General features: G+C 42.1%; 3 non-coding genes across 3 annotated transcripts; 2 read left to right on the top strand and 1 right to left on the bottom strand.

The window, feature by feature from the left end:
• The first annotated feature begins 27844 nt into the window (after positions 1–27844).
• Positions 27845–27951, top strand: LOC131834923 (U6 spliceosomal RNA). Its single transcript, XR_009355015.1, has one exon. It is a non-coding gene; the product is annotated as a U6 spliceosomal RNA (small nuclear RNA).
• Positions 27952–32330: 4379 nt separating this feature from the next.
• Positions 32331–32437, bottom strand: LOC131834925 (U6 spliceosomal RNA). The gene has a single exon (XR_009355016.1). It is a non-coding gene; the product is annotated as a U6 spliceosomal RNA (small nuclear RNA).
• Positions 32438–45536: 13099 nt separating this feature from the next.
• Positions 45537–45642, top strand: LOC131834950 (U6 spliceosomal RNA). Its single transcript, XR_009355042.1, has one exon. It is a non-coding gene; the product is annotated as a U6 spliceosomal RNA (small nuclear RNA).
• Positions 45643–72089: the final 26447 nt, after the last annotated feature.

A 72089-nucleotide genomic window follows, 5' to 3' on the forward strand; every position in this document is an offset into this window, starting at 1 on the left:
GTAGCTTCCTTCTATTTTACAGCTATAGTGTTTGGAAAAACTTGAATTGTGGTATCACTGTGATAATGTGAATTAGGTTTTTTCAGAGAATCAGGAACAGAAAAAAAGGAAGATATTCTCCAGTGCCAACCCTAGAAGTGACTATTAAAACATCTGTCAAAATATAATTGAACAAAACTCAGAAATGCCATCTCCAGTGAAATACAAAGAAGATTATATATAGTTCTGGGCACACACATCTCATTTGACCCAATGATGTACATCAATGAAAGACTGAAGGCCAATCACCACTCCATGGGAGAATTTAAAAATAACTTTACTAATGAGGCCAAGAATTCAGAATCACAAATACTTCAGAACTAATAATAACTGCCTTCACTTGATGTTATTCTATAAGATAAATCCTGCGATCAAGTTTCAATTTTAAATTCTTACAATTTTAAATTCTTAAATCCTTATGAAGAAGCATCATTTGGAGGGAGCAGTTTTCATAATTTATCATCCATCAGCCTTTTTTTTAAGATTTTATTTATTTATTGGACACAGAGAGAGAGAAAGAGAGAGAGAGATCACAAGTAAGCAGAGAGGCAGGCAAGCAGGGAGGAAAGCAGGCTTCCTTTTGAGCAGATCCCGATGTGGGGCTGGATCCCAGGACCCAGAGACCATGACTTGAGATGAAGGCAGAGGCTTAACCCACCACCCACGTGATGAGAGAGCCACTCAGGTGCCCCTCATCCATCAGTCTTAATTGATTGGAGGAAAATGTGTGGAGGAATAATGCCTTAGGGAGCTAATCTCTCTAAAGAATTTTCAAGTCTTTACCCCTTCAAGGTTTTTGTACAGTTCTGATAGCCTCTAAACATCCAGCTGATTTCTACAGTGACAGGCCTGTTAAACCCTGTCTTTAAACCAGGAATAGAGCTTGAAACATACCAGTCAAGAGCAACTTTGAGTTTTTTAAGGAATTTCTCATCATTTCTTTGTTTTTGGTTAATATCTGAAATAGTTCCATATTACACTTGCATAATTTCTCCAGAGCTGACATTGAAGGAGGCATTCAGTTCCAGCTAGTTCCATATTTTGGCAAGAACTATAATTCTATATAAAAAAAACATATTTTAGGGCGCCTGGGTGGCTCAGTGGGTTAAAATCTCTGCCTTCGGCTCAAGTCATGATTCCAGGTTCCTGGGATTCAGTCCCACAGTGGGCTGTCTTCTCAGCAGGGAGCCTGCTTCCATTCCTCTCTCTCTGGCTGCCTCTCTGCCTTCCTGTGATCTCTGTCAAGTAAATAAATAAAATTTTTTTAAAAACTTATTTTATAATAGATATTCATGTTTATTAACTAAGATATCACAATACAAATAATACAATACAGTTGCTCTTTATTAATACCTTCAACCAAGATAAAAAAATATGTCATATTTTTCTCCAAAAATTTTATATCATCTGATAGGTCAGATATATATAAAATTACATTTAAAGTTTTAAAAATATCAGCAAATATTTTCATTTAAATGCAAATTTGAAAAAATTTGAAAAAAAACTACTTTTCCAAACACGACTTTTTATCCTATTTTTTTTGAATTTTGTCGACAACTGATAAAATGTTTAGCAAGACTATAAATGTTAGATCGAAAAAAATGATTAATAGATGTAGGTTGAAATTATTAGGTTCCATTAAAAATGATTTAGTCTTTGAGGAACATCTGTTGGTATATTTTGTATCCAGATATAGTAAATTAATGACATATATAAAATTATAGGGAAATGACACCTTCCGTTCCATTATGAGTAGAGCTTTTAAAATGCTATTTGTCACAACCTGTCATCTTGTCATTATGTAGCATTATGTAGCATTAAAAAATATAAACTCTTCACTTCGAAGTCTTTTAGAAATCTAAAATATGACTTTCTATGGTTTGTGTTTCCATATTCCTTTATTGCCAGTTTGAACAAATCCACATGCTTTGTGTAACTGCAACATATTTTTCATTTAAAAACATTTTGAAACTATTTTCCAAAGTGGTGGTATCATGATATATGCCAACAGCCCTTTAGATTTTTTGTTGCTTCCCAATCTAGCTCAGACGAAGTACAATTAGCCTTTATAATTTTGCCATTCTAATAGATATGTAAGCATGTCTCATTATGATTTTAATTTGTATTTCTTTAATGTCTAAATGTTGAGAAATTTGTCATGTGCTTATAAGCCATCATATCCTTTTGGTGACATGTCTCTTCAATAATTTTCTTCACATGTAAAATTGGATACTCTGTTTGGTTATTAGTAAGGTTTTTATTTTTATTCATTTTTTAATAATCAGAGTAGATGTCTATTATCAGATATATAATTTTCAAATCCCTTCTCCATCTTTACGGTTTCTCAATGGAGCTTTGATAGCTGTGTCTTTCAAGAAATATGCTACTTCTTTCCTGGTACACGGATGTATGACTAGAACATTATCAATGTTGACCTTTGCATAGAAAATCATGGCTTAAGATATATGTAGTCTGCAGTTGTTGGGAGTGTTCTGTAGTATCAAGCATATCTAGTTAGTTGATAATTTTGTTCAAGTCTTACATATCTTACCAATTTGATGACCATTTGTCTATATAATCTTAAAATATGGGTGTTGAACTTTATTTCCATTTCTCTTCTAAGGTAGAAGTTATGATTTTTGTTCTTAGTTTTTCCCAATATATCCCCAAATCTGTTATTAAGTATTAAAAGTCAAGAATTATTATACTCCCTGATGAATTCATCCTTTTACTCTTCTGTAATTTTGACTTGATCTTTATGTCTGATAATGAAATTTGCTTTAAAATCACTTTTCATTATCTTGATATAACCACCAAAGTTATAGTGTGATTAGTGTTAATATAGCATATTTTTTCTTTTACTTTTTAAAGCACTTCTATATTTAATCCTGACAAAGAAACAAAACAGCTTTCTAACTCTGGAAGCATCTTTCTAAATTATTTTTTTCTTTATTTTAAATGAAGCAGTAGCAATTTTTGTTAAGGGACCAAAACTGAAAGTTGGTTTAGAAATTTATTTATTTATTTATTTATTTAAAGATTTTATTTTGTTTATTGACAGCAAGAGAGAGAGAGTGAGAGAAGAAGCACACAAGCAGGGGGAATCACGTGCAAAGGGAGAGGAAGAAGCAAGCTCCTTGGCGTGCAAGTAGTCCCATGCAGGGCTGGATCCCTGTACACTGAAATCATGACCGCAGCCAAAGGCAAACATCTGCTTAAAGAACTGAGTCATCCAGGCACCCCTAGAAAATTAAAAAAAAAAAAGACCTTTTAAAAACATTTTGTTTCTTTCTTGTTTTTTTTTTTTAATATTTTATTTATTTGACAGACAGAGAGCCAGGAAGAGGAACTATAAGCAGGGCAGAGGGAAAAGGAGAAGCAGGTTTCCCACTGAGCAGAGAGCCTGATGTGGGGCTCCATCCCAGGACCCTGGGATCATGACCTGAAAAGAAGGGACACTTATGGAGGAAGCCACCCAGACACCTCTTTTCTTTGTTTTTAATATATGGCAACTGATGCTTCCCAGCCACGAGGAGCATATTACCCATTGATTAAATCTTTGATAACAACCTATTTAAAAAGTTGTGTAAATATATACTTACTCAGATTTATACACTTTGTGTTTTCTTCATAGTTTGGGGCTGGACCCCATGGTCACAACACTGCTTCCAGTCTTTGCCTTCCCATCTTTTGATACCAGGTATTTGGTCAGCAAAGCAAATTAGTATCAAAATTAATAAGCCCTTGGCCCCATATCTCTGGAGCAGGGGTTGCTCTTAACCAAGGCCCAGAGCAGTTGACCTCCCCTCGCTAGTGCTATAGCCCCAAGGACTAGGTCCCTGCCACCAGAACTCAGTCTTACATGTTATGCTAAGCAGACAAAACCAAAACAGGAAAGCTCTGACAGCTTTCACTGGCATGCCTCATCTCCAACTCCTTCGACGTCCAGGCAGTACCAGATGACAGGGAGGGGTCTTGGTCCAACATATGGGAGGGAAGGAAGTAGCCACGAGCAAGTACCTGCCTCTCTGTTCCTTTCTTTCATGAGCAGGTTGTAAGGAGGAGGAAGAGGAAGGGGAAGAGAGGTGAACTTCAAGGGGTGAAGGCCTCAGGTAGGCAGCTGGCTCCTGCCAGTAGGAAAGGGACAAAGGAGAAGGCAGTGAGTCTTGCAGGGAGGGTGCGGGGTAAGGATTACAGCTTATGATGGAATCTGGACAGTAGTAATAGGGATACTAGTCATTTGAGTCCACCATTGGCAAGCTGGGCTGGGTGTCAGGGCAGATAGGCCTCCCTGGTCAACGGCACATGAGAGAGGTGGAATTCTTCTCTGAGGAGCAGGTGGAGCTTTGGGTGTTGGGAAAGCATAGACAGTATTGTTCCAGGGCCAAGGACAGGTCCAGGTACTCCTGGTTGGAGGTCAAGGCCACAGTATGATCCAGGTCTTCTACCAGCAGCTTGAAGGTACCACATGCCAACCACCCCTCATTATTGTGTATAACTCTCTGGTGCACTTTTTGGCTTATCCATCAAATGACTCCTTCAGCAGCTTGAAAACCACCTCCACAGGCACTCCAGGATATGGGAGGCTTCCAGAGTGAAAATTTTGCACAGGATCACCCCAAAAGACCAGAAGTCACTCTGGTGGATGTAGATCTGGTCAAACATGGCCTTAGGGACCATCCACTTCACAGGCAGTCCACTGTTGCTTGTCTTTTTATAGTTACTGATGTGGTGATATCTCTGGCAAGGCTGAAGTCTGAGATCTTCATCATGTTGTCCTTTGTCACCAGCACTTCCCTGGTGGCCAGGTCTTGGTGTATGCACTTCTTGGAGGCAAGGTACTCCATGCCTCAGGCTACCTGGTAGGCACAGGATACCAGGTCCTTGGAGGAGAGTTGCTCTGCTGCATTGTGGCTGATATTGTAACAGTACTCCAGGTCAGGAGGCCTCTGGGCCTGCAGGTACTCCTGTATGTTGTCTTTGGAGGCATATTCCATGATGGTGTAAGAAGGACCGTCCCGTGTGCAGGACCCAGCAGGTTGATCGTGTCCTTGTGTGTCCAATCATCTTCATCATCTCCATTTCTGAGATTAGGTTTGACAGGTCTTTCTCTGTTGCATCTGACTTCAACATCTTCACAGACACTTTAGTCAAATGGCTGGATTTGTCTTTGTCCAGACCAATGGCCTCCTCCAACACCACCTGCCCAAAGTAAGCCTGTCTTAGGGGTCTGCCTAAACTGCCTACAACCAGCCTGCCTCGAGGCAGTTATGAACTCTAGATTATCCTCAAAAACATTAAACCACAAGCTAAAAATTCTCTTCACTAGGTCTCTGTCGCAGGTCTAATTTTCTTATCTTTCATCATTTATCTTTTTCCTAATTTTTATTTTCAGTATAGTTTATTTTGCTTCCAGGTGTTTCCCCTGGTTTCTGTATGCTGTTTCATAGGGAAGAATTATCCTGTCATAAAAGTATTTCTTGAGCATTCATTACATCTCTCAGTTAAAATGGGTTCTTTTATGGTATTGATTCATTTGAGTTTTCTCAAAATGGGAAGAATCTTCAAAATGGTGTTTTCCTCAAGGTTCAGAGTATGTCTTAGCCTCATCTTTACTCTTTTTGAAATTCACTTTTCAAATTCTTGTCCCTATTTTTATCTTTTTAAATTAAAATGTTTTATTTTTACTATTTTTTTATTTGAGTATAGTTGATATTCAGTGTTACATTGGTTTCAGGTTTTTAATATCTCCATACATTATTCTATGATCACTACAAATATAGCCACCATCTGTCACCCTATAACACTATTATAATATCATTGACTATATTCTCTACACTGTCCCATATCTCTTTTCAAAATCTCTGATTTTTATGTTTTCTGTTATTCCAATTTTCGACCATCATTTTACTTGGTTACTTTAATAAAATATGCCTGATTAGACACTCTTTGCTGAAAACCATAGCATTGGATTTATAGTAGTCTTCTTCTTCTTTTTTTTTAAATTAACACATAATGTATTATTACCCCAGGGGTACAGGTCTGTGATTCGCCAGGTTTACACACTTCACAGCACTCACCACAGCACATACCCTCCCCAATGTTCATAACCCCACCCCCCTCTCCCTACCCTCCCCACCCCCCCAGCAACTCTCAGTTTGTTTTGTGAGATTAAGAGTCTCTTATGGTTTGTCTCCCTCCCGTTCCCATCTTGTTTCATTTACTCCTTTCCTGTCCCCCAAACCCCCCACATTGCACCTCCATTTCCTCATATCAGGGAGATCATATGATAGTGTCTTTCTCTGGTTGACTTCTTTTGCTAAGCATAATACCCTCCAGTTCCATCCATGTCAACGCAAATGGCAAGATTTCATTTCTTTTGATGGCTGCATAGTATTCCATCAGATATATATATATATATTATTCATTTGTTGATGCACATCTAGGCTCTTTCCATAGTTTGGCTATTGTGGATATTACTGCTATAAACATTTGGTGCACGTGCCCCTTTGGATCATATAGCAGTCTTCTTTACCTCTATCAGAACCCCAGGAAGCTTTATTTATTTATTTACTCACATAAACAGATGATCCAACACAACGTTTTTTGATGTTCAAATGTATTATAATCTCTTACCGCTTAACACTATGCTTACTGCTCTCTTTCACTGTCTGACTAAATCCTCATCATCACTATGCCATTTAATGAGAAAGAACATTTGAACTCAGAGTTCTCTCCATATCAGGGAACCTTCTGTTTGTGCAGGTAAAATAAATGTTGATATTGTCTGTCCTGCACATACCCCATCCTGTTCACCAGAATATTCACCATCAAAATATATACAAAATGAAAACCATACCTCACCACTTCTATTACCACCCAGCATGCTAAAAACACCATCATATGTTCCTGAATTATTGACTTGATTGATAACCCCACTTCCACACATACTGCACTCCTTTCTCCCTGCAAATTTATTTTGGTACAGCAATTTAACCTAAAAATCAAGTCAGATGATTTTATTCTGCTGTTGAAATTCTTTTGGTATCTTCCCCTTTCATATTAAATAAAAACTGAAGGCGTTTCAATGTACTAGAAGGTCATACATCAATACGTTCTTCCTCTCTCCACCACTATGAACTCCTCATTGGCCTCCTTGCTTTTCCTCAAAAGTAACAGACAAGCTGTTCACACAAAGTCTGTATACTTACTTGCTCTGCCTAGAGCAATCTTTTCCTTTAATATTTGTATAACACTCTCCTTCACTTCCTGGGTCTTTGTGCAAATAACATCTCATAAATGAGATATAACCACCCAACACAAAATAAAATTAACTTTCATCCCAGCATTCTCCAATGGCTTTTACCTTTCTTGTATTTCTTTGTAACACTTATCACCATCAACCATCAATCATTATTCTATTACTGGTTTATTTTCTTATTTGAGACAGAGAGAGAGAGAATTGGGAGGGTGTGCAGAGGAAGAAGAAAACACCCCACTGCCTAGAAAGCCTGCTGGGGAGTTACATCCCAGGACCCTGAGATCATGACCCAAGCCAAAGGCAGTCACTCAATGGACTGAGCCACCAAGGTGCCCCTCTATTATTGGTTTATTTCACTATTATATTTCAAAAGAATGTAAGCTCTTTGTGGTCAGGTATTTTATATGTTTTATTAATTGAAGTATTCTCAGAAAGGTAGCTGGCAGATTGTAAGGGCTCACTAAACTGTATTTTGTTGTTATTATTGGGCTCCTTGATGGGCTTTACCTCTTACGCTAGAACTCTATCCTTCAGTTGTAAGCAACAGGAATAGAGCCCTGCTGCCTGTTCAAATGTGTAAAAAGCCTGTATTAAGTGGATATTTTAAAAGCTAAATGAATGGCTTAATAGTTGTATATAGGGGGAAAGGGAACATATTTTCCACAGTTTAGAAGTGAAGTTCTTTTATAGAGTTCTTGTACAAGCCTACACTATTGAACGATAATGGGCAGTTGTACATTACAATTATACAAACACTTTGGTAATTTATATCCTTTTTTTGTAATTCATGACTGGATCATTTAATTCCTTAGGAGCATTATAGCATTTCAACTTTTCATGTTCAGTAAGCTTATTGGGGTTGCTACCTTTTTTATTCAAAAGGACAAATAGTCATGATTTAATCTAAATAAAGTGTTATTGATTGTCCTGTTTTCTAGGAATGAGTAGCACATGCTAGTTTAAAAGTTTTGTTAAATTCCCAAGTCTGTCACTGATAAAAGCCTTTTGTAGATTAGTAACTTGATCAAAACGGAAAAGTTATGTAACACCAATTGTTATACTATCTTTGTTTCCATCTTGCATTGTAATAACACCCACCTTAACTCTATTGAAGACAAATCATTGCCAGATGGATTTCTGGCATTGATTGCATGATATGAAATCTAGTATAACTAAAAGTTTTTGGTTTTAGTAGCATATAAATCAATTTAGAAAAATATATGTATTTCAATATAAGATAAAGTTTTAAATTATTTGGCAATAGTAAACTAAACTTTTTTTTGGTAAATTTTTATTTTCTAAAATTTCATTGAGCTCTTTTGCAATAAGAAACAAGTTACAATAAATTAAGGTTTATTTACCCCCATTCAAAATTATTAGGAATATAATCATAGAGGTTGAAGTATTTCAAATATTGAGCCCAAAATATTTTCTTAGGTAAATTCATGAATGCTGAGCATTCACTGTTAAAATATACTAATACTATTGATAGACTGGTAGAAGCCTAAAATCAAATATTTATTAAATATTTATATCCATATCTTTTCATGGCTTGGTAATTCATTTCTCTAGCATTAAATAATATTCCATTGTTTGCATGTACTACACTTTATTTGACCTTTCACCTATGGAAGGATATCTTGGTTGCTTCCAAGCTTTTGTCAGTTATGAATAAAACTACTATAGACATCTTTGTGGATATAGATTTCATCTTCTTTGGATAAATACCAAGAACTGCTACTGCTGAATCATCTGGCAAGAACATGTTTAGTTTTGTAAGAAACTGCCAAGTTGTTTTCCATTCTTTATTCTCAATAGACATGGAAGAACATTCCTGTTGCTCCACATCCTCACCAACATTTCGTGTTCTGTTGTCAGGGCTCTGGATTCTGGGTATGTACTGGTGTCTCTTTTTTGTTTTAATTTGCATTTTCCTGATGACATATGTTGTGAAGCATCTTTTTATATGCTTATTTGCCATCTGTAATATTTTCTTTTGTGAGGTATCTGCTAAGGTCTTTGGCTCATTTTTAATCATGTTTTCCCCCCATTGTTGAGTTTTAAGGGGTCTTTGTGTATTTTTGATTAACAGTCCTTTGCCAGATGTGTATTTTGCAAATTTTTTCTCATAGTCTGTGCTTTGCCTTTTCATTCTCTTGGCATTGTGTTTCACAGAGTAGACATTTTTAAATTCAGTGCTTGTGCTTTTGTAGCTAAAGTTATTGCCAAAACCAAGGTCATTTAAGTTTTCTTCTATATTACTTTCTACATTAAATAGGTTTATAATCCTATTGTTTAGGTTTATAATCCAATCTGAAGTAATTTTTGTGAAGAGTGTATGATATCTGCCTGGATTTATTTTATTTTATTTTATTATTTTATTTTATTTTATATTTTTACATTTAGCTTCACCATTACTCCAGAACCATTTGTTTAAAAGATTGTATTTTGCTCTCTTGTATTGCTTTTGCTTTTAGATTAAATATAAAATATAATTGATAATATATATTCTGTTGCTTTAATCTAGTCTTTCTGTGGTATTACAATATCTTGCTTACAATTATCGTTATGGTAAACTATTTTTTTAAGATTTTTTTAATTTATTTGACAGAGAGAGAGATCACAAATAGGCAGAGAGAGAGATGAGGAGAAGCAGGCTCCCTGCTGAGCAGGGAACCCAATGCGGGACTCGATCCCAGGCCCCTGGGATCATGACCTGAGCCGAAGGCAGAGGCTTAACCCACTGAGCCACCCAGGCGCCCCATCGTTATGGTAAACTTTGAAGTCAGTCCTCAGTCTTTGTTCTCCTTCAACACTATGTTGACTATTGTGAGTCTTTGCCTCTCCATATAAACTTTAAAATAAGATTGTTAATATTTAAAAAAAAGAACTTGCTGGATAGCATTAATTGTAATAAATTGTAATAAACTTGGAAACCAGTGACCTCTTGAGCTTAGCAGGAGATAGACCATGGACATCAGTTGTCACAGTGGTGCCTCTGGCAGAACCTATTGCAAATCCCTAGGCAAAATGAGACCTCAAGGATCTGAGAGAATGTCTAAGAAGTACTTGATACATCCCTTGGGTATGTTTTCTTGAAGTGTCCACCTGTCTGAAAGCTGGGGAATATAGATAAGGGAGGGAAAATTAGTTATGATAGAACATATCAACAAACATCAATAAATTTTGTAAAACTAATTGTCATGGCTCATATACAATATGACCAACAGAGGGAACATCAGAAGGAAAGCATCAGTTATGTTTATTGTGAAATTTTTTATTCAAAATAAAGCAAGGTGAGGGGGAGACACGATAAGAAAATTACCATTTTTTAAATGGTTAAACTTCTTACAAATTGGAATAGGTTTTATATTCTAAGTAGTATATTGAAAAGTAAAACATTTGGGCGCCTGGGTGGCTCAGTGGGTTGGGCTGCTGCCTTTGGCTCGGGTCATGATCTCAGGGTCCTGGGATTGAGCCCCGCATCGGGCTCTCTGCTCCACAGTGATCCTGCCTCCCTCTCTCTCTCTCTCTGCCTGCCTCTCTGCCTACTTGTGATCTCTGTCTGTCAAATAAATAAATAAAATCTTTAAAAAAAAAGAAAAGAAAAGTAAAACATTAAAAAATAAAATTTTAATTAACAAAATATGTAATTTTAAAAAAAGGTTAAAAATAGCAGAACCATTTTTCTTATAACTGGAAAATACATTGTATATATATCTATCAAAAATAACTTGTCATGGGGGCGCCTGGGTGGCTCAGTGGGTTAAAGCCTCTGCCTTCAGCTCAGGTCATGATCCCAGGATCCTTGGATCGAGTCCCACATCGGGCTTTCAGCTCAGCAGGGAGCCTGCTGCCTCCTCTCTCTCTCACTGCCTGACTCTGCCTACTTGTGATCTCTGTCAAATAAATAAATAAAATCTTTTATAAAAAATTTTAAAAAATAACTTGTCATGTCTGGAATCAGGAGCATATGGAAAAAAATAATATCTGAGGACAATACTTCTGCCATGTTTGTGCCTTGTTAATATTTTTAAACAGTCAGGCAACTTTTAGCTTTATTGAAATACCTGCTAGAATACCAGCAGTGCCTTTTGGAGCCCTATGACTATAAAAATTAATTGCAAATATTTAAAATGTTTACTATGGTGTCACTATTTAGGGCCACCAGCAAGTATATTTCAGAAGTAAGCATAACTGTTACTCTTCCATAAGGCAAAAGGGAATATTTTCAGGAGTTCCATCTGCTCTACCAGGAGGTGAATCAAGTAATGATTTTTGTCTACAAACTAATTCACTTTTCAATCTAACATTCCTCATTCCACATTATAATAATAAAAACTAGGAGGAGACTAAAACAAACAAATAACTACAACTACAACAACCAGCTTTTCCTTCAGTGGAAAAGTAAATATAACCTTATGAGTAGCCTGAAATTTATTTTTAAATATTTTTAAGATAAACGTTTTAGTTAGAAAACCATATATTTTATATTACTAAGAAATAACAGGCAAAGTTTTATTAACTTCTAAAATGTCTAGTTACTTCTATTTATCTATTAACTCATCTCTTTATGAAGTAGAACATGATCACACCTATTGTATCTACCCAAGTTTGTATGCTTTGGTTATTTTATGTTTGCTATTTCCTTGCTTAATTTTTACAATATTTGATACATAATAGTATCTTTAAGTCCATCTATGGTTTCACAGAATTTGTTTGAACTTCATAAAAATGTACCATACTTTTTGCACTGTCCTTGTTTTACTTCTCTATTAGCTTTCCAAGATTTATTCACTCTAGAGTGTGTAGCTATCATTTATTTTTATTCCTCCATAATGCTATGTTTACAAATTTGTATTTATCTGTACTTTTAAAAATATCTTATTTATATACCATTTCTCATCTCACGTAACACTCATGTTACTTCTACACTTATCAGATATTATGTAACTGAAAACCACAACTCAGCAACAAAAGAACACCATTTTTCAAAATTAAATGGCTTACCAGAATTCTTTAATTCTATCCTTTATTTGTATTAGATGACCCTTTATTCTGGTATTTGGCATTGTTCATATGGAGGAAAGCTTATAAGTGGATATTCCATAAATAGAAGGATTTATTATGATTGATTAATTATTTTCATTTAGAATGCATAGAATATGGTTGATTTAATATTTCTTTCTTACTCTCTGCCTGGAACATAGTGCTATCTATGTAATAGCCACTAAAATATTAAGTTAATTACCTAGACTTTAAACTGCATATTAATAGGAATAACATACAGAACTCTTTTCAGATTGGGACACCTGGGTGGCTCAGTCAGTTAAACGCCTGAGCCTTTAGCTCAGGTCATGATCTTAGGGTCCTGGGACTCAGTTCTGCAACAGATTCACTGCTTAGCCAGGAGTTTGCTTCTCCATCACCCTGCTGCTCCCCCTGCTTGTGCTCTCTCTCACTCTCTCTCTTACAAATAAATAAAATTAAAAAAATAAATTCTTCTCAGATAGCTAATATGGAATATCATCTTTGTATTCATCAAAGGGAAAGTGCCATAGAATAATGAAATTTAGACTACTTCAAATTCATTTTTTAACCAGTAATAAAGTAGTGGAAACAAGCCAAAAATGTCTTCAATGAATTAAAGAAATAGATTGATTTTCAATATCTTAATGTTTCTAAAATAAATTGCAAGATTTTTATACTAGATCTCAGTGTAAATATTCTTATACAACGATATTCTAAAAATAAACCCGAGAAAACTACTTGACATATATGATGACAAAAACGAGTTTGACAAAAGTCAGTTTGGGCAAAACTTACAACACCTACCACCTCAAACTCTTGTTCTATAATTTAACTATTTTAATTTACAAAAATACAAAAATAATATATCAGAGTAAGTATATTGATAGCTTTGAAGGTATGCTCTGGTTGTGCACTGTTTACTATTTAAAGGGGAATCAAATATGTGATGCTTATGGTGTGACTGTATTAAAATTCAACAAGTTCAGAAGCATACGAGGAATAAAATAAAGACAAGAGATGACACTTACTTATCCTAAAGATAGACAATGGTATATATGTGCTAGTTGGGGAGAGAATCCAGTCAGTAGATGGAGGATGTGGTAGTGGAAAAAAAAAAAAAGACACAACGTTTTGGTTGAAAGTTTAGCACTATATTTAACAAAGTGAAATTGTGTGTTAATAGCCTTGAATAAAATCCAAAAAATATTTTCAATTCATTGAAGATTATTTAGAAAAAACTTGAAAAATACAACTTGATAAGGATTCCAATCAAAGATTCATAAGCAATACAAGTTTCAGAATTTTTAGTATATTTTCCCTAAAAAGCCATTTGATTTAAATTAAAAAGAATTCTATTTACCTGCCACTTAAATAAGAGGAAATTATTTGGTTTTGTAATAAGTCAATAAAATAAATTAACATATCTTTAGAAAACAGATATGCACACTAATTTAAAAAGAATAGCGCTTAATCTGTTCAGCAAACATTTGTAAAATTCCTTGCCATCAGCTTGCTGTGGAGTTCTGCTAGGTGAGTAAGGCCATGTATGTTACTGCTCAGAGTACTGACGCAAAGCAATTGTCCCCTTCACATCCATTTTTTGCTGTTGATATGTCATGCTATGTTGTTTAGAGATCCATAGATGGCCCTACATGAAGGCCTTTTTTTGTGTGTATATGGGTGACTGTGATTTAACTTTCAAATCAGATGGCTCCTGATTTACAATGATTCAACTTATATTTGGCAATGATGTGAAAGTGAAAGTGATTCAGTAGAAACTGTACTTTGAATTTTGAATTTGGGTCTTTATAAAAAGGGCCAGTGACATGTGGTATGGTGCCATCTTGTGATGCTGGGCAGCAGCAGTGAGCCACAGCTCCCAGTCAGCTAGAAGATTACAGGGGTGAACACCTGATATTCTTACAAGCATTCTATATATAACCATTCTTCTTTTTTTTAGTGTAATATTTAATAAATTGCATGTGATATTAGATACTTTGTTATAAAATAGGCTTTGCTTAAGATGATTTTGCCCAAATGCAGGCAAATGTAAGTGTTCTGTTTAAATAAGCTTAAGGTAAGCTATGATATTTGATAGTTTAGGGGTATTAAATGCATTTTCAATTTTTTATGTTTTTCTCTGTACATAGCCCCCTTGTAAGCTGAGGAACATCTCTATATGTATATGTAGCCTTAGTATGGCTTACATATTATTGGCATGAAACATCTAGAACAGTACGTGTGCCATATAATTGTCTACAACATCAAACAAGTTTCTTGAAAACTTGTGCCAAAGGGGTTATGTCTTTAAGGATTCTTATTTCAGAAGGGTTCTCTCAAACGTAAGATCTTTCAGAAGTTAAGTGAAAATCTGACCAAACTAAACATTTTTCCATTTTCCCTAGTGATCAAAGATAGCTAAAATCTATCTGCCATTTTCAACACTGTACTCAACGATTGTAATTCTAATTTAAGAACAGATTATTTATATCAAAACCAAATGTTGGCCTGATCTTATACAATATTCATAAATCTCACTCAGAGCCTTGGACACTTTTATTTGTTGAGTCTATATGGTACTGTTGTACCATATAGACCTCATAGCTTCATGTATGTCTATACTTTTGAAAATACATGCATCATAGTTCCATTGTAAAATGTCTGGGTTATAAAATGTGCTATGCTATCAAAATGGTAATAAGAACATACAAATGACCTGTTGTAATGAACTGGAACAGATAGCCAGATATCACATTTCATACCAGAAAGATTCAGTGGTAAGTTTTAAAATGACCAGCTATACTTTGACTGAATTATAACTCATTTAGCTTCTTTCTTTGTGTACAGTATTATACATTAGTCAGTATTATAGTAAATAAGTACTTTGGACAGATGTAAATATGCTGTAAAAAAATGTTTTTCCTCTTTTTTTTTAGTCCTTTTTACTTGTAAGACTAGCCACAAATACCGTGCCTCCCCCAAAATAATTTGCAATCCAAATTTATCTCTAAATGAATTTATTGCACAGAAAAAATATATATATACACTTACAGTAGACATGTTCAAAAATAGTTACACAACAGCAGGGCCCTAAATGTAAGCAGTATTAGTTGTTTTGTTTTGTATGTTTTTTTCTTTAAAAAAAAAAGGTTATGTGAAATATTGGAATTTTATTTCCAGGCCTAGTATTTCAAGACAGTTAAATACACTTATGGTGTCAACAGCCTCAAACATAAAAATTTCTACTTTTTGTATTTGCCCCCTCCATTTAGAACTTATTTATAGCCTGATAATTCAAAGGTCCCTATGTTTATGAAAATCTGGACGTGAATAGCTCTAAGATCCCATTCAGAACTTGATATTAATCTAAGTCTTTTGGCTCCATTTATCCTGAGAGCAAAGAGTAGGACAAAGGATTTGAGTACTGTTAGTTTATCTGGGGGATTATCCAAGGTAGAAAAGAATGGGAAAGTGATACAGTGAAGAAGCAACTTTGTCAAAGAGGTACATTGTTGATATAATTGTTGTGGATAGAAAATGAAGGCTTGCTTTTACTGAAAGGTCCTGAGAAACTTCTTTAAGTTGTCCTCATGAAGACCTGAAAACTGACAATTTTACCTATGGTTCTTATTTCCACTTCACTGAGAGCTGTCCTCAGAGGACATTAACTCTCCTACACTTTTGGGTTGTGTTGGAGACATTCTAAAATGAGAGAGAGAACAGGAGATGCTATCAGTGTTAAGTAACTGCAATTTCCCATGGAACTATCCACCACAGGTTTGGCTAGAATCAGGTGTAGGGCCTTGATAGCAGAGGGAGTTGAGGCAGTATCATTTTAGGTTAATCATTATATCTGAAATTTCCAAAAACTTCAACTGATGAAACTTTGATTATAAATCTATAAATATAACAATAAATCTACAGTATTCAAATTATTTTCATAGAAATACACAAACAAAGCATCAATTGATTAATATTTAAATGTTACAAAATACTGAACTGAAAGACTTTGGTCATATAACAACGTGTAAGAAGTAGAACGTAGGTTTAGGTTAGAACTCAGGATGCATTTGAGACTCAGTTAAGAAATTGAATGGAGGGACGCCTGGGTGGCTCAGTGGGTTAAGCCACCGTCTTCGGCTCAGGTCATGATGCCAGGGTCCTGGGACCGAGCCCCAAATCAGGCTCTCTGCTCAGCAGGGAGCCTGCTTCCTCCTCTCTCTCTGCCTGCCTCTCTGCCTGCTTGTCATCTCTCTCTGTCAAATAAATCAATAAAATCTTAAAAAAAAAGAAATTGAATGGATGTCTGACTACCTTATAGGTTTGCTAAAAATCAGTGACTTTGTGTTCACGTGTGGCTATGCAGGAACTTTTAACTTTCTCTAAGAAGTTATTAGATTTGGTTATATAATGGCAGTAAAGGATGGGGAAAAGCAAAGTACAAACCCCATAAAGACACTGAGTATGAGAAAAGAGTAATAGATAAGAAGAATCAATGCATTTGAGGAAAATGGGAATTGAAATACACAATGATTGTTGATTTTTTTAGATGGAGAAAACGAAACTAGCTTGCAAGAAGGAAATAACAGAAGACATGTTGTGATGTGATACAGAATCCTGGAAAAGGCAGTAACGTGGAATAAAGGAGTAGGGAGAGCATATCAGGTAATTTGGATAGGAAGGAGTTAGGAGATAATTGCTTGATAAATTTTATATGGCCCACTTAAATGCACAGATTTCTCTTCTTTAATTTATATGGAGAACAGGGTGTTTTTTCTCTTCCCTTTCAGAGCGCCAGAGGTGTACTCTTTCAGACTGAAAACCTGAAAAGCTCAGGACGCAGTTGCTTAAGCACAGTTGAGAGGACGTATTTCAATTAAGATTTACATTTTGCTGTAGGTAGTAGACTGTCAAAAGTGGTTTAACCATATTTTTTTATTTAACAAGTAGACTACAGAGAGTGTTTTCTGGTGTTGGTTCAGAGTCTTAAGAAAGTCAAGTGAAGTATCTTAGAGGTTTCCATGGCTTTTTATTCACAGTTGCAAAAATTGCTGTTGGAGTTCTCACTATTAAGCCCACATTTCTGGCAGAAAGATAGAGGTAAAAGAGAATGATATCTTGTACGACTGATACTTTGTCATATGGTTACAATGTAACTAGAAAAGAGACAATAAAATATTTGATGTTGTTTTAAGTTTCCTTGTTGTCAATCCCTCAGTGCTTTCTGATATGAAAGGAAAAAGTAGATGGATATTGACCTGGCAACTATCAACACCTGTCAGTCTCTCTTGGATAACCAATATCTCTATAATCTCTTCTTCCCAGTAAAAAAAAATAAAATATATTCATAACCCACACTGTGCCATCTCAAGTTACTGCACCAAGATAAAATTACAATGATTTTCAGTTGTTCCAAATGGACAGAATACCCTTCCTTATGATATCATGTCTTATAAGATAGATAATTGGCTTGCTCCCAATATACCCAGATGTGACTGTGGAAGAGACAGGAAAAAAGTAATAATATTTATTTATTCCTTGGGTTGACCCTGTTTACACAGATGCATTACTATTAGAAAAGGTTGGTTTGGGACATTGGAATGAATTTACTTAATGGGTCTGTATGTAATTGGGTTGGAGGAAATTTTTAATTTCTACAAAAATTTTAGAATTCTATCTTATTCTCTTTTATTAATTTTCACATGTTAACAAAGCCAACCTTTTTGTCTAGCAGACAAGATCTTAAATCCTAACAAAACTCAATTTTTTTCTTTTTTTTTTTTAAGTTTGAGAGCCTCATGTTATCTCATGCTGCTTTAAATACAACTCAAATAAAAAAAAAAAAGGAGCTAAATGGGGCAGTAAGACCAGACTTTTTATTTTATTTTATTTATCTTATTTTTAATTAAAAAATTAAAGATTGTATTTATTTATTTGAGAGAGAGAGCATGCGTGGGGCAGGGGGATGTAGCTGCAGAGAGAGACTGAGATGTATACTCCCTAATGAGCAGGAAGCCCGATATGGGGCTCGATCCCAGGATCCTGACTGAGATCATGACTAGAGACAAAGGCAGATACATGTGCAAAATCCTTTTTTTTCTGGGAAACAATACTTTACAAGAGATGTTTGAAAAAGTATTGGGGAATCAATTTTAATTGGAGATACAAAAATTTAATTGACTTTTGTAAAGCTACAGGGATCCAAATGATGGGAATCCCAGCCCGTTTAGGTTGTGGACCACAGAGTATTCTTCTCTGTAATATTTTATTTTCTTCCATGTCTACTAACTCCAGTCCAAGTTCACTGATCTCTTTTTAGATAGTGCAAAACATGGCAAAGAATACCAAACAAGTGCCCGATATTCTACATTTATTACATCATTTCTAACATATAGAAGTGTGTTATCAAGGCTGGTTCTGTGAACGAACCTAGTTATGCTAAAGTGTGTTTTGTTCTCCAAGAAATTAAATGCATGTTTATCACACAATTATAAAATACTTGTGTCAAGAATTTTTATTCAAAAATTAATAAGAGAAGCAGATATTAAAACTAGTTCACATGGTTATTTGGGATATAAGCAGAGTTGTGCAGCAGAAGTGCTCTGGGCCCATAATTTGGGTTACAGGATTTATGTTTTCTTATGAAAAGTCACTAACTTGCATTATTGTTAACAAGAATCTTGTGCATTACCATCAGTTTTCTACATTATAACCTCTTGCTCTACAGTTTGTAAATAACTTTATCAATAGCAAGCTAATAAACGGGGTGACTCCAATGGATTGAGATAATCTCCAGAGTTTCTGCTACATAATGCCCAGGACTCCATTGAAAGGACACCTAGGAATTTATTTTGCCTAAAAATTTGATCATTTTTTTCACTGTCCTTACGTATTTTCCAAACATAGTCCTTTTGCTTCACCTTTCAGTCTACGGACAACCGTGTATCTGACTGACTTGTTAATTCTGGGAATGTCTTGCAGATTAATTTGCTTGCCAGAGGTGGTTCCTCTAATTGATGTCTAAGAACCCTAATTAGTTAAGAAAACTTTTTTTTAACATTTTAATTGCTATTTATTAGTATTCTTCTTATTATTGCTAGTATCTCTATTATAAATAATTCACAAGGGCATCTTTCTGACAAAAGACAAAGAGCTGGCTACTAGTAGAAAAAGTACATTTGACTCTGTCAGTGAAAGTGGTAAAGGGACTTGAGAAAATAAGGCAAAGCACTGGAATTTTGTGTTAAAACTTTAAATATTATAGACACATTTACTTAATTTCTAATACTGTTGTTGCTTATAATTAAATAAGATGTTTTCCATGAACCACGCATTACAGCAAATATATTGTTTATACAGATTAAATTTTCATCAAAAGGGACGCCTGGGTGGCTCAGTTGGTTAAGCAGCTGCCTTTGGCTCAGGTCATGATCCCAGCGTCCTGGGATCGAGTCCCGCATCGGGCTCCTTGCTCGGCTGGGAGCCTGCTTCTCCCTCTGCCTCTGCCTGCCATTCTGTCTGCCTGTGCTTGCTCTCTCGCCCACTCTCTCTGATAAAGAAATAAAATCTTAAAATAAATAAATAAATTTTCATCAAAAAATTGTAAGTGTATTTTATTGTAGGATCATGATAAGCATTTTGCCGATGAGAAAAGTGAAATTTAGAAAAGTATGTCTCTTCAAATCCCTCATACAATATCTGGCCTAGATAGAAGGATATACTATCACAATTGAGGAAGATAATTGAGATTACTTAAAATGATAAACTTTACTGTAGAGGGTTTTTTAAAAGTTTGCCACAGATTCAGATTCTTTTAAAATATATATCTATTTTGTGTAAAGAGAATGCACTGAGAAGTAAAAAGAAAGTGATATATCAGTGCTACCAACTAATGGCTATAATATCATCACCTTATTTATGAACAATGAAACAGTGTGCAATATTTAAATAAATTTAAATAAATCCCTATTTATTTTATATATTTATAAATTTAAATAAATTCCTATTTATTTATTATTAAAGAAATTCCTCTAACAAACAGTATGTTTTGAAGGTTGCTAGCAGGAAAGTGTTGTACTACATGGAATTATCAGAAAATGTGATCTAAAATTCTGCTTTCAAGGGCGCCTGGGTGGCTCAGTGGGTTAAAATTCTGCTTTCAAGAAGCTATAACAGTAAGTACTGAGCATTAGCTATTATATGCTAAGGATGAATAACTGAAATCTACATTTGAAACTAATGGTACACTATATGTTAACTAATTGAATTTTAAAAAGTTAATTTAAAAAACCACTATTTTATAAAACAATATTCCCAACCGGCTCTTTTGCGTTAAAATACTCACTTTGGGGGCGCCTGTGTGGCTCAGTGGGTTAAGCCACTGCCTTCGGCTCGGGTCATGATCTCAGGGTCCTGGGATCGAGTCCCGCATCGGGCTCTCTGCTCAGCAGGGAGCCTGCTTTCTTCTCTCTCTCTCTCTGCCTGTCTCTCAGTGTACTTGATCTAAAGATAAGGATTTACAGTATGATTTGACTGGTAGGGTCTGAATCATTTTTACTATTGTTTTGACTATTACTTGAAACCTATAGTAGTACTTGGGATATGTGTTGTGTATTCTGTGAACATGTGCTATTTTTAGATAAGATAATTTCTGTCTCGAACCCCTGTTAATTTGTTTGTTTTTGTTTATTTGATGGTGGTTTCAGTAAATGGATATATCTGAAAAATTGCAAAGCCACTATTAAAATAAGTTATTATTATATATAGCATGGAATTGCACATTCCTCCTTTGAATCTGACAGAGCTTCACCATATCCTTAACAATTTGGGAAAAACATGCTATTATTTTTCTTTATAAAATTTCTCCTGTTAGCCTGTGGTGGTTGTCATCAGCAGTAACTCCTCTGAAGGCTTTGTCAAAAGAGTTGAAAAAATTGGAAAGGTGTGAATGAAGCTGTGTTCTGAATATAAAGAAAAGAGCATTGAAGTACAATTCACACTCTTACTTCTCCTTCTATGCTTTCAGATGTTTGACATTTGAAGATTTTGCTTCTAGAAGAGATGCCCTATATAATTCTTACTTTAAGGAGCAAGTTGCTTTTATAATTTTTTTATTATCCTACCATTCAAGTATTTCCATTTAAATTAAATTCAATACCATTTAAAAAAATCAAAAGTGCAGCCAGTATTCAATTCCTGGGCTAAATAATTTTAGAAAGCTTTGTATTATTGAACCTACAGGGTTTTTCTGTAGTTTTAACTCTTTCTTTCTGTGATTTTTCCCATTAGTCATGTAAGTGACTGCAATATAACAGACATTGAGGATAAAGAAGGACTGAATAGAACAATCTTTGGCCTCATGAAGTTGAGAATCTAGCAAGGGAGTCAAACAATTCAGTCATTCAGAGACAATTTATTGAGTTCCTGGCCTAAGGTGAGCACAACAAAACCCCAGACCAGAGGAATCATTTTAATGGGAGAGATAGATAATAGGTAAGCCAACTTTTAAAAAAAAATCGTACTGGTTTTTCTTTAATAGTGATGCATATTTGAAATAAATAAGCCCATTTTAAAAAGAGCAGTGATTGAGAAGAGGTTTTTTAACTGAGTGGTCCGAAAGGGCCTCCCTGAAAAAGTCTGTTTTGAACAGATTTCTGAATAATATCAGCTAGGAAGCTGCGTAAAAATCTCAGGGATGGGTGATTTTTCCAGTCAAAAAACTGTAAAGGCTCCAAAGTCACAATAGAGCTATAAGTTTCTCTAATAAAGTAACTTCTGACAAAGAATGAGAAGAAATAACTAACCCAGGTTTGAAAGAAAAGGGACAGACTTTCTATGGAATTCATATTTAATTAAAGCTCTAAAGGACAAAAATACAATAGAGCAAAATTCTGGTCACGCTGATATACCTAATGAAAGTTCATAAACAAGGTGTGGGTAGCAAAGAATGTGTGGGAAAGTTGGTAAGAACAGTGGGGAAGAGTCATCCCTGAACATGTTAATAAATGAAGCAATTCTTGTGTTGTTTTAAAGGGTAAATTGGAGTTTGCCTAAGTGATTAGAGAAGGATGCCTCAGCTTATGGAAGTTCAAAGCCATAAAGACGTGATAAACTACTGCAGATATTTTCATCTATGTTTGTTGTTGGTCTAGTAATGGTGATCTAAAAACTCCTACTTAAGACAACTAAAAATCCAGACAAAATAGCTTTTAAAGTTAAAAATATCAGAATGATTTTAAAAATAAGTGAGGAATTACTGGGCCAAAATACGAAATACAATGAGAGCCTAGAGATATATGCCCTGAAGCCATTTTACCTATGAGAGCATTCGAAACTGCTAAAACACACTGAGCTGTGTTGTTAATAGACTCTTGATACTAGAGAAACAAAATTCAAAATCCAGCAGCAATCAAATTTGAGGACTCTGGTACAACCCAAATTTAAGTTGAGATCCCCAAAGCACAAGGAGAAGCAGAAATAAGACTATAGCCTACCTTGCCTTCTGTGTAAACTGAGAAAGTCAATCACTGAATTTGGAGTATGATTGTCTTATAGAGTCTCAGATATAAGAGAAAATCCTGCCAAGGAGGACCATACCATTATTATAGCTCTTAATTATCCCTACTCAATAAGAGTTTCAAATATAATGTCTTGAACGTAGCAAAATGGAACAAAGCACACAAAGAAAAACCATTAACAAGATTTGATAGACAAAATGGGATTAAGTATGATGTTAAAATGATCAATAAAGATTGTAAAATGGCTTGATTACTCTGCTCAAAGAAATGAGAGGGGAAGCAAATTGAACAAAAAACTGAAACTAAAAATGATATTGAGAAAGGTTTTATAAATGAACCAAATGGATACTCTAGAACTTTAAAGATATGACAGCTAATTTAAGATACCACAGGGGTGCCTGGGTGGCTCACTTAATTAAACCTCCAATTCTATTTCCTTTTTTTTTAACACCTTAATTTTATTTTATTTCTTTCATTTACGCTCAGGTCATGATGTCAGGGTTGTGAAATAGAGCCCAGAGTTGGGCTCTGTGCTGAGCCTGGAGCCTGCTTAAGATTCTTTCCCCTTCTTTTTCTATCCCTCCCTGCGCTCTCACTTGCTCGCTCTCTCTTGCTTGCAAATAGATAGATAGATAGATAGATAGATAAGAGACAAAGCAAAATAAAAGCAGATTATGAAAATAACTATAAAGATTTTGAAATGAAAACAAGTTCAAAATAAAATAGAGAAGACCTACACAGCTAAAAGTTCATTCAGAATATCTACTATTAAAGAAGTCAGTATGACACAATGTTAAGATATCAAAAGATTTGAGAAAGGGTAATCCAAATGGCCACTCATATATCAAAACTGTTTATCTTTCTTATGAATCTGGAATTAAATTAAATTAAATTAAAAATAAATTAAAACCTAAAATGACATACTATTACACACTTACCATATTGGGCAACAGTAAAATTGTCTTGCAAGAATGTGAAAGAATGAAAGTGCCCATAATAAAATCATTTGAGGTAAGTTGGACACTATTTAGAAAACTTAAAAATAAAAATAAAAATCTGGTCCATTCCTAGAAATACAACATGGAACTAAATGAATATTTTCACCAGGATATGCAAACAGATGATTATAGCTATTTCATTCATAACGGCAGATCAGTAGTGGTCTATTTGCACAATGTTACATTAAATAAGAGAGAATATTAACAAACTGGGAGGAGGGGTTAGGTTGTTATCATAAACAGATCTTCTATGGTGCTGATTATGTTCTATTTCTCAAAATCTTTAAGTTAAAAAAGTTTTCAAATTTATATCTAGATAGATAGATGATAGATAGACAGAAATCCCTGAAGCTGCAATGCTAGGCTAAGACCAGGCTTTCAAGGGCTTTTCTATACTCTACTAAATACTTGAAACCATTCATTATATCATAGCTCAGTGTTCAAATCTCCATTTGTTTCCTCAGTTTCCTAATATTTATCTTAAGGTGACCTGATCCAGACTTTTGATCACCTTTGTCTAAATATTTCTATTTTAACAAAGTCCTTTTGAACACTGAGAGACTAAAACTTAGAAAAATACTCTGATTGTTACCTCACTAGAGTGGAAAATATATAGTTACCCATTAACTAATGATATCCATGTCTACATTAGATCCATGACATTTTTAATTCTTGGGAGCTTTTGGTTAAATGAATTTTTTAAGCTTCCTTTAAAGGAAGCTTTAAGCCATCACCACATGAATAAAATTAAAGAACTAAATGAAAACAGGCCAAGTATTTACGGAGTAATAGAATGTGCAGTGGAAAGAGTACAATTCTGAAATCAGAAAGCCTAAATTAGTGTGATGCATCTTTACTAGCCATGTAATCATAAACCAGTTATCTAAATGTGTTAGCCTCAGTTTTTTCACCCATGAAATGGTGATGATAATACTTATTATGCAGAGTTGTTGTGTGGATGTGATGAAGCATGGAGCATGAGATTCTCATATTCCATGCTAAAATGATAGCTATTTTTATACTTATAATAATTCTAATAATAGTAATTAAATTGTTCAAAATGGTAATATTCATTTATATTGAGGCATTGTATTGACTATTCATAGACACATTTACCAAAATAAATTTCATTTTACTTTACCCCCTCTGAGGATATATATTCCCTAATTCAATATGAATCTCATTATGAATAATAATTATCATAATAAATATGCTGATTTTTCTTCTATTTATTTTTAGGGAGGTATCCTTTACTGTTGAACATAAAGAAACTTAAGCAAGTCTGTCTTATTCAAAATTTGCATGCTGCTTTCTTATGAAACTAGATTATAGAATTGTATGAAATAAATTCATGCAGTTAAGACATTTATGTTTGGAAACCTGGGTGGTCAGTTTAGTATTTCAAAAGAAGATTTTAAATTTAAACCTTAAAACTGAGCTCTTTCAGCCTTATTTATAGACCATCCTTCATGCTTCATAAGTACTCCTTCATTGTAAACTAAGTAATAGTTTTTGTCACAGTGTATATAACGAAAATGGATTTTATATTCTATTATTTCAGAGTTAGTTGTAGTTTCTACTTCCTTACTTCCTTTTTTGAAAAATAGATTAATTCTACAAAAAGTTTTTTCCAGCTTTATTGAAAAAAAATCGACATATTATAATTTGTAAGTTTAAGAAATGATTTCTTATAACATTGCAAACTTTTAACATTGTGTAAATTTTGTACAATTTGATAAATTGATATGCATCTTTATTGCAATATAATCTACATAAAAATGTTAATACATCTACTATCTCGTATAGTTGCCACTGTTTTTTATGCATGTATCATAAGGAATTTTAAGATCTACTCTCTTAGCAACTTTTATGTATATAGTATAGAAGAGATAAACTTCAGAGGTCTTGTGGGTTTGGTTCCAGACTGCATCTATAAAGTGATTATCTCAATAAACTAAGTCAAATTATTATTTTTTTGGTTTCCCAGTGCATATAAAAAATTATGTTTCCCAGTGCATATAAAAAATAAACACTATACTGTACTGTTCAAAAGCATTATGTTTTTAAAGAAAAACAATGTATATACCTTAAGTAAACTAGTTCTGAGTTTTCAGTGGGTCATAATTACTGATCACAGATCACCATAACAAATACAATAATAATGAAAAAACTTGAAATATTGCAAGAATTACCAACATGTGAGAGAGAGACACAAAATGAACAAATGTTGTTAGAAAAATGGTGGCAGCAGACCTCTCTTATACAAGATTGCTATAAACTTTCAACTTGTAAGAATGTGATATATGCAAAGTTTAATAAAGGGAAGCACAATAAAAAAGTATGTATATTTTATTAACTATGATCATCATGCTGTACATTAGATCCCCAGAAATTTTTCACATTATAGTTGCAAGTTTGCACCCTTTGACCACCTTACTCCATCCCAGGTTCACCCCTTGTCAACTCAATTCTAAGTTTCCATTAGTTTGCCTTTTCCTCAGATTCTGTATGTAAGGGATATCATAATACATAAATTAAAAAAATATATAAAATCTTTGAAATATTTCACTCAGTATAATACCTTCAAGATCCATCCATGCTGTTGTAAATGGCAGTATTTCTTAATTTTTCATGGTTAAGTAGTATTCCATAGTATATATTTACCATACTTCTTTTATTCATTCATCCATTAATGGATACTGAAGTTATTTCCATCTCTTGCTTAGAGTTAATAATTTTATAATGAACATAAGAGTGCAGATATGTCTTTGAACAGTGACTTCGTTTCCTTTAGATATATACCTAGAAGTGGGATTACTGAATCATATGGTAATTTTACTTTTAATAATATGAATAATCTCCATACTGTTTTCCATACAAATTTATATCCCTATCACAGTGCATAAGTTCCCCATTTTCCCCAATATTTACCAAAATTTGTTAGTTTCAATTTTTTGGTAGTATATGTTCTAATAGGTAGTAATATCTTGCTGTGTTTTTCAGAGGTAAACAACAACAACAACATAATGACTTTGCCCTGAGTTTTTTATGTTGAGCACTTTTTAATGCTCCTGATGCGGGGCTCGATCCCAGGACCCTGGGATCATGACCTGAGCTGAAGGCAGCGGCTTAACCCACTGAGCCACCCAGGAGCCCCTGCCCTGAGTTTTTTACGTTGAGCACTTTTTAATGCTCCTGTTGGTCATTTATATAAATTTTGAAAAAAAAAAGTCTATTGAGATCCTTTTGCTATTTTTTTAATTATATATTTTTTTCTATTTGTATCTGTTGGTTATTAACCTCTTTTTATTTATAAGATTCGTAAGTATTTTCTTACATTCTGTGGATTGTGTTTTCATTCTCTCTCTCTTTTTTTTTTTGGCTTTGTAGTATAGTTTCAAATCAAGAAGTGTAATTTCTCTTCTTCATTCTTTCTCAGAACTGCTTTGATTATTTGTTGTCTTTTATGGTCTCACATAAAGTTTAGGATTCTTTAATTACTTCTGTAAAAAAATAATATTGGATTGTTTTAAGATTTTTAATTTATTTATTTGACAGAGAGAGATGACAAGCAGGCAGAGAGGCAGGCAGAGAGAGAAGAGGAAGCAGGCTTCCTGCTGAGCAGAGAGCCTGATGCGGGTCTCGATCCCAGGACCCTGGGATCATGACCTGAGCCGAAGGCAGCGGCTTAACCCACTGAGCCACCCAGGAGCCCCTAACATTGGATTTTTGATAGGAATTGGATTTACAGATGGTTTTCGGTAGTATGGACATTTTAACAATGTTAATTCTTACCATTCATAAATATGAGCTATCTTTCAATTTGTGTCTCCTTCAATTTCTTTATCAATGTCATAGTTTATGGAGTACAGACCTTTCATCTTCTTAGTTAAATCTATTCCTAAGTATTTTATTATTTTTGATGCTATAGTGAATTAGATAGTTTTCTTTATTTTTTCAGATAGTTCATCATTAGAGTGTTAAAATGCTCCTGTCTTGTGCTTACTTTGGCAGCACATATACTAAAATTGGAATGATGCAGAGAAGATTAGCGTGATCACTGAACAAGGATGACATGAAAAACTGGGAAGCATTCCATATTAAAAAAAAATGAAACTAAACAAAATTCTTGTCTTTTATATATTGATCTTGTATTTGGCAGCTTTACTAAATTTTTTATTAAAAATTTTGTGAAGTTTTTAGGATTTTTTAACATGTAAGTTCATGTTATCCAAAAAAAGAAAATTTTACTTCTTCCTTTTTTATTCGTTTTTGGAGTCTCTTATTTCGTTGTGTTCCTTCTTTCTCTTTCTAGGACATCCAGTACTATGTCAAATGAGAGTAGTGAAAGTGGACACACTTGTCTTTTTTCTGATCTTTAAGGGGAAAACTTTCAAACGTTTTTGATTGAATATGAGATTAGCTCTGGGCTTGCAATGTGTTTTGTCTTTAATGGATTTTTTAAATTATTTTTTTAAACTTTTTATAAACATATAATGTATTTTTATCCCTAGGGGTACAGTTCTGTGAATCACCAGGTTTACACATTTCACAGCACTCACCATCACTCACCATAGCACCTGCCCTCCCCAATGTCCATACTCCCACCATCCTCTCCCATCACACCTCCCTTCAGCAACCCTCAGTCTGTTTTGTGAGATTCAGTCTTTTATGGTTTCTCTCCCTCCCAATCCCATCTTCTTTTATTTTTCTTTTCGTACGCCTGAAACCGCCTATGTTGCATCTCCACTTCATCATATCAGGGAGATCATATGATAGTAGTCTTTCTCAGATTGATTTATTTCGCCAAGCATAATACCCTCTAGTTCCATCCACGTCATCACAAATGGCAGGATTTCGTTTCTTTTGATGGCTGCATAGTATTCCATTGTACATATATACCACATCTTATTTATTGATTCATCTGTTGAAGGACATTTAGGTTCTTTCCATAGTTTAACTATTGTGGACATTGCTGCTATAAACATTTGGGTGCATGTGCCCCTTCAGAATGCCACGTTTGTATCTGTAGGGTATGTACCCAGTACTACAAGCACTGGGTCATAGGGTAGTTCTATTTTCAGCTTTTTGAGGCACCTCCACGCTGTTTTCCAGAGTGGTTGCACCAGCTTGCATTCCCACGTACAGTGTAGCAGGGTTGCACTTTCTCCACATCCTCGCCAGCATCTGTCATTGACTGACTTGTTCATTTTAGCCATTCTGAAAGGTGTGAGGTGGTATCTCATTCTGGTTTTGCATTGTATTTCCCTGATGCCGAGTGATGTGGAGCATTTTTTCACATGTCTGTTGGCCATTTGGATGTATTCTTTGCAGAAATGTCTGTTCATGTCCTCTGCCCATTTCTTCATTGGATTATTTGTTCTTAGGGTGTTGACTTTGATAAGCTCTTTATAGATTTTGGATACTGGCCCTTGATCTGGTATGTCATTTGCAAATATCTTCTCCCAGATAACTTCTGACAGTCATCTTTTGGCTTTGTTAACTGTTTCCTTTGCTGTGCAAAAGCTTTTTGATCTGATGAAATCCCAAGAGTTCATTCCTGCCCTTGCTTCCCTTGCCTTTGGCGATGTTCTTAGGAGGAAGTTGCTGCTGCTGAAGAGACACGGGGTTTAAGGGGAAGGAGGGGGGACAGTCCCCCAAAGCTCCCTATTCAGTGCAGGGGCGGTGTGCAGGGATCCTGTCATCTCTCCTTTCCTGTGGGGAAAGCACTGGCCTAGTTCGTGACTCCGCCTGAGCGCCAGAGTAAAAGGCCAAGCGATGCCTACACTGGGACATGGTAGTGTGCATAGAGTGCCATCCTAGGCTACGCACGCTACTGCACGGTTGTGGCTATGTCTGTTTAGTTCAGCCTGGCACAGTGAACCCAGGACTCGAACAGGGAGCCCGGGAAAGCAAGGCCCAAGATGCACCAGCTCTCCCGCAGCTCTTCTTCCCTGAAGCGACTGAAGCCTTGCTGAGGAAGCAGCGGCAAAGTGCTGTTCGCTCCAAGCCAAAGCCTCTGCGAAAGCACAGCATTCTCTGAGAAATGTTCTGTGGGCTGCTGCTGCTTGCCTGAGCCCAGTCTCACGGTGGGAGAAACCCGCATACAGCGAAAACCTCTTTGCCTGGGCATCTCCCCTGGGAAAGCACAGCATTCGTTGGGAAATCAGAGTTGGGTTTGGGGATGCTGCTACTGCTTGCCTGAGCTAGTCTCCGCAGCACGGTGGAAGATACCCGCATGGAGCGAACTACTCTTTGCCCTAGCATCCCCTCTGCCTGAGAGAGAAGCATGGTCGCACAGGTCTGTCACCGCACTCCCCAGGAGCGATTGTGGGGAAGCAGAGCACGCCGCCCCCGGGGAAGAGAAGGAGCCATTGGCCATGGGGTCGGGAAACGCTCGGGAAGCAGGATAGCCTGCCATGGCACGAAGAGCAGGCTGCTGGCAAGACAAGTGTCACCCGCTCCCTGTGCGGAGACATGGAAGCCTGGCTGCTAAGGAGTCATGAGGGAACGACTAGGGCAGGGATGCGTGCTCCACTCTGAGGAAGGAGTCTGGGCAGAAGGCAGGCCTGTCCTGTGCCTCAGGTCCCAAGGGGACAGCATCTCCTTGGCCACCTGTCCCAAAGGCAGACGGGCTTGCCACCAGGTGCCACGGTGGAAGATACCCGAATGGAGCGAAATACTCTTTGCCCTGCATCCCCTCTGCCTGAGAGAGAAGAGTGGTTGCACAGGTCTGTCTCCGTGCTCCCCAGGAGCAAGTGTGGGGAAGGCACAGCACGCGGCCCCGGGAGTAGAGAAGGAGCTGCTGGCCTTGGGGTCGGGAAAATAGAACAGCCACATGCAGATAAATGAAATTGTACCATTTCCTTACACCATACATGAAAATAGACTGGAAATGGATGAAGAATCATAATGTGAGAAAAGAATCCATCAAAATCCTTGAGGAGAGAACAGGTAGCAACCTCTTTGACCTCAGCAGCAGCAACTTCTTCCTAGGAACATCACCAAAGGCAAGGGAAGCAAGGTCAAGAATGAACTCTTGGGATTTCATCAGATCAAAAAGCTTTTGCACAGCACAGGAAACAGTTAACAAAGCCAAAAGATGACTGTCAGAAGTTATCTGGGAGAAGATATTTGCAAATGACATATCAGATCAAGGGCCAGTATCCAAAATCTATAGAGAGCTTATCAAACTCAACACCCTAAGAACAAATAATCCAATGAAGAAATGGGCAGAGGACATGAACAGACATTTCTGCAAAGAATACATCCAAATGGCCAACAGACACGTGAAAAAATGCTCCACATCACTTGGCATCAGGGAAATACAATGCAAAACCAGAATGAGATACCACCTCACACCTTTCAGAATGGCTAAAATGAACAAGTCAGTCAATGACAGATGCTGGCGAGGATGTGGAGAAAGTGCAACCCTGCTACACTGTACGTGGGAATGCAAGCTGGTGCAACCACTCTGGAAAACAGCGTGGAGGTGCCTCAAAAAGCTGAAAATAGAACTACCCTATGACCCAGTGCTTGTAGTACTGGGTACATACCCTACAGATACAAACGTGGCATTCTGAAGGGGCACATGCACCCAAATGTTTATAGCAGCAATGTCCACAATAGTTAAACTATGGAAAGAACCTAAATGTCCTTCAACAGATGAATCAATAAATAAGATGTGGTATATATGTACAATGGAATACTATGCAGCCATCAAAAGAAACGAAATCCTGCCATTTGTGATGACGTGGATGGAACTAGAGGGTATTATGCTTGGCGAAATAAATCAATCTGAGAAAGACTACTATCATATGATCTCCCTGATATGATGAAGTGGAGATGCAACATAGGCGGTTTCAGGCGTACGAAAAGAAAAATAAAAGAAGATGGGATTGGGAGGGAGAGAAACCATAAAAGACTGAATCTCACAAAACAGACTGAGGGTTGCTGAAGGGAGGTGTGATGGGAGAGGATGGTGGGAGTATGGACATTGGGGAGGGCAGGTGCTATGGTGAGTGATGGTGAGTGCTGTGAAATGTGTAAACCTGGTGATTCACAGAACTGTACCCCTAGGGATAAAAATACATTATATGTTTATAAAAAGTTTAAAAAAATAATTTAAAAAATCCATTAAAGACAAAACACATTGCAAGCCCAGAGCTAATCTCATATTCAATCAAAAACGTTTGAAAGTTTTCCCCTTAAAGATCAGAAAAAAGACAAGTGTGTCCACTTTCACTACTCTCATTTGACATAGTACTGGATGTCCTAGAAAGAGAAAGAAGGAACACAACGAAATAAGAGACTCCAAAAACGAATAAAAAAGGAAGAAGTAAAATTTTCTTTTTTTGGATAACATGAACTTACATGTTAAAAAATCCTAAAAACTTCACAAAATTTTTAATAAAAAATTTAGTAAAGCTGCCAAATACAAGATCAATATATAAAAGACAAGAATTTTGTTTAGTTTCATTTTTTTTTAATATGGAATGCTTCCCAGTTTTTCATGTCATCCTTGTTCAGTGATCACGCTAATCTTCTCTGCATCATTCCAATTTTAGTATATGTGCTGCCAAAGTAAGCACAAGACAGGAGCATTTTAACACTCTAATGATGAACTATCTGAAAAAATAAAGAAAACTATCTAATTCACTATAGCATCAAAAATAATAAAATACTTAGGAATAGATTTAACTAAGAAGATGAAAGGTCTGTACTCCATAAACTATGACATTGATAAAGAAATTGAAGGAGACACAAATTGAAAGATAGCTCATATTTATGAATGGTAAGAATTAACATTGTTAAAATGTCCATACTACCGAAAACCATCTGTAAATCCAATTCCTATCAAAAATCCAATGTTAGGGGCTCCTGGGTGGCTCAGTGGGTTAAGCCGCTGCCTTCGGCTCAGGTCATGATCCCAGGGTCCTGGGATCGAGACCCGCATCAGGCTCTCTGCTCAGCAGGAAGCCTGCTTCCTCTTCTCTCTCTGCCTGCCTCTCTGCCTGCTTGTCATCTCTCTCTGTCAAATAAATAAATTAAAAATCTTAAAACAATCCAATATTATTTTTTTACAGAAGTAATTAAAGAATCCTAAACTTTATGTGAGACCATAAAAGACAACAAATAATCAAAGCAGTTCTGAGAAAGAATGAAGAAGAGAAATTACACTTCTTGATTTGAAACTATACTACAAAGCCAAAAAAAAAAAGAGAGAGAGAATGAAAACACAATCCACAGAATGTAAGAAAATACTTACGAATCTTATAAATAAAAAGAGGTTAATAACCAACAGATACAAATAGAAAAAAATATATAATTAAAAAAATAGCAAAAGGATCTCAATAGACTTTTTTTTTTCAAAATTTATATAAATGACCAACAGGAGCATTAAAAAGTGCTCAACGTAAAAAACTCAGGGCAGGGGCTCCTGGGTGGCTCAGTGGGTTAAGCCGCTGCCTTCAGCTCAGGTCATGATCCCAGGGTCCTGGGATCGAGCCCCGCATCAGGAGCATTAAAAAGTGCTCAACATAAAAAACTCAGGGCAAAGTCATTATGTTGTTGTTGTTGTTTACCTCTGAAAAACACAGCAAGATATTACTACCTATTAGAACATATACTACCAAAAAATTGAAACTAACAAATTTTGGTAAATATTGGGGAAAATGGGGAACTTATGCACTGTGATAGGGATATAAATTTGTATGGAAAACAGTATGGAGATTATTCATATTATTAAAAGTAAAATTACCATATGATTCAGTAATCCCACTTCTAGGTATATATCTAAAGGAAACGAAGTCACTGTTCAAAGACATATCTGCACTCTTATGTTCATTATAAAATTATTAACTCTAAGCAAGAGATGGAAATAACTTCAGTATCCATTAATGGATGAATGAATAAAAGAAGTATGGTAAATATATACTATGGAATACTACTTAACCATGAAAAATTAAGAAATACTGCCATTTACAACAGCATGGATGGATCTTGAAGGTATTATACTGAGTGAAATATTTCAAAGATTTTATATATTTTTTTAATTTATGTATTATGATATCCCTTACATACAGAATCTGAGGAAAAGGCAAACTAATGGAAACTTAGAATTGAGTTGACAAGGGGTGAACCTGGGATGGAGTAAGGTGGTCAAAGGGTGCAAACTTGCAACTATAATGTGAAAAATTTCTGGGGATCTAATGTACAGCATGATGATCATAGTTAATAAAATATACATACTTTTTTATTGTGCTTCCCTTTATTAAACTTTGCATATATCACATTCTTACAAGTTGAAAGTTTATAGCAATCTTGTATAAGAGAGGTCTGCTGCCACCATTTTTCTAACAACATTTGTTCATTTTGTGTCTCTCTCTCACATGTTGGTAATTCTTGCAATATTTCAAGTTTTTTCATTATTATTGTATTTGTTATGGTGATCTGTGATCAGTAATTATGACCCACTGAAAACTCAGAACTAGTTTACTTAAGGTATATACATTGTTTTTCTTTAAAAACATAATGCTTTTGAACAGTACAGTATAGTGTTTATTTTTTATATGCACTGGGAAACATAATTTTTTATATGCACTGGGAAACCAAAAAAATAATAATTTGACTTAGTTTATTGAGATAATCACTTTATAGATGCAGTCTGGAACCAAACCCACAAGACCTCTGAAGTTTATCTCTTCTATACTATATACATAAAAGTTGCTAAGAGAGTAGATCTTAAAATTCCTTATGATACATGCATAAAAAACAGTGGCAACTATACGAGATAGTAGATGTATTAACATTTTTATGTAGATTATATTGCAATAAAGATGCATATCAATTTATCAAATTGTACAAAATTTACACAATGTTAAAAGTTTGCAATGTTATAAGAAATCATTTCTTAAACTTACAAATTATAATATGTCGATTTTTTTTCAATAAAGCTGGAAAAAACTTTTTGTAGAATTAATCTATTTTTCAAAAAAGGAAGTAAGGAAGTAGAAACTACAACTAACTCTGAAATAATAGAATATAAAATCCATTTTCGTTATATACACTGTGACAAAAACTATTACTTAGTTTACAATGAAGGAGTACTTATGAAGCATGAAGGATGGTCTATAAATAAGGCTGAAAGAGCTCAGTTTTAAGGTTTAAATTTAAAATCTTCTTTTGAAATACTAAACTGACCACCCAGGTTTCCAAACATAAATGTCTTAACTGCATGAATTTATTTCATACAATTCTATAATCTAGTTTCATAAGAAAGCAGCATGCAAATTTTGAATAAGACAGACTTGCTTAAGTTTCTTTATGTTCAACAGTAAAGGATACCTCCCTAAAAATAAATAGAAGAAAAATCAGCATATTTATTATGATAATTATTATTCATAATGAGATTCATATTGAATTAGGGAATATATATCCTCAGAGGGGGTAAAGTAAAATGAAATTTATTTTGGTAAATGTGTCTATGAATAGTCAATACAATGCCTCAATATAAATGAATATTACCATTTTGAACAATTTAATTACTATTATTAGAATTATTATAAGTATAAAAATAGCTATCATTTTAGCATGGAATATGAGAATCTCATGCTCCATGCTTCATCACATCCACACAACAACTCTGCATAATAAGTATTATCATCACCATTTCATGGGTGAAAAAACTGAGGCTAACACATTTAGATAACTGGTTTATGATTACATGGCTAGTAAAGATGCATCACACTAATTTAGGCTTTCTGATTTCAGAATTGTACTCTTTCCACTGCACATTCTATTACTCCGTAAATACTTGGCCTGTTTTCATTTAGTTCTTTAATTTTATTCATGTGGTGATGGCTTAAAGCTTCCTTTAAAGGAAGCTTAAAAAATTCATTTAACCAAAAGCTCCCAAGAATTAAAAATGTCATGGATCTAATGTAGACATGGATATCATTAGTTAATGGGTAACTATATATTTTCCACTCTAGTGAGGTAACAATCAGAGTATTTTTCTAAGTTTTAGTCTCTCAGTGTTCAAAAGGACTTTGTTAAAATAGAAATATTTAGACAAAGGTGATCAAAAGTCTGGATCAGGTCACCTTTTCTACTAGTAGAAAAAGTACATTTGACTCTGTCAGTGAAAGTGGTAAAGGGACTTGAGAAAATAAGGCAAAGCACTGGAATTTTGTGTTAAAACTTTAAATATTATAGACACATTTACTTAATTTCTAATACTGTTGTTGCTTATAATTAAATAAGATGTTTTCCATGAACCACGCATTACAGCAAATATATTGTTTATACAGATTAAATTTTCATCAAAAGGGACGCCTGGGTGGCTCAGTTGGTTAAGCAGCTGCCTTTGGCTCAGGTCATGATCCCAGCGTCCTGGGATCGAGTCCCGCATCGGGCTCCTTGCTCAGCCGGGAGCCTTCTTCTCCCTCTGCCTCTGCCTGCCATCCTGTCTGCCTGTGCTTGCTCTCTCGCCCACTCTCTCTGATAAAGAAATAAAATCTTAAAATAAATAAATAAATCTTCATCAAAAAATTGTAAGTGTATTTTATTGTAGGATCATGATAAGCATTTTGCCGATGAGAAAAGTGAAATTTAGAAAAGTATGTCTCTTCAAATCCCTCATACAATATCTGGCCTAGATAGAAGGATATACTATCACAATTGAGGAAGATAATTGAGATTACTTAAAATGATAAACTTTACTGTATAGGGTTTTTTAAAAGTTTGCCACGGATTCAGATTCTTTTAAAATATATATCTATTTTGTGTAAAGAGAATGCACTGAGAAGTAAAAAGAAAGTGATATATCAGTGCTACCAACTAATGGCTATAATAGCATCACCTTATTTATGAACAATGAAACAGTGTGCAATATTTAAATAAATTTAAATTATTTCCTATTTATTATATATATTTATACATTTAAATAAATTTCTATTTATTTATTATTAAAGAAATTCCTCTAACAAACAGTATGTTTTGAAGGTTGCTAGCAGGAAAGTGTTGTACTACATGGAAGTAATCAGAAAATGTGATCTAAAATTCTGCTTTCAAGGGCGCCTGGGTGGCTCAGTGGGTTAAAATTCTGCTTTCAAGAAGCTATAACAGTAAGTACTGAGCATTAGCTATTATACGCTAAGGATGAATAACTGAAATCTACATTTGAAACTAATGGTACACTATATGTTAACTAATTGAATCTTAAAAAGTTAATTTAAAAAAACACTATTTTATAAAACAATATTCCCAACAGGCTCTTTTGCTTTAAAATACTCACTTTGTAATGAGGGTCATTACTTTTGTCTGGCCAATTCTTACATCACTGTTTATCCCTTCCCTGCTTTATCCCTTCCCAATATCAATAAAGGCTCACTTGGGTTACCTAGAAGCCATGAGAAAGCTTGTAATAGATCTGGCTGGTTTTCAACAGCAATTTGACCACCATGTGCACAGGGAAGTCTATTGATAAAGGCTTTATTGCAATAAGTTGCAAATACATGGATGATTTTGAATTCTCTTTCTTGAGGTCTTGTTTCATGATAATAAATTTAGGGTGACTTATTGGAATGGATGTTATTAACATATCTTCATAGTTTTAAGTACATGGAATTGTAAAATAGATGAATGAATGTGGCATTACTGACAACTGTCCTCATTTTGAAATCAAATTACAGTGTACTAAGATGAGGAAGCAAAGCAGATTTGGGATTATGAGTGAAATAATTTAAAAAAGTCTTAGGGGTATGATCAGACTATTGGGTAATTCAGTAGAAAAATGTCAACTGATTGAGATTCTGTGTTCCCTGATTTCAGAAGGAAGTTAAGATAAATAAGTAACACGAGGAGACTAGGAAGCCAAACATAAGTGATAATTTTGTGCCAGGGTGTGTATACATCGGTTTATCTTCTTGCTTTACCACTGAGGTTGCTCCTAGAGGAGAGTTTAAATATGTGTTGGAGCTAATCTCTGTGGATTACACAAGAAACCACATCCTACAGCTCTCCCTGAAACACCCCTTATGATTTCAATGTAATTTGGTTTTCGCATTTTTAGAAATAACAAAATACTTTTCAAACTCATCTACTTTATTACCACCACAAGTGAGTCAGCTGACTCCACATTTTAACACAGTGACAGTCACAGAGGAATGGAGGAATGAGTAGAGTTATCAATATATGTGCTTTTAAGAAGTATGACAGGGTAGCAGCTATTTCCAGGAACCAAAACATGGGTCAGCAGCTGTGCAGGAAAAGGGGTGGAATAAATGACTCATTTCAGAGGAGTTATATAACATATTAGTTCTATAATGTATCTTCAGCACCCAATTACCCGCTTTGATCTAAAGATAAGGATTTACAGTTAAGGTCCCATTTATGATTTGACTGGTAGGGTCTGAATCATTTTTACTATTGTTTTGACTATTACTTGAAACCTATAGTAGTACTTGGGATATGTGTTGTGTATTCTGTGAACATGTGCTATTTTTAGATTAGATAATTTCTGTTTCGAACCCCTGTTAATTTGTTTGTTTTTGTTTATTTGATAGTGGTTTCAGTAAATGGATATATCTGAAAAATTGCAAAGCCACTATTAAAATAAGTTATTATTATATATAGCATGGAATTGCACATTCCTCCTTTGAATCTGACAGAGCTTCACCATATCCTTAACAATTTGGGGAAAACATGCTATTATTTTTCTTTATAAAATTTCTTTTAGGCTGTGATAGTTGTCATCAGCAGTAACTCCTCTGAAGGCTTTGTCAAAAGAGTTGAAAAAATTGGAAAGGTATGAATGAAGTTGTTTTCTGAATATAAAGAAAAGAGCATTGAAGTACAATTCACACTCTTACTTCTCCTTCTATGCTTTCAGATGTTTGACATTTGAAAATTTTGCTTCTAGAAGAGATGCCCTATATAATTCTTACTTTAAGGAGCAAGTTGCTTTTATAATTTTTTTATTATTCTACCATTCAAGTATTTCCATTTAAATTAAATTCAATACCATTTAAAAAAAATCACAAGTGCAGCCAGTATTCAATTCCTGGGCTAAATAATTTTAGAAAGCTTTGTGTTATTGAACCTACAGCGTTTTTCTGTAGTTTTAACTCTTTCTTTCTGTGATTTTTCCCATTAGTCATGTAAGTGACTGCAATATAACAGACATTGAGGATAAAGAAGGACTGAATAGAACAATCCTTGGCCTCATAAAGTTGAGAATCTAGGAAGGGAGTCAAACAATTCAATCATTCAGAGACAATTTATTAAGTGCCTGGCCTAAGATGAGCACAACAAAACCCCAGCCCAGAGGAATCATTTTAATGGGAGAGATAGATAATAGGTAAGCCAACTTAAAAAAAAAATAATTGTACTGGTTATTCTTAAATAGTGATGCATATTTGAACTAAATAAGCACATTTTAAAAAGATCAGTGATTGAGAAGAGGTTTTTTAACTGAGAAGAGGTTTTTTAACTCCCTGAAAAAGTCTGTTTTGAACAGATTTCTGAATAATATCAGCTAGGAAGCTGTGTAAAAATCTCAGGGATGGGTGATTTTTCCAGTCAAAAAACTGTAAAGGCTCCAAAGTCACAATAGAGCTATAAGTTTCTCTAATAAAGTAACTTCTGACAAAGAATGAGAAGAAATAACTAACCCAGGTTTGAAAGAAAAGGGACAGACTTTCTATGGAATTCATATTTAATTAAAGCTCTAAAGGACAAAAATACAATAGAGCAAAATTCTGGTCACGCTGATATACCTAATGAAAGTTCATAAACAAGGTGTGGGTAGCAAAGAGTGTTTGGGAATGTTGGTAAGAACATTGGGGAAGAGTCATACCTGAACATGTTCTTAAATGAAGCAATTCTTGTGTTGTTTTAAAGGGTAAATTGGAGTTTGCCTAAGTGATTAGAGAAGGATGCCTCAGCTTATGGAAGTTCAAAGCCATAAAGATGTAATAAACTACTGCAGATATTTACATGTATATTTGTTGTTGCTTCTAGTAATGGTGATCTAAAAACTCCTACTTAAGACAACTAAAAATCCAGACAAAATAGCTTTTAAAATTAGAAATATCAGAATGATTATAAAAATTAAGTGTGGGATTACTGGGCCAAAATACGAAATACAATGAGAGCCTAGAGATATATGCCCTGAAGCCATTTTAGTTATGAGAGCATTTGAAACTGCTAAAACACACTGAGCTGTGTTGTTAATAGACTCCTGATACTAGAAAACAAAATTCAAAATCCAGCAGCAATCAAATTTGAGGACTTTGGTACAACCCAAATTTAAGTTGAGATCCCCAAAGCACAAGGAGAAGCAGAAATAAGACTATAGCCTACCTTGCCTTCTGTGTAAACTGAGAAAGTCAATCACTGAATTTGGAGTATGATTGTCTTATAGAGTCTCAGATATAAGAGAAAATCCTGCCAAGAAAGACCATACCATTATTATAGCTCTTAATTATCCCTACTCAGTAAGAGTTTCAAATATAATGTCTTGAACGTAGCAAAATGGAACAAAGCACACAAAGAAAAACCATTAACAAGATTTGATAGACAAAATGGGATTAAGTATGATGTTAAAATGATCAATAAAGATTGTAAAATGGCTTGATTACTCTGCTCAAAGAAATGAGAGGGGAAGCAAATTGAAAAAACTGAAACTAAAAATGATATTGAGAAAGGTTTTATAAATAAACCAAATGGATACTCTAGAACTTTAAAGATATGACAACTAATTTAAGATACCACAGGGGTGCCTGGGTGGCTCACTTAATTAAACCTCCAATTCTATTTCCTTTTTTTTTTAACACCTTAATTTTATTTTATTTCTTTCATTTTCGCTCAGGTCATGATGTCAGGGTTGTGAAATAGAGCCCAGAGTTGGGCTCTGTGCTGAGCCTGGAGCCTGCTTAAGATTCTTTTCCCTTCTTTTTCTATCCCTCCCTGCACTCTCACTTGCTCGCTCTCTCTTGTTTGCAAATAAATAGATAGATAGATAGATAACAGACAAAGCAAAATAAAAGCAGATTATGAAAATAAATATAAAGATTTTGAAATGAAAACAAGTTCAAAATAAAATAGAGAAGACCTACACAGCTAAAAGTTCATTCAGAATATCTACTATTAAAGAAGTCAGTATGACACAATGTTAAGATATCAAAAGATTTGAGCATGTACTTTACAGAAAGGGTAATCCAAATGGCCACTCATATATCAAAACTGTTTATCTTTCTTATGAATCTGGAATTAAATTAAATTAAATTAAATTAAATTAAATTAAATTAAAAATGAATTAAAAATGAATTAAAACCTAAAATGAGATAGTATTACACACTTACCATATTGGGCAACAGTCTTGCAAGAATGTGAAAGAATGAAAGTGCCCATAATAAAAACATTTGAGGTAAGTTGGACAATATTTAGAAAACTTAAAAATAAAAATAAAAATTTGGTCCATTCCTAGAAATACAACATGGAACTAAATGAATATTTTCACCAGGATATGCAAACAGATGATTATAGCTATTTCATTCATAACGGCAGATCAGTAGTGGTCTATTTGCACAATGTTACATTAAATAAGAGAGAATATTAACAAACTGGGAGGAGGGGCTAGGTTGTTATCATAAACAGATCTTCTATGGTGCTGATTATGTTCTATTTCTCAAAATCTTTAAGTTAAAAAAGTTTTCAAATTTATATCTAGATAGATAGATGATAGATAGACAGAAGTCCCTGAAGCTGCAATGCTAGGCTAAGACCAGGCTTTCAAGGGCTTTTCTATACTCTACTAAATACTTGAAACCATTCATTATATCATAGCTCAGTGTTCAAATCTCCATTTGTTTCCTCAGTTTCCTAATATTTATCTTAAGGTGACCTGATCCAGACTTTTGATCGCCTTTGTCTAAATATTTCTATTTTAACAAAGTCCTTTTGAACACTGAGAGACTAAAACTTAGAAAAATACTCTGATTGTTACCTCACTAGAGTGGAAAATATATAGTTACCCATTAACTAATGATATCCATGTCTACATTAGATCCATGACATTTTTAATTCTTGGGAGCTTTTGGTTAAATGAATTTTTTAAGCTTCCTTTAAAGGAAGCTTTAAGCCATCACCACATGAATAAAATTAAAGAACTAAATGAAAACAGGCCAAGTATTTACGGAGTAATAGAATGTGCAGTGGAAAGAGTACAATTCTGAAATCAGAAAGCCTAAATTAGTGTGATGCATCTTTACTAGCCATGTAATCATAAACCAGTTATCTAAATGTGTTAGCCTCAGTTTTTTCACCCATGAAATGGTGATGATAATACTTATTATGCAGAGTTGTTGTGTGGATGTGATGAAGCATGGAGCATGAGATTCTCATATTCCATGCTAAAATGATAGCTATTTTTATACTTATAATAATTCTAATAATAGTAATTAAATTGTTCAAAATGGTAATATTCATTTATATTGAGGCATTGTATTGACTATTCATAGACACATTTACCAAAATAAATTTCATTTTACTTTACCCCCTCTGAGGATATATATTCCCTAATTCAATATGAATCTCATTATGAATAATAATTATCATAATAAATATGCTGATTTTTCTTCTATTTATTTTTAGGGAGGTATCCTTTACTGTTGAACATGAAGAAACTTAAGCAAGTATGTCTTATTCAAAATTTGCATGCTGCTTTCTTATGAAACTAGATTATAGAATTGTATGAAATAAATTCATGCAGTTAAGACATTTATGTTTGGAAACCTGGGTGGTCAGTTTAGTATTTCAAAAGAAGATTTTAAATTTAAACCTTAAAACTGAGCTCTTTCAGCCTTATTTATAGACCATCCTTCATGCTTCATAAGTACTCCTTCATTGTAAACTAAGTAATAGTTTTTGTCACAGTGTATATAACAAAAATGGATTTTATATTCTATTATTTCAGAGTTAGTTGTAGTTTCTACTTCCTTACTTCCTTTTTTGAAAAATAGATTAATTCTACAAAAGTTTTTTCCAGCTTTATTGAAAAAAAAATCGACATATTATAATTTGTAAGTTTAAGAAATGATTTCGTATAACATTGCAAACTTTTAACATTGTGTAAATTTTGTACAATTTGATAAATTGATATACATCTTTATTGCAATATAATCTACATAAAAATGTTAATACATTTACTATCTCCTATCATTGCCACTGTTTTTTATGCATGTATCATAAGGAATTTTAAGATCTACTCTCTTAGCAACTTTTATGTGTATAGTATAGAAGAGATAAACTTCAGAGGTCTTGTGGGTTTCGTTCTAGACTGCCTCAATAAAGTGATTATCTCAATAAACTAAGTCAAATTATTGTTTTTTTGTTTCCCAGTGCATATAAAAAATTATGTTTCCCAGTGCATATAAAAATAAACACTATACTGTACTGTTCAAAAGCATTATGTTTTTAAAGAAAAACAATGTATATACCTTAAGGAAACTAGTTCTGAGTTTTCAGTGGGTGATAATTACTGATCACAGATCACCTTAACAAATACAATAATAATGAAAAAACTTGAAATATTGCAAGAATTATCAACATGTGAGAGAGAGACACAAAATGAACAAATGTTGTTAGAAAAATGGTGGCAGCAGACCTCTTTTATACAAGATTGCTATAAACTTTCAACTTGTAAGAATGTGATATATGCAAAGTTTAATAAAGGGAAACACAATAAAAAAGTATGTATATTTTATTAACTATGATCATCATGCTGTACATTAGATCCCCAGAACTTTTTCATATTATAGTTGCAAGTTTGCAACCTTTGACCACCTTACTCCACCCCAGGTTCACCCCTTGTCAACTCAACTCTAAGTTTCCATTAGTTTGCCTTTTCCTCAGATTCTGTATGTAAGGGATATCATAATACATAAATTAAAAAAATATATAAAATCTATAAAATATTTCACTTAGTATAATACCTTCAAGATCCATCCATGCTGTTGTAAATGGCAGTATTTCTTAATTTTTCATGGTTAAGTAGTATTCCATAGTATATATTTACCATACTTCTTTTATTCATTCATCCATTAATGGATACTGAAGTTATTTCCATCTCTTGCTTAGAGTTAATAATTTTATAATAAACATAAGAGTGCAGATATGTCTTTGAACAGTGACTTTGTTTCCTTTAGATATATACCTAGAAGTGGGATTACTGAATCATATGGTAATTTTACTTTTAATAATATGAATAATCTCCATACTGTTTTCCATACAAATTTATATCCCTATCACAGTGCATAAGTTCCCCATTTTCCCCAATATTTACCAAAATTTGTTAGTTTCAATTTTTTTGTAGTATATATTCTAATAGGTAGTAATATCTTGCTGTGTTTTTCAGAGGTAAACAACAACAACATAATGACTTTGCCCTGAGTTTTTTACGTTGAGCACTTTTTAATGATCCTGTTGGTCATTTATATAACTTTTTTGAAAAAAAAAAGTTTATTGAGATCCTTTTGCTATTTTTTTAATTATATATTTTTTTCTATTTGTATCTGTTAGTTATTAACCTCTTTTCAGATGTAAGATTTGTAAGTATTTTCTTACATTCTGTGGATTGTGTTTTCATTCTCTCTCTCTTTTTTTTGGCAATGCAGAAACTTTAGTTTGATGTAATACCATTTATTTATTTTTGCTTTCTTTGCTTGTGTTTTTGGTCTGGTATCCAAAAAACAATTGGCAAGACCAATGTCAAGGAGTATTTTTCCTATGTTTTCCTTTAGGAAATTTAGTTTCATGCATCACTTTTAAGTCTTTAATCTATTTCAAGTTAAGACTTATGAATGATATAAGGTTCCAGTTTCATACTGTTTATGTGACTATTCAGTTTGAAATATCATTTATTGAACAGACTATCTTTACCCATTACATATGTTGGCCTCTGTCAAATATTAGGTGACTGTATGAAAGGATTTATTTCTGGACTCTCAATTCTATTCTACGTGTTTATTGGTCTGTTTTTATGCCAGTATACTTTATTGTTTTGAGCATGAGTGCTTTGTAGTATAGCTTGAAATCAAGAAGTGTAATTTCTCTTCTTCATTCTTTCTCAGAACTGCTTCGATTATTTGTTGTCTTTTATGGTCTCATATAAAGTTTAGGATTCTTTACTTACTTCTGTAAAAAAAATAATATTGGATTTTTTAAGATTTTTAATTTATTTATTTGACAGAGAGAGATGACAAGCAGGCAGAGAGGCAGGCAGAGAGAGAAGAGGAAGCAGGCTTCCTGCTGAGCAGAGAGCCTGATGCGGGGCTCGATCCCAGGACTCTGGGATCATGACCTGAGCCGAAGGCAGCAGCTTAACCACTGAACCACCCAGGAGCCCCTACCATTGGATTTTTGATAGGAATTGGATTTACAGATGGTTTTCGGTAATATGGATGTTTTAACAATGTTAATTCTTACCATTCATAAATATGAGCTATCTTTCCATTTGTGTCTTCTTCAATTTCTTTATCAATGTCATAGTTTATGGAGTACAGATCTTTCATCTTCTTAGTTAAATCTATTCCAAAGTATTTTATTATCTGATGCTATTGTGAATTATATTGTTTTCTTTATTTTTTCAGATAGTTCATCATTAGAGTGTTAAAATGCTCCTGTCTTGTGCTTACTTTGGCAGCACATAACTAAAATTGGAATGATGCAGAGAAGATTAGCGAGATCACTGAACAAGGATGACATAAAAAACTGGGAAGCATTCCATATTAAGAAAATGAAACAAACAAAATTCTTGTCTTTTATATATTGATCTTGTATTTGGCTGCTTTCCTAAATTTGTTTATTCAAAATTTTGTGAAGTTTTTAGGATTTTTTAACATGTAAGTTCATGTTATCCAAAAAAAGAAAATTTTACTTCTTCCATTTTTTTTCGTTTTTGGAGTCTCTTATTTCTTTGTGTTCCTTGTTTCTATGGCTAGGACATCCAGTACTATGTCAAGTGAGAGAAGTGAAAGTGGACACACTTGTCTTTATTCTGATCTTTAAGGGGAAAACTTTCAAACGTTTTTGAATGAATATGAGATTAGATCTGGGCTTGCAATATGTGTTTTTTCTTTAATGGATTTTTTAAGTTATTCTTTTAAATTTTTTATAAACATTTCATGTTTTTATCCCTAGGGGTACAGGTCTGTGATTCACCAGGTTTACACATTTCACAGCACTCACCATCACTCACCATAGCACCTGCCCTCCCCAATGTCCATACCCCCACCATCCTCTCCCAACACACCTCCCCCAAGCAACCCTCAGTCTGTTTTGTGAGATTCAGTCTTTTATGGTTTGTCTCCCTCCCAATCCCATCTTCTTTTATTTTTCTTTTCGTACGCCCGAAACCGCCTTTGTTGCATCTCCACTTCATCATATCAGGGAGATCATATGATAGTTGTCTTTCTCAGATAGATTTATTTCGCCAAGCATAATACCCTCTAGTTCCATCCACGTCATCACAAATGGCAGGATTTCGTTTCTTTTGATAGATGCATAGTATTCCATTGTACATCTTATTTATTGATTCATCTGTTGAAGGACATTTAGGTTCTTTCCATAGTTTAACTATTGTGGACATTGCTGCTATAAACATTTGGGTGCATGTGCCCCTTCAGAATGCCACGTTTGTATCTGTAGGGTATATACCCAGTACTACAAGCACTGGATCATAGGCTAGTTCTATTTTCAGCTTTTTGAGGCACCTCCATGCTGTTTTCCAGAGTGGTTGCACCAGCTTGCATTCCCACATACAGTGTAGCAGGGTTGTCCTTTCTCCACATCCTCGCCAGCATCTGTCATTGACTGACTTGTTCATTTTAGCCATTCTGAAAGGTGTGAGGTGGTATCTCATTCTGGTTTTGCTTTGTATTTCCCTGATGCCGAGTGATGTGGAGCATTTTTTCATGTGTCTGTTGACCATTTGGATGTATTCTTTGCAGAAATGTCTGTTCATGTCCTCTGCCCATTTCTTCATTGGATTATTTGTTCTTAGGGTGTTGAGTTTGATAAGCTCTTTATAGATTTCGGATACTGGCCCTTTATCTGGTATGTCATTTGCAAATATCTTCTCCCAGATAACTTCTGACAGTCATCTTTTGGCTTTGTTAACTGTTTCCTTTGCTGTGCAAATGCTTTTTGATCTGATGAAATCCCAAGAGTTCATTCTGCCCTTGCTTCCCTTACCTTTGGCGATGTTCCTAGTAAGAAGTTGCTGTTGCTGAGGTCAAAGAGGTTGCTACCTGTTCTCTCCTCAAGGATTTTGATGGATTCCTTTCTCACATTATGCTTCTTCATCCATTTCCAGTCTATTTTCATGTATGTTGTAAGGAAATGGTCCATTTTCATTTTTCTGCATGTGGCTGTTCAATTTTCCCAACACCATTTGTTGAAGAGGTTGTCTTTTTTCCATTCGACATTCCTTAGTGCTTTATTGACAATTAGTTGACCATAGAGTTGAAGGGGTATTTCTGGGCTCTCTATTGTGTTCCATTGATCTATGTCTGTTTTGGGGACAGTTCCCTACTATCTTGATGATGACAACTTTGTAATAGAGCTTGAGGTCTGGAATTGTGATGCTAACAACTTTGGCTTTCTTTTTCAATATTCCTCTGTCTATTAGAGGTATTTTCTGGTGCCATATATATTTTAGGATTATTTGTCCCATTTCTTTGAAAAAAATGGATGGCATTTTGATAGGGATTGCATAAAATGTGTAGATTGCTTTAGGTAGCATAGACATTTTCACATTATTTGTTCTTCCAATACAGGAGCATAGAAATTTTTTCCAATTCTTTGTGTCTTCTTCAATTTCTTTCATGAGTATTTTAGAGTTTTCTTAGTATAAATGCTATGTCTCTTTGGTTAGGGTTATTCCTAGGTATCTTAGGGTTTGGGCTACAATCGTAAATGGGATTCACTCCTTAATTTCTATTTCTTCAGTCTTGTTGGTTAAAAAAATTCAACCAATTTCTGTGCATTGATTTTATATCCTGACCCTTTACAGAATTCCTATACAAGTTATAGCAGATTTGGAGTGGAGTTCTTAAGTTTTCCACATACAGTATTATATCATCTGAAAACAGGGATAGTTTGACTTCTCCTTTGCCAATTTGGCAAAATTTGGATGCCTTTAATTTCTTTTTGTTGTCTGATATCTGAGGCTAGGACTTCTAGTACGATGTTGAATAGCTGTGGTGATAACAGACATCCCTGCCGTGTTCCTGACCTCAGCGGAAAAGTATTCAGTTTTTCTCCATTGAGAATGATATTTACAGTGGGTTTTTCATAGATGGCTTTGATAATATTGATAATATGTGCCCTCTATCCCTACACTTTCAAGAGTTTTAATCAGGAAGGGATACTGCACTTTGTCAAATGCTTTTTCAGCATCTATGGAGAGTATCATATGGTTCTTGTTGTTTCTTTTATTGATGTGTTGTGTCACATTGATTGATTTGTAGATGTTGAACCAACCTTGTAGCCCTGGAATAAATCCCACTTGGTCGTGGTGAATAATCCTTTTAATGTACTGTTGAATCCTATTGGCTAGTATTTTGGTGAGAATTTTCGCATCTGTGTTCATCAAGGATATTGGTCTGTAGTTCTCTTTTTTGATGGGATCCTTGTCTGGTTTTGGGATCAAGGTGATGCTGGCCTCAGTAAAAAGAGTTTGGAAGTTTTCCTTCCATTTCTATTTTTTTTGAACAGTATCATGAGAATAGGAATTAATTCTTCTTTAAATGTTTGGTAGAATTCCCCTGGGAAGCCATGTGGCCCGGGACTTTTGTTTGTTGGGAGATTTTTGATGACTGTTTCAATCTCCGTACTGGTTACGGGTCTATTTCTTCCTGGTTCCGTTGTGGTAGTTTATATGTCTCTAGGAATGTATCCATTTCTTCCAGATTGATGAATTTGTTGGTGTAGAGTTGCTCATAGTATGTTCTTATAATTGTTTGTATTTCTTTGGTGTTGGTTGTGATCTCTCCTCTTTAATTCATGATTTTATTTATTTGGGTTCGTTCTCTTTTCTTTTTGATAAATCTGGAAAGGGGTTTATCAATCTTATTAATTCTTTCAAAGAACCAACTCCTAGTTTCGTTAATTTGTTCTATTGTTTTTTTGGTTGTTTTCGGTTTTTTGTAGTTTTTGTGTCTTTGTTTTTTTGTTTCTATTTCATTGATTTCTGCTCTGATCTTTATTATTGCTCTTTTCCTGCTGGGTTTAGGCTTTCCTTGTTGTTCTTTCTACTCCTTTAGGTGTAGGGTTATGTTGTGTATTTGAGATCTGAGAGAGAAGCGTGGTTGCACACATCTGTCGCTGGACTCCCCAGGAACAAGTCTGGGGAAGGCGCAGCATGCTGACCCAGAGAAGAGAAGGAGCCATTGGCCTTGTGGCCGGGAAAAAATTGGGAAGCAGGATAGCTTGCCGTGGCAGGAACAGCAGGCCGGTGGCAAGACAAGTGTCACCGGCTCCCTGTGCAGAGAGACGAAGCCTGGCAGCTAAGGAGACATGAAGGGACGACAAGGGCAGGGATGCGTGCTCCAATCTGAGGAAGGAGTCTGGGCAGAAGGCAGGCCTGTCCTGTGCCTCTGGTCCCAAGGGGACAGCATCTCCTTGGGCAACTGTCCGTAGGGCAGACTTGGGCTTTCTACCTGGCGACATACCCGGAACTTGCAGAAAGAGCTCCCTCGAGAAACAGGCAGTCAGATGCCATCTTCCTCCAAGATGTGACAGCGTTTTCAGTGGCAGGGGGTTTGCTGAGGAAGGAGTGGGGACAATCACCCAAAGCTCCCCATTCCTGTGAACGGGCGGTGTTCAGGGATCCTGTCGCCTCTCCTCTCCTGTGGGGAAGGCACTGGCCTTGTCCGCGAGTCCGCCTGAGGGACAGTGCCAAAGGCCAAGCGTTGCCTACACCGGGAGTTGGTAGTGTGCATAGAGTGCCATCCTAGGCCACACACGCTGCTGCAGGGTTGTGGCTGTGTTTGCTTAGTTCGGCCGGGCAGGGTGAACCCAGGGCGCCAACATGGAGCCCGGGAAAGCGAGGCCCAAGAGGGACCAGCTCTTCCGCAGCTCTTCTACCCTGATGCGACAGAGAGAACACCCAAAGCCTTGCTGAGGAAGAAGCAGCGAAGTGCGGTTCGCGCCAAGGTGAAAACCTCTGCGAAAGCATAGCAGTTCCTGGGAAATCAGAGTCGGTTCTGTGGTCTGCTGTTGCTGCTTACCTTAGCCTAGTATTCGTAGCACGGCGAGAGAAGCCCTCATAGAGCGAAAGCCTCTTTGCCCGGGCATCCGCTCTGGGAAAGCACAGCATTCTTTGGGAAATCAGAGTCGGGTCTGTGGGATGCTGCTGCTGCTTTCCTGAGCAAGACTCTACAGCATGGTGTGATAAACCCGTATGGAGCGAAATCCTCATTGCCTGGGCATCCCCTCTGCCTGAGAGAGAACCGTGGTTGCGCCTGTGGAAAGAGCCTTAAGGAAAGGGACATGTCTGTCACTGGGCTCCCCAGGAGCATGTCTGGGGAACGTGCAGCACGCTTCCCAGGGGAAGAGAAGGAGCCCTTGGCCTTGTGGTCGGGAAACGGTCGCGAAGCTGGAGAGCCGGCACTGGCAGGAACAGCGGGCCGCTGGTAAGACAAGTGTCACCCACACCCTGTGTGAGAGACGAAGCCTGGCTGCTAAAGAGACACAAGGGGACGATTGGGCAAGGGAGCGTGCTCCAATCTGAGGAAGGAGTCTGGGCCGAAGGAAGGCCTTTCCTGTGCCTCTGGTCCAAAGGGGCAGCATCTCCTTGGCCACATGTCCAGAGGGCAGACGTGGGCTTGTGACCAAGCTCCGGGCCTTAACTCGCAGAAACACCTCCTGGAGGAATGGGCAAACAGACGCCGTCTTCCTCCAGGATGTGGCAGCATTGGCGGAGGCAGGGGGTGTCCCGGGGAAACAGGGACAATTACCCATTACTCCCCATCCCAGGGCACGGGCGGTGTGTGCAGTGATCCTCTCACGTCTCCTCAAGGATGGAGAAGGCACTGGGCTAGTCCCCTGTCCACCTGAACGCCAGAGCGAAAGGGCAGGCCTTGCCTATGCAGAGAGAAGGCATTGTAGGTATAGTGCCATCCTAGGCTACGCACGCTGCTGCAGGGTCGAGGCTGTGTCTGCTCATTTCGGCTTAACAAGGTGAACCCCGGGCACAAACTTGGAGCCCAGAAAGCAAGGCCCAAGAGGCACCAGCTCTACCGTGGCTCTTCTTCCCTATCGAGACAGAGCGAACGACCAAACGCTTGCTGAGGAAGCAGCAGCAAAGTGCGTTTCGCGCCAAGCTGAAAACCTCTGCGAAAGCAGAGCACTCGCTAGGAAAACAGAGTCTTTTCTATGGGATGCATTTGTTGCTTGCCATAGCCTACTATTCGCAGCACGATGGGAGAAACCCGCATAGAGCGAAAGCCTCTTTGCCGGGGCATCCCCTCTGGGAAACAACAGCATTCCTTGGGAAATCAGAGTCGGGTCTGTGGGACGCTGCCTGCTGCTTGCCAGAGCAGGTCTCCACAGCACGGTATAATAAACCCGCATGGAGCGAAATCCTCTATGCCTGGGCATCCCCTCTGCCTGAGAGAGAACCGTGCTTGCGCCTGTGGAAAGAGCCTTAAGGAAAGGGACATGTCTGTCACTGGGCTCCACAGGAGCCTGTCTTGGGAAAATGCAGCACGCTGCCCCAGGAGAAGAGAAGGAGCCCTTGGCCTTGGGGACGGGAAACGGTCGTGAAGCTGGAGTGCCGGCCCTGGCAGGAACAGCGGGCCTGTGGCAAGACAAGTGTCACCCGCACCCTGTGCAGAGAGACGAAGCCTGGCTGCTAAGGAGACATGAGGGGACGATTGGGCAAGGGAGCGTGCTCCAATCTGAGGAAGGAGTCCGAGAAGGAAGGCCTTTCCTGTGCCTCTGGTCCCAAGGGGACAGCATCTCCTTGGCCACCTGTCCAGAGGGCAGAAGTGGGCTTGCCACCAAACTCCCGGCCCTGAACTCGCAGAATCACCTCCTGGAGGAATGGGCAATCAGATGCCGTCTTCCTCCAGGATGTGGCAGCATTGGCGGAGGCAGGGAGTGTCCCGGGGAAACAGGGACAGTTACCCATTACTCCCCATCCCAGGGCACGGGCGGTGTTGCAGTGATCCTCTCACGTCTCCTCAAGGATGGGGAAGGCACTGGCCTAGTCCCCTGTCCACCTGAACGCCAGAGCGAAAGGGCAGGCCTTGCCTATGCCGAGAGATGGCATTGTGAGCAGAGTGCCATCCTAGGCCACGCACGCTGCTGCAGGGTCGAGGCTGTGTCTGCTTAGTTCGGCTTAGCGAGGTGAACCCCGGGTGCGAACTTGGAGCCGAGGAAATCAAGGCCCAAGCGGCACCAGCTCTCCCGTGGCTCTTCTTCCCTGCCGCGACAGAGGGAACGACCAAAGCCTTGCAAAAGACGGAGCAGTGAAGTGTGGATCGCGCCAAGCTGAAAACCTCTGCGAAAGCATAGCAGTCACTGGGAAATCAGAGTCGGTTCTGCGGGCTGCTATTGTAGCTTGCCTTAGCCTAGTATTCGCAGCACGATGGGAGAAACCCGTAGAGAGCGAAAGCCCCTTTGCTGTGGCATCTCCTCTGGGAAAGCACAGCATTCGTTGTGAAATCAGAATCGGATGTGTGGGATGCTGCAGCTGAATGCCTGAGCTAGTCCCCGCAGTATGGTGGAAGATACCCGCATGGAGCGAAATCCTCTTTGCCCTAACACCCCTTTGCCTAAGAGAAGCATGTTTGCACATCTGAAAGGGCCTTCAGGAAAGGGAAACGGCTGTCACCGCGCTCCCCAGAAACAAGTCTGGGGAAGGCACAGCACGCCGCCCCCAGAGAAGAGAAGGAGCCATTGGCCTTGGGGTCGGGAAACGGTCGGGAAGCAGAAGAGCCTGCCCTGGCAGGAACAGCAGGCCGGTGGCAAGACAAATGTCACCCGCTCCCTTTGCAGAGAGACAAAGCCTGGCTAATAAGGAGACATGAAGGGACGACTAGGGCAGGGACGCGTGCTCCACTCTGAGGAAGGAGTCTGGGCAGAAGGCAGGCCTGTCCTGTGCCTCTGGTCCCAAGGGGACAGCATCTCCTTGGGCAACTGTCCGTAGGGCAGACTTGGGCTAGCTACCTGGCGCCATACCCGGAACTCGCAGAAACAGCTCCCTCGAGAAATGCGCAGTCAGGTGCCATCTTCCTCCAAGATGTGACAGCATTGTGGGTGGCAGGGTGTGTGCCGGGAAAAGAGTGGGGACAATCCCCGAAAGCTCCCCATTCCAGTAACGGGCAGTGTTCAGGGATCCTGTCGCCTCTCCTCTCCTGTGAGGAAGACACTGACCTAGTCCGCGAATCCGCCTGAGGGCCAGTGCCAAAGGCCAAAGTTGCCTACACCGGGAGATGGTAGTGTGCATAGAGTGCCATCCTAGGCAACGCACGCTGCTGCAGGGTTGTGGCTGTGTCTGCTTAGTTCACCCTGGCATGGTGAACCCAGGGCATCAACATGGAGTCCGGGAAAGCAAGGCCCAAGAGGCAGCAGCTCTCCCGCAGCTCTTCTATCCTGATGTGACAGAGCGAACAGCCAAAGCCTTGCTGAGGAAACAGCAGCGAAGTGCGGTTCGCGCCAAGGTGAAAACCTCTGCGAAAGCAGAGCAGTCGCTGGGAAATCAGAGTCTGTTCTGTGGGCTGCTGTTGCTGCTGGCCTTAGCCTAGTATTCGCAGCATGGCAGGAGAAACCCGCATAAAGCAAAAGCCTCTTTGCACTGGCACAACATCTGGGAAAGCACAGCATTCTTTGGGAAATCAGAGTCGGGTCTGTGGGATGCTGCCTGTTGCTTTCCAGAGCTAGTCTCCACAGCACGGTGTAATAAACCCGCATGGAGCGAAATCCTCTTTGCCTGGGCATCCCCTCTGCCTGAGAGAGAAGCATGGTTGCATATGTCTGTCACTGCGCTCCCTAGGAGCAAGTGTGGGGAAGGCGCAGCACGCCGTCCCTGGGGAAGAGAAGGAGCCCTTGGCCTTGGGGTCCGGAAACGCTCGGGAAGCAGGATAGCCTACCATGGCACGAACAGCAGGGCGGTGGCAAGACACGTGTCACCCGCTCCCTGTAAGGAGAGATGGAAGCCTGGCTGCTAAGGAGACATGAGGGGATGACTAGGGCAGGGGTGCGTGCTCCACTCTGAGGAAGGAGTCTGGGCAGAAGGCAGGCCTGTCCTGTGCCTCAGGTCCCAAGGGGACAGCATCTCCTTGGCCACCTGTCCCAAGGGCAGACTTGGGCTTGCCACCAGGTGCCATACCCGGAACTCGCAGAAACAACCCCATGGAGAAACCGGCAGTCAGAAGCCCTGTTCCACCAAGATGTGGCAGCGTTGTGGGTGGCAGGGGGTGTGCCGCGGAAGGAGTGGAGACAGTACCCCACAGTTCCCAATCCTAGTGCACGGGCCTTGTGCAGGGATCCTGTCGCCTCCTCTCTCCTGTGGTGAAGGCACTGGCCTAGACCCCGAGTCTGCCTGATCGCCGGAGAAACGGCAAAGCCTTACCTACGCCAGGAGATGGTAATAGGCATAGAGTGCCATGATAGGCCACGCACGTTGCTGCAGGGTTGTGTCTGTGTCTATTTGTTCGGCTTAGCAAGGTGAAACCCGGGCGCGATCTTGGAGCCCGGAAAAGCAACGTCCCAGAGGCACCAGCTCCCCCGCAGCTCTTCTTCCCTGCCGCTACAGAGCGAACAAACAAAGCCTTGCTGAGGAAGCAGCAGCGAAGTGCGATTCGTGCCAAGCTGAAAACCTCTGCGAAAGCATAGCCGTCGCTGGGAAATCAGAGTCTGTTCTGTGGGCTGCTGTTGCTGCTTGCCTTAGCCTAGTATTATCAGCATGGCGGGAGAAACCCGCATTAAGCGAAAGACTCTTTGCACGGGCATCCCCTCTAGGAACGCACAGCATTCTTTGGGAAATCAGAGTCGGGTGTGTGGGATGCTGCCTGTTCCTTGCCAGAGCTTGTCTCCACAGCATGGTGTAATAAACCCGCATGGAGCGAAATCCTCTATGCCTGGGCATCCCCTCTGCCTGAGAGAGAACCGTGCCTGCGCCTGTGGAAAGAGCCTTAAGGAAAGGGACATGTCTGTCACTGGGCTCCACAGGAGCCTGTCTTGGGAAAATGCAGCACGCTGCCCCAGGAGAAGAGAAGGAGCCCTTGGCCTTGGGGTCGGGAAACGGTCGTGAAGCTGGAGAGCCGGCCCTGGCAGGAACAGCGGGCCTGTGGCAAGACAAGTGTCACCCGCTCCCTGTGCAGAGAGACGAAGCCTGGCTGCTAAGGAGACATGAGGGGACGATTGGGCAAGGGAGCGTGCTCCAATCTGAGGAAGGAGTCCGAGAAGGAAGGCCTTTCCTGTGCCTCTGGTCCCAAGGGGACAGCATCTCCTTGGCCACCTGTCCAGAGGGCAGAAGTGGGCTTGCCACCAAACTCCCGGCCCTGAACTCGCAGAATCACCTCCTGGAGGAATGGGCAATCAGATGCCGTCTTCCTCCAGGATGTGGCAGCATTGGCGTAGGCAGGGAGTGTCCCGGGAAACAGGGACAGTTACCCATTACTCCCCATCCCAGGGCACGGGCGGTGTTGCAGTGATCCTCTCACGTCTCCTCAAGGATGGGGAAGGCACTGGCCTAGTCCCCTGTCCACCTGAACGCCAGAGCGAAAGGGCAGGCCTTGCCTATGCCGAGAGATGGCATTGTGAGCAGAGTGCCATCCTAGGCCACGCACGCTGCTGCAGGGTCGAGGCTGTGTCTGCTTAGTTCGGCTTAGCGAGGTGAACCCCGGGTGCGAACTTGGAGCCGAGGAAATCAAGGCCCAAGCGGCACCAGCTCTCCCGTGGCTCTTCTTCCCTGCCGCGACAGAGGGAACGACCAAAGCCTTGCAAAAGAAGGAGCAGTGAAGTGTGGATCGCGCCAAGCTGAAAACCTCTGCGAAAGCATAGCAGTCACTGGGAAATCAGAGTCGGTTCTGCGGGCTGCTTTTGTAGCTTGCCTTAGCCTAGTATTCGTTCGCAGCACGATGGGAGAAACCCGTAGAGAGCGAAAGCCCCTTTGCTGTGGCATCTCCTCTGGGAAAGCACAGCATTCGTTGTGAAATCAGAATCGGATGTGTGGGATGCTGCAGCTGAATGCCTGAGCTAGTCTCCGCAGAATGGTGGAAGATACCCGCATGGAGCGAAATCCTCTTTGCCCTAGCACCCCTTTGCCTAAGAGAAGCATGTTTGCACATCTGAAAGGGCCTTCAGGAAAGGGAAACGGCTGTCACCGCGCTCCCCAGAAACAAGTCTGGGGAAGGCACAGCACGCCGCCCCCAGAGAAGAGAAGGAGCCATTGGCCTTGGGGTCGGGAAACGGTCGGGAAGCAGAAGAGCCTGCCCTGGCAGGAACAGCAGGCCGGTGGCAAGACAAATGTCACCCGCTCCCTTTGCAGAGAGACAAAGCCTGGCTAATAAGGAGACATGAAGGGACGACTAGGGCAGGGACGCGTGCTCCACTCTGAGGAAGGAGTCTGGGCAGAAGGCAGGCCTGTCCTGTGCCTCTGGTCCCAAGGGGACAGCATCTCCTTGGGCAACTGTCCGTAGGGCAGACTTGGGCTAGCTACCTGGCGCCATACCCGGAACTCGCAGAAACAGCTCCCTCGAGAAATGCGCAGTCAGGTGCCATCTTCCTCCAAGATGTGACAGCATTGTGGGTGGCAGGGTGTGTGCCGGGAAAAGAGTGGGGACAATCCCCGAAAGCTCCCCATTCCAGTAACGGGCAGTGTTCAGGGATCCTGTCGCCTCTCCTCTCCTGTGAGGAAGACACTGACCTAGTCCGCGAATCCGCCTGAGGGCCAGTGCCAAAGGCCAAAGTTGCCTACACCGGGAGATGGTAGTGTGCATAGAGTGCCATCCTAGGCAACGCACGCTGCTGCAGGGTTGTGGCTGTGTCTGCTTAGTTCACCCTGGCATGGTGAACCCAGGGCATCAACATGGAGTCCGGGAAAGCAAGGCCCAAGAGGCAGCAGCTCTCCCGCAGCTCTTCTATCCTGATGTGACAGAGCGAACAGCCAAAGCCTTGCTGAGGAAACAGCAGCGAAGTGCGGTTCGCGCCAAGGTGAAAACCTCTGCGAAAGCAGAGCAGTCGCTGGGAAATCAGAGTCTGTTCTGTGGGCTGCTGTTGCTGCTGGCCTTAGCCTAGTATTCGCAGCATGGCAGGAGAAACCCGCATAAAGCAAAAGCCTCTTTGCACTGGCACAACATCTGGGAAAGCACAGCATTCTTTGGGAAATCAGAGTCGGGTCTGTGGGATGCTGCCTGTTGCTTTCCAGAGCTAGTCTCCACAGCACGGTGTAATAAACCCGCATGGAGCGAAATCCTCTTTGCCTGGGCATCCCCTCTGCCTGAGAGAGAAGCATGGTTGCATATGTCTGTCACTGCGCTCCCTAGGAGCAAGTGTGGGGAAGGCGCAGCACGCCGTCCCTGGGGAAGAGAAGGAGCCCTTGGCCTTGGGGTCCGGAAACGCTCGGGAAGCAGGATAGCCTACCATGGCACGAACAGCAGGGCGGTGGCAAGACACGTGTCACCCGCTCCCTGTAAGGAGAGATGGAAGCCTGGCTGCTAAGGAGACATGAGGGGATGACTAGGGCAGGGGTGCGTGCTCCACTCTGAGGAAGGAGTCTGGGCAGAAGGCAGGCCTGTCCTGTGCCTCAGGTCCCAAGGGGACAGCATCTCCTTGGCCACCTGTCCCAAGGGCAGACTTGGGCTTGCCACCAGGTGCCATACCCGGAACTCGCAGAAACAACCCCATGGAGAAACCGGCAGTCAGAAGCCCTGTTCCACCAAGATGTGGCAGCGTTGTGGGTGGCAGGGGGTGTGCCGCGGAAGGAGTGGAGACAGTACCCCACAGTTCCCAATCCTAGTGCACGGGCCTTGTGCAGGGATCCTGTCGCCTCCTCTCTCCTGTGGTGAAGGCACTGGCCTAGACCCCGAGTCTGCCTGATCGCCGGAGAAACGGCAAAGCCTTACCTACGCCAGGAGATGGTAATAGGCATAGAGTGCCATGATAGGCCACGCACGTTGCTGCAGGGTTGTGTCTGTGTCTATTTGTTCGGCTTAGCAAGGTGAAACCCGGGCGCGATCTTGGAGCCCGGAAAAGCAACGTCCCAGAGGCACCAGCTCCCCCGCAGCTCTTCTTCCCTGCCGCTACAGAGCGAACAAACAAAGCCTTGCTGAGGAAGCAGCAGCGAAGTGCGATTCGTGCCAAGCTGAAAACCTCTGCGAAAGCATAGCCGTCGCTGGGAAATCAGAGTCTGTTCTGTGGGCTGCTGTTGCTGCTTGCCTTAGCCTAGTATTATCAGCATGGCGGGAGAAACCCGCATTAAGCGAAAGACTCTTTGCACGGGCATCCCCTCTAGGAACGCACAGCATTCTTTGGGAAATCAGAGTCGGGTGTGTGGGATGCTGCCTGTTCCTTGCCAGAGCTTGTCTCCACAGCATGGTGTAATAAACCCGCATGGAGCGAAATCCTCTATGCCTGGGCATCCCCTCTGCCTGAGAGAGAACCGTGCCTGCGCCTGTGGAAAGAGCCTTAAGGAAAGGGACATGTCTGTCACTGGGCTCCACAGGAGCCTGTCTTGGGAAAATGCAGCACGCTGCCCCAGGAGAAGAGAAGGAGCCCTTGGCCTTGGGGTCGGGAAACGGTCGTGAAGCTGGAGAGCCGGCCCTGGCAGGAACAGCGGGCCTGTGGCAAGACAAGTGTCACCCGCTCCCTGTGCAGAGAGACGAAGCCTGGCTGCTAAGGAGACATGAGGGGACGATTGGGCAAGGGAGCGTGCTCCAATCTGAGGAAGGAGTCCGAGAAGGAAGGCCTTTCCTGTGCCTCTGGTCCCAAGGGGACAGCATCTCCTTGGCCACCTGTCCAGAGGGCAGAAGTGGGCTAGCCACCAAACTCCCGGCCCTGAACTCGCAGAATCACCTCCTGGAGGAATGGGCAATCAGATGCCGTCTTCCTCCAGGATGTGGCAGCATTGGCGTAGGCAGGGAGTGTCCCGGGAAACAGGGACAGTTACCCATTACTCCCCATCCCAGGGCACGGGCGGTGTTGCAGTGATCCTCTCACGTCTCCTCAAGGATGGGGAAGGCACTGGCCTAGTCCCCTGTCCACCTGAACGCCAGAGCGAAAGGGCAGGCCTTGCCTATGCCGAGAGATGGCATTGTGAGCAGAGTGCCATCCTAGGCCACGCACGCTGCTGCAGGGTCGAGGCTGTGTCTGCTTAGTTCGGCTTAGCGAGGTGAACCCCGGGTGCGAACTTGGAGCCGAGGAAATCAAGGCCCAAGCGGCACCAGCTCTCCCGTGGCTCTTCTTCCCTGCCGCGACAGAGGGAACGACCAAAGCCTTGCAAAAGAAGGAGCAGTGAAGTGTGGATCGCGCCAAGCTGAAAACCTCTGCGAAAGCATAGCAGTCACTGGGAAATCAGAGTCGGTTCTGCGGGCTGCTTTTGTAGCTTGCCTTAGCCTAGTATTCGTTCGCAGCACGATGGGAGAAACCCGTAGAGAGCGAAAGCCCCTTTGCTGTGGCATCTCCTCTGGGAAAGCACAGCATTCGTTGTGAAATCAGAATCGGATGTGTGGGATGCTGCAGCTGAATGCCTGAGCTAGTCTCCGCAGAATGGTGGAAGATACCCGCATGGAGCGAAATCCTCTTTGCCCTAGCACCCCTTTGCCTAAGAGAAGCATGTTTGCACATCTGAAAGGGCCTTCAGGAAAGGGAAACGGCTGTCACCGCGCTCCCCAGAAACAAGTCTGGGGAAGGCACAGCACGCCGCCCCCAGAGAAGAGAAGGAGCCATTGGCCTTGGGGTCGGGAAACGGTCGGGAAGCAGAAGAGCCTGCCCTGGCAGGAACAGCAGGCCGGTGGCAAGACAAATGTCACCCGCTCCCTTTGCAGAGAGACAAAGCCTGGCTAATAAGGAGACATGAAGGGACGACTAGGGCAGGGACGCGTGCTCCACTCTGAGGAAGGAGTCTGGGCAGAAGGCAGGCCTGTCCTGTGCCTCTGGTCCCAAGGGGACAGCATCTCCTTGGGCAACTGTCCGTAGGGCAGACTTGGGCTAGCTACCTGGCGCCATACCCGGAACTCGCAGAAACAGCTCCCTCGAGAAATGCGCAGTCAGGTGCCATCTTCCTCCAAGATGTGACAGCATTGTGGGTGGCAGGGTGTGTGCCGGGAAAAGAGTGGGGACAATCCCCGAAAGCTCCCCATTCCAGTAACGGGCAGTGTTCAGGGATCCTGTCGCCTCTCCTCTCCTGTGAGGAAGACACTGACCTAGTCCGCGAATCCGCCTGAGGGCCAGTGCCAAAGGCCAAAGTTGCCTACACCGGGAGATGGTAGTGTGCATAGAGTGCCATCCTAGGCAACGCACGCTGCTGCAGGGTTGTGGCTGTGTCTGCTTAGTTCACCCTGGCATGGTGAACCCAGGGCATCAACATGGAGTCCGGGAAAGCAAGGCCCAAGAGGCAGCAGCTCTCCCGCAGCTCTTCTATCCTGATGTGACAGAGCGAACAGCCAAAGCCTTGCTGAGGAAACAGCAGCGAAGTGCGGTTCGCGCCAAGGTGAAAACCTCTGCGAAAGCAGAGCAGTCGCTGGGAAATCAGAGTCTGTTCTGTGGGCTGCTGTTGCTGCTGGCCTTAGCCTAGTATTCGCAGCATGGCAGGAGAAACCCGCATAAAGCAAAAGCCTCTTTGCACTGGCACAACATCTGGGAAAGCACAGCATTCTTTGGGAAATCAGAGTCGGGTCTGTGGGATGCTGCCTGTTGCTTTCCAGAGCTAGTCTCCACAGCACGGTGTAATAAACCCGCATGGAGCGAAATCCTCTTTGCCTGGGCATCCCCTCTGCCTGAGAGAGAAGCATGGTTGCATATGTCTGTCACTGCGCTCCCTAGGAGCAAGTGTGGGGAAGGCGCAGCACGCCGTCCCTGGGGAAGAGAAGGAGCCCTTGGCCTTGGGGTCCGGAAACGCTCGGGAAGCAGGATAGCCTACCATGGCACGAACAGCAGGGCGGTGGCAAGACACGTGTCACCCGCTCCCTGTAAGGAGAGATGGAAGCCTGGCTGCTAAGGAGACATGAGGGGATGACTAGGGCAGGGGTGCGTGCTCCACTCTGAGGAAGGAGTCTGGGCAGAAGGCAGGCCTGTCCTGTGCCTCAGGTCCCAAGGGGACAGCATCTCCTTGGCCACCTGTCCCAAGGGCAGACTTGGGCTTGCCACCAGGTGCCATACCCGGAACTCGCAGAAACAACCCCATGGAGAAACCGGCAGTCAGAAGCCCTGTTCCACCAAGATGTGGCAGCGTTGTGGGTGGCAGGGGGTGTGCCGCGGAAGGAGTGGAGACAGTACCCCACAGTTCCCAATCCTAGTGCACGGGCCTTGTGCAGGGATCCTGTCGCCTCCTCTCTCCTGTGGTGAAGGCACTGGCCTAGACCCCGAGTCTGCCTGATCGCCGGAGAAACGGCAAAGCCTTACCTACGCCAGGAGATGGTAATAGGCATAGAGTGCCATGATAGGCCACGCACGTTGCTGCAGGGTTGTGTCTGTGTCTATTTGTTCTGCTTAGCAAGGTGAAACCCGGGCGCGATCTTGGAGCCCGGAAAAGCAACGTCCCAGAGGCACCAGCTCCCCCGCAGCTCTTCTTCCCTGCCGCTACAGAGCGAACAAACAAAGCCTTGCTGAGGAAGCAGCAGCGAAGTGCGATTCGTGCCAAGCTGAAAACCTCTGCGAAAGCATAGCCGTCGCTGGGAAATCAGAGTCTGTTCTGTGGGCTGCTGTTGCTGCTTGCCTTAGCCTAGTATTATCAGCATGGCGGGAGAAACCCGCATTAAGCGAAAGACTCTTTGCACGGGCATCCCCTCTAGGAACGCACAGCATTCTTTGGGAAATCAGAGTCGGGTGTGTGGGATGCTGCCTGTTCCTTGCCAGAGCTTGTCTCCACAGCATGGTGTAATAAACCCGCATGGAGCGAAATCCTCTATGCCTGGGCATCCCCTCTGCCTGAGAGAGAACCGTGCCTGCGCCTGTGGAAAGAGCCTTAAGGAAAGGGACATGTCTGTCACTGGGCTCCACAGGAGCCTGTCTTGGGAAAATGCAGCACGCTGCCCCAGGAGAAGAGAAGGAGCCCTTGGCCTTGGGGTCGGGAAACGGTCGTGAAGCTGGAGAGCCGGCCCTGGCAGGAACAGCGGGCCTGTGGCAAGACAAGTGTCACCCGCTCCCTGTGCAGAGAGACGAAGCCTGGCTGCTAAGGAGACATGAGGGGACGATTGGGCAAGGGAGCGTGCTCCAATCTGAGGAAGGAGTCCGAGAAGGAAGGCCTTTCCTGTGCCTCTGGTCCCAAGGGGACAGCATCTCCTTGGCCACCTGTCCAGAGGGCAGAAGTGGGCTTGCCACCAAACTCCCGGCCCTGAACTCGCAGAATCACCTCCTGGAGGAATGGGCAATCAGATGCCGTCTTCCTCCAGGATGTGGCAGCATTGGCGTAGGCAGGGAGTGTCCCGGGAAACAGGGACAGTTACCCATTACTCCCCATCCCAGGGCACGGGCGGTGTTGCAGTGATCCTCTCACGTCTCCTCAAGGATGGGGAAGGCACTGGCCTAGTCCCCTGTCCACCTGAACGCCAGAGCGAAAGGGCAGGCCTTGCCTATGCCGAGAGATGGCATTGTGAGCAGAGTGCCATCCTAGGCCACGCACGCTGCTGCAGGGTCGAGGCTGTGTCTGCTTAGTTCGGCTTAGCGAGGTGAACCCCGGGTGCGAACTTGGAGCCGAGGAAATCAAGGCCCAAGCGGCACCAGCTCTCCCGTGGCTCTTCTTCCCTGCCGCGACAGAGGGAACGACCAAAGCCTTGCAAAAGAAGGAGCAGTGAAGTGTGGATCGCGCCAAGCTGAAAACCTCTGCGAAAGCATAGCAGTCACTGGGAAATCAGAGTCGGTTCTGCGGGCTGCTTTTGTAGCTTGCCTTAGCCTAGTATTCGTTCGCAGCACGATGGGAGAAACCCGTAGAGAGCGAAAGCCCCTTTGCTGTGGCATCTCCTCTGGGAAAGCACAGCATTCGTTGTGAAATCAGAATCGGATGTGTGGGATGCTGCAGCTGAATGCCTGAGCTAGTCTCCGCAGAATGGTGGAAGATACCCGCATGGAGCGAAATCCTCTTTGCCCTAGCACCCCTTTGCCTAAGAGAAGCATGTTTGCACATCTGAAAGGGCCTTCAGGAAAGGGAAACGGCTGTCACCGCGCTCCCCAGAAACAAGTCTGGGGAAGGCACAGCACGCCGCCCCCAGAGAAGAGAAGGAGCCATTGGCCTTGGGGTCGGGAAACGGTCGGGAAGCAGAAGAGCCTGCCCTGGCAGGAACAGCAGGCCGGTGGCAAGACAAATGTCACCCGCTCCCTTTGCAGAGAGACAAAGCCTGGCTAATAAGGAGACATGAAGGGACGACTAGGGCAGGGACGCGTGCTCCACTCTGAGGAAGGAGTCTGGGCAGAAGGCAGGCCTGTCCTGTGCCTCTGGTCCCAAGGGGACAGCATCTCCTTGGGCAACTGTCCGTAGGGCAGACTTGGGCTAGCTACCTGGCGCCATACCCGGAACTCGCAGAAACAGCTCCCTCGAGAAATGCGCAGTCAGGTGCCATCTTCCTCCAAGATGTGACAGCATTGTGGGTGGCAGGGTGTGTGCCGGGAAAAGAGTGGGGACAATCCCCGAAAGCTCCCCATTCCAGTAACGGGCAGTGTTCAGGGATCCTGTCGCCTCTCCTCTCCTGTGAGGAAGACACTGACCTAGTCCGCGAATCCGCCTGAGGGCCAGTGCCAAAGGCCAAAGTTGCCTACACCGGGAGATGGTAGTGTGCATAGAGTGCCATCCTAGGCAACGCACGCTGCTGCAGGGTTGTGGCTGTGTCTGCTTAGTTCACCCTGGCATGGTGAACCCAGGGCATCAACATGGAGTCCGGGAAAGCAAGGCCCAAGAGGCAGCAGCTCTCCCGCAGCTCTTCTATCCTGATGTGACAGAGCGAACAGCCAAAGCCTTGCTGAGGAAACAGCAGCGAAGTGCGGTTCGCGCCAAGGTGAAAACCTCTGCGAAAGCAGAGCAGTCGCTGGGAAATCAGAGTCTGTTCTGTGGGCTGCTGTTGCTGCTGGCCTTAGCCTAGTATTCGCAGCATGGCAGGAGAAACCCGCATAAAGCAAAAGCCTCTTTGCACTGGCACAACATCTGGGAAAGCACAGCATTCTTTGGGAAATCAGAGTCGGGTCTGTGGGATGCTGCCTGTTGCTTTCCAGAGCTAGTCTCCACAGCACGGTGTAATAAACCCGCATGGAGCGAAATCCTCTTTGCCTGGGCATCCCCTCTGCCTGAGAGAGAAGCATGGTTGCATATGTCTGTCACTGCGCTCCCTAGGAGCAAGTGTGGGGAAGGCGCAGCACGCCGTCCCTGGGGAAGAGAAGGAGCCCTTGGCCTTGGGGTCCGGAAACGCTCGGGAAGCAGGATAGCCTACCATGGCACGAACAGCAGGGCGGTGGCAAGACACGTGTCACCCGCTCCCTGTAAGGAGAGATGGAAGCCTGGCTGCTAAGGAGACATGAGGGGATGACTAGGGCAGGGGTGCGTGCTCCACTCTGAGGAAGGAGTCTGGGCAGAAGGCAGGCCTGTCCTGTGCCTCAGGTCCCAAGGGGACAGCATCTCCTTGGCCACCTGTCCCAAGGGCAGACTTGGGCTTGCCACCAGGTGCCATACCCGGAACTCGCAGAAACAACCCCATGGAGAAACCGGCAGTCAGAAGCCCTGTTCCACCAAGATGTGGCAGCGTTGTGGGTGGCAGGGGGTGTGCCGCGGAAGGAGTGGAGACAGTACCCCACAGTTCCCAATCCTAGTGCACGGGCCTTGTGCAGGGATCCTGTCGCCTCCTCTCTCCTGTGGTGAAGGCACTGGCCTAGACCCCGAGTCTGCCTGATCGCCGGAGAAACGGCAAAGCCTTACCTACGCCAGGAGATGGTAATAGGCATAGAGTGCCATGATAGGCCACGCACGTTGCTGCAGGGTTGTGTCTGTGTCTATTTGTTCGGCTTAGCAAGGTGAAACCCGGGCGCGATCTTGGAGCCCGGAAAAGCAACGTCCCAGAGGCACCAGCTCCCCCGCAGCTCTTCTTCCCTGCCGCTACAGAGCGAACAAACAAAGCCTTGCTGAGGAAGCAGCAGCGAAGTGCGATTCGTGCCAAGCTGAAAACCTCTGCGAAAGCATAGCCGTCGCTGGGAAATCAGAGTCTGTTCTGTGGGCTGCTGTTGCTGCTTGCCTTAGCCTAGTATTATCAGCATGGCGGGAGAAACCCGCATTAAGCGAAAGACTCTTTGCACGGGCATCCCCTCTAGGAACGCACAGCATTCTTTGGGAAATCAGAGTCGGGTGTGTGGGATGCTGCCGGTTCCTTGCCAGAGCTTGTCTCCACAGCATGGTGTAATAAACCCGCATGGAGCGAAATCCTCTATGCCTGGGCATCCCCTCTGCCTGAGAGAGAACCGTGCCTGCGCCTGTGGAAAGAGCCTTAAGGAAAGGGACATGTCTGTCACTGGGCTCCACAGGAGCCTGTCTTGGGAAAATGCAGCACGCTGCCCCAGGAGAAGAGAAGGAGCCCTTGGCCTTGGGGTCGGGAAACGGTCGTGAAGCTGGAGAGCCGGCCCTGGCAGGAACAGCGGGCCTGTGGCAAGACAAGTGTCACCCGCTCCCTGTGCAGAGAGACGAAGCCTGGCTGCTAAGGAGACATGAGGGGACGATTGGGCAAGGGAGCGTGCTCCAATCTGAGGAAGGAGTCCGAGAAGGAAGGCCTTTCCTGTGCCTCTGGTCCCAAGGGGACAGCATCTCCTTGGCCACCTGTCCAGAGGGCAGAAGTGGGCTTGCCACCAAACTCCCGGCCCTGAACTCGCAGAATCACCTCCTGGAGGAATGGGCAATCAGATGCCGTCTTCCTCCAGGATGTGGCAGCATTGGCGTAGGCAGGGAGTGTCCCGGGAAACAGGGACAGTTACCCATTACTCCCCATCCCAGGGCACGGGCGGTGTTGCAGTGATCCTCTCACGTCTCCTCAAGGATGGGGAAGGCACTGGCCTAGTCCCCTGTCCACCTGAACGCCAGAGCGAAAGGGCAGGCCTTGCCTATGCCGAGAGATGGCATTGTGAGCAGAGTGCCATCCTAGGCCACGCACGCTGCTGCAGGGTCGAGGCTGTGTCTGCTTAGTTCGGCTTAGCGAGGTGAACCCCGGGTGCGAACTTGGAGCCGAGGAAATCAAGGCCCAAGCGGCACCAGCTCTCCCGTGGCTCTTCTTCCCTGCCGCGACAGAGGGAACGACCAAAGCCTTGCAAAAGAAGGAGCAGTGAAGTGTGGATCGCGCCAAGCTGAAAACCTCTGCGAAAGCATAGCAGTCACTGGGAAATCAGAGTCGGTTCTGCGGGCTGCTTTTGTAGCTTGCCTTAGCCTAGTATTCGTTCGCAGCACGATGGGAGAAACCCGTAGAGAGCGAAAGCCCCTTTGCTGTGGCATCTCCTCTGGGAAAGCACAGCATTCGTTGTGAAATCAGAATCGGATGTGTGGGATGCTGCAGCTGAATGCCTGAGCTAGTCTCCGCAGAATGGTGGAAGATACCCGCATGGAGCGAAATCCTCTTTGCCCTAGCACCCCTTTGCCTAAGAGAAGCATGTTTGCACATCTGAAAGGGCCTTCAGGAAAGGGAAACGGCTGTCACCGCGCTCCCCAGAAACAAGTCTGGGGAAGGCACAGCACGCCGCCCCCAGAGAAGAGAAGGAGCCATTGGCCTTGGGGTCGGGAAACGGTCGGGAAGCAGAAGAGCCTGCCCTGGCAGGAACAGCAGGCCGGTGGCAAGACAAATGTCACCCGCTCCCTTTGCAGAGAGACAAAGCCTGGCTAATAAGGAGACATGAAGGGACGACTAGGGCAGGGACGCGTGCTCCACTCTGAGGAAGGAGTCTGGGCAGAAGGCAGGCCTGTCCTGTGCCTCTGGTCCCAAGGGGACAGCATCTCCTTGGGCAACTGTCCGTAGGGCAGACTTGGGCTAGCTACCTGGCGCCATACCCGGAACTCGCAGAAACAGCTCCCTCGAGAAATGCGCAGTCAGGTGCCATCTTCCTCCAAGATGTGACAGCATTGTGGGTGGCAGGGTGTGTGCCGGGAAAAGAGTGGGGACAATCCCCGAAAGCTCCCCATTCCAGTAACGGGCAGTGTTCAGGGATCCTGTCGCCTCTCCTCTCCTGTGAGGAAGACACTGACCTAGTCCGCGAATCCGCCTGAGGGCCAGTGCCAAAGGCCAAAGTTGCCTACACCGGGAGATGGTAGTGTGCATAGAGTGCCATCCTAGGCAACGCACGCTGCTGCAGGGTTGTGGCTGTGTCTGCTTAGTTCACCCTGGCATGGTGAACCCAGGGCATCAACATGGAGTCCGGGAAAGCAAGGCCCAAGAGGCAGCAGCTCTCCCGCAGCTCTTCTATCCTGATGTGACAGAGCGAACAGCCAAAGCCTTGCTGAGGAAACAGCAGCGAAGTGCGGTTCGCGCCAAGGTGAAAACCTCTGCGAAAGCAGAGCAGTCGCTGGGAAATCAGAGTCTGTTCTGTGGGCTGCTGTTGCTGCTGGCCTTAGCCTAGTATTCGCAGCATGGCAGGAGAAACCCGCATAAAGCAAAAGCCTCTTTGCACTGGCACAACATCTGGGAAAGCACAGCATTCTTTGGGAAATCAGAGTCGGGTCTGTGGGATGCTGCCTGTTGCTTTCCAGAGCTAGTCTCCACAGCACGGTGTAATAAACCCGCATGGAGCGAAATCCTCTTTGCCTGGGCATCCCCTCTGCCTGAGAGAGAAGCATGGTTGCATATGTCTGTCACTGCGCTCCCTAGGAGCAAGTGTGGGGAAGGCGCAGCACGCCGTCCCTGGGGAAGAGAAGGAGCCCTTGGCCTTGGGGTCCGGAAACGCTCGGGAAGCAGGATAGCCTACCATGGCACGAACAGCAGGGCGGTGGCAAGACACGTGTCACCCGCTCCCTGTAAGGAGAGATGGAAGCCTGGCTGCTAAGGAGACATGAGGGGATGACTAGGGCAGGGGTGCGTGCTCCACTCTGAGGAAGGAGTCTGGGCAGAAGGCAGGCCTGTCCTGTGCCTCAGGTCCCAAGGGGACAGCATCTCCTTGGCCACCTGTCCCAAGGGCAGACTTGGGCTTGCCACCAGGTGCCATACCCGGAACTCGCAGAAACAACCCCATGGAGAAACCGGCAGTCAGAAGCCCTGTTCCACCAAGATGTGGCAGCGTTGTGGGTGGCAGGGGGTGTGCCGCGGAAGGAGTGGAGACAGTACCCCACAGTTCCCAATCCTAGTGCACGGGCCTTGTGCAGGGATCCTGTCGCCTCCTCTCTCCTGTGGTGAAGGCACTGGCCTAGACCCCGAGTCTGCCTGATCGCCGGAGAAACGGCAAAGCCTTACCTACGCCAGGAGATGGTAATAGGCATAGAGTGCCATGATAGGCCACGCACGTTGCTGCAGGGTTGTGTCTGTGTCTATTTGTTCGGCTTAGCAAGGTGAAACCCGGGCGCGATCTTGGAGCCCGGAAAAGCAACGTCCCAGAGGCACCAGCTCCCCCGCAGCTCTTCTTCCCTGCCGCTACAGAGCGAACAAACAAAGCCTTGCTGAGGAAGCAGCAGCGAAGTGCGATTCGTGCCAAGCTGAAAACCTCTGCGAAAGCATAGCCGTCGCTGGGAAATCAGAGTCTGTTCTGTGGGCTGCTGTTGCTGCTTGCCTTAGCCTAGTATTATCAGCATGGCGGGAGAAACCCGCATTAAGCGAAAGACTCTTTGCACGGGCATCCCCTCTAGGAACGCACAGCATTCTTTGGGAAATCAGAGTCGGGTGTGTGGGATGCTGCCGGTTCCTTGCCAGAGCTTGTCTCCACAGCATGGTGTAATAAACCCGCATGGAGCGAAATCCTCTATGCCTGGGCATCCCCTCTGCCTGAGAGAGAACCGTGCCTGCGCCTGTGGAAAGAGCCTTAAGGAAAGGGACATGTCTGTCACTGGGCTCCACAGGAGCCTGTCTTGGGAAAATGCAGCACGCTGCCCCAGGAGAAGAGAAGGAGCCCTTGGCCTTGGGGTCGGGAAACGGTCGTGAAGCTGGAGAGCCGGCCCTGGCAGGAACAGCGGGCCTGTGGCAAGACAAGTGTCACCCGCTCCCTGTGCAGAGAGACGAAGCCTGGCTGCTAAGGAGACATGAGGGGACGATTGGGCAAGGGAGCGTGCTCCAATCTGAGGAAGGAGTCCGAGAAGGAAGGCCTTTCCTGTGCCTCTGGTCCCAAGGGGACAGCATCTCCTTGGCCACCTGTCCAGAGGGCAGAAGTGGGCTTGCCACCAAACTCCCGGCCCTGAACTCGCAGAATCACCTCCTGGAGGAATGGGCAATCAGATGCCGTCTTCCTCCAGGATGTGGCAGCATTGGCGGAGGCAGGGAGTGTCCCGGGAAACAGGGACAGTTACCCATTACTCCCCATCCCAGGGCACGGGCGGTGTTGCAGTGATCCTCTCACGTCTCCTCAAGGATGGGGAAGGCACTGGCCTAGTCCCCTGTCCACCTGAACGCCAGAGCGAAAGGGCAGGCCTTGCCTATGCCGAGAGATGGCATTGTGAGCAGAGTGCCATCCTAGGCCACGCACGCTGCTGCAGGGTCGAGGCTGTGTCTGCTTAGTTCGGCTTAGCGAGGTGAACCCCGGGTGCGAACTTGGAGCCGAGGAAATCAAGGCCCAAGCGGCACCAGCTCTCCCGTGGCTCTTCTTCCCTGCCGCGACAGAGGGAACGACCAAAGCCTTGCAAAAGAAGGAGCAGTGAAGTGTGGATCGCGCCAAGCTGAAAACCTCTGCGAAAGCATAGCAGTCACTGGGAAATCAGAGTCGGTTCTGCGGGCTGCTTTTGTAGCTTGCCTTAGCCTAGTATTCGTTCGCAGCACGATGGGAGAAACCCGTAGAGAGCGAAAGCCCCTTTGCTGTGGCATCTCCTCTGGGAAAGCACAGCATTCGTTGTGAAATCAGAATCGGATGTGTGGGATGCTGCAGCTGAATGCCTGAGCTAGTCTCCGCAGAATGGTGGAAGATACCCGCATGGAGCGAAATCCTCTTTGCCCTAGCACCCCTTTGCCTAAGAGAAGCATGTTTGCACATCTGAAAGGGCCTTCAGGAAAGGGAAACGGCTGTCACCGCGCTCCCCAGAAACAAGTCTGGGGAAGGCACAGCACGCCGCCCCCAGAGAAGAGAAGGAGCCATTGGCCTTGGGGTCGGGAAACGGTCGGGAAGCAGAAGAGCCTGCCCTGGCAGGAACAGCAGGCCGGTGGCAAGACAAATGTCACCCGCTCCCTTTGCAGAGAGACAAAGCCTGGCTAATAAGGAGACATGAAGGGACGACTAGGGCAGGGACGCGTGCTCCACTCTGAGGAAGGAGTCTGGGCAGAAGGCAGGCCTGTCCTGTGCCTCTGGTCCCAAGGGGACAGCATCTCCTTGGGCAACTGTCCGTAGGGCAGACTTGGGCTAGCTACCTGGCGCCATACCCGGAACTCGCAGAAACAGCTCCCTCGAGAAATGCGCAGTCAGGTGCCATCTTCCTCCAAGATGTGACAGCATTGTGGGTGGCAGGGTGTGTGCCGGGAAAAGAGTGGGGACAATCCCCGAAAGCTCCCCATTCCAGTAACGGGCAGTGTTCAGGGATCCTGTCGCCTCTCCTCTCCTGTGAGGAAGACACTGACCTAGTCCGCGAATCCGCCTGAGGGCCAGTGCCAAAGGCCAAAGTTGCCTACACCGGGAGATGGTAGTGTGCATAGAGTGCCATCCTAGGCAACGCACGCTGCTGCAGGGTTGTGGCTGTGTCTGCTTAGTTCACCCTGGCATGGTGAACCCAGGGCATCAACATGGAGTCCGGGAAAGCAAGGCCCAAGAGGCAGCAGCTCTCCCGCAGCTCTTCTATCCTGATGTGACAGAGCGAACAGCCAAAGCCTTGCTGAGGAAACAGCAGCGAAGTGCGGTTCGCGCCAAGGTGAAAACCTCTGCGAAAGCAGAGCAGTCGCTGGGAAATCAGAGTCTGTTCTGTGGGCTGCTGTTGCTGCTGGCCTTAGCCTAGTATTCGCAGCATGGCAGGAGAAACCCGCATAAAGCAAAAGCCTCTTTGCACTGGCACAACATCTGGGAAAGCACAGCATTCTTTGGGAAATCAGAGTCGGGTCTGTGGGATGCTGCCTGTTGCTTTCCAGAGCTAGTCTCCACAGCACGGTGTAATAAACCCGCATGGAGCGAAATCCTCTTTGCCTGGGCATCCCCTCTGCCTGAGAGAGAAGCATGGTTGCATATGTCTGTCACTGCGCTCCCTAGGAGCAAGTGTGGGGAAGGCGCAGCACGCCGTCCCTGGGGAAGAGAAGGAGCCCTTGGCCTTGGGGTCCGGAAACGCTCGGGAAGCAGGATAGCCTACCATGGCACGAACAGCAGGGCGGTGGCAAGACACGTGTCACCCGCTCCCTGTAAGGAGAGATGGAAGCCTGGCTGCTAAGGAGACATGAGGGGATGACTAGGGCAGGGGTGCGTGCTCCACTCTGAGGAAGGAGTCTGGGCAGAAGGCAGGCCTGTCCTGTGCCTCAGGTCCCAAGGGGACAGCATCTCCTTGGCCACCTGTCCCAAGGGCAGACTTGGGCTTGCCACCAGGTGCCATACCCGGAACTCGCAGAAACAACCCCATGGAGAAACCGGCAGTCAGAAGCCCTGTTCCACCAAGATGTGGCAGCGTTGTGGGTGGCAGGGGGTGTGCCGCGGAAGGAGTGGAGACAGTACCCCACAGTTCCCAATCCTAGTGCACGGGCCTTGTGCAGGGATCCTGTCGCCTCCTCTCTCCTGTGGTGAAGGCACTGGCCTAGACCCCGAGTCTGCCTGATCGCCGGAGAAACGGCAAAGCCTTACCTACGCCAGGAGATGGTAATAGGCATAGAGTGCCATGATAGGCCACGCACGTTGCTGCAGGGTTGTGTCTGTGTCTATTTGTTCGGCTTAGCAAGGTGAAACCCGGGCGCGATCTTGGAG

Source organism: Mustela lutreola, chromosome 6 (genome assembly GCF_030435805.1).
Source record: "Mustela lutreola isolate mMusLut2 chromosome 6, mMusLut2.pri, whole genome shotgun sequence".
NCBI classification, from domain to species: domain Eukaryota; kingdom Metazoa; phylum Chordata; class Mammalia; order Carnivora; family Mustelidae; genus Mustela; species Mustela lutreola.